Source organism: Lontra canadensis, unplaced genomic scaffold (assembly GCF_010015895.1).
Source record: "Lontra canadensis isolate GAN:19392208 unplaced genomic scaffold, GSC_riverotter_1.0 scaffold20, whole genome shotgun sequence".
In the NCBI taxonomy this organism is placed as follows: domain Eukaryota; kingdom Metazoa; phylum Chordata; class Mammalia; order Carnivora; family Mustelidae; genus Lontra; species Lontra canadensis.
In genome coordinates, this window is record NW_022631014.1 from 17692396 (window position 1) to 17764484 (window position 72089).

The following is a 72089-nucleotide window of genomic DNA, read 5'->3' on the forward strand; positions in this document are numbered from 1 at the left end:
AACATTATGCTAAGTGAAAGAATACAAGAGGCTACAAATTGTATGACTACATGAAGTGTACAGTAAAGGCAGATTATAGACAGAAAGCAGATCGATGGTCGCCGAGAGTTGGGACTCAGAATGAGGATTAATTGTAAATCTGAGATCTTCTTGGGGGATTAATGTGCCCTAAAACTGGTTCATAGTGATGGTTGCCTCACCCAGTAAGTTACTAAAAATCACTGAATGGCTTATTTGAAATGAGTGAATTGTACAATGTGTGAAATAAAAGCTGTCTGAAAAAATGTTTAGGGGCACCTGGGTGGCTCAGTCATTAAGCATCTGCCTTTAGCTCAGGTCATGATCCCAAGGTCCTAGGATGAGCCTCACATCGGGCTCCCTGCTCAGCAGGCAGCATGCTTCTCCCTCTCCCACTCCCCCTGCTTATGCTCTCTCTCGCTGTGTCTCTGCCTGTCAAAAAAATAAATAAAATCTTTAAAAAAAATAAATAAATACATAACAAAATAAAATAAATGTTTAGAGTTTAGGACTTATATGGGTCAAGAGCCAGCCACCTCAGACAACTGGGTTATTTTAGAACACAGGAAGGACACTATTTAGGTTTTCCAAACAGTTTCCAATGATAAAGTGCTTCACTTTATTTATGCGAACGTTAGCTGCAGAAAAATGCCAGAACAATTTAGAATTGAAACAGTGCAGAGGCCAAGACCAAAATTCGTTATCTGGACACTTCAGGCTAAGAAGCCACTCTCCCCACTTCTTCAGAGCCTCTGAGAAGGTGATTAGTGACCAATTAAGTAATGACATCTTTTCTTCCTCATCCCACCAGCATTCCAGACACAGACAAAAGCCTGATGACAAGAACCCCTCTCTCCACAGACCCGGCTTCCCCACTGCTGGAACTCTTCACAGTCATAGCTCCTCTGGCCGTGCAGTGCCTTGCCCAAGAACAGATCTAAACAGGCAGCGTGGCATAGGTTGGGTGGCTGAAGCAGAGCCACCGGACAGAGCTCTTTCCAGAAAGGCCTTTTCGAGTAACCTGGCAGCAGGGGCAAGCCCTTCTATGAACTCCCCAGTGTGCTGTAGGCATCAGTAACTCCTCTTCTGGGATATTCTGAAGGCTTGAGTCAGGCCCACCGATTTTCTACTGAAACTGGGTAACAGAAGGGGACACATCTGCCTGGCTTTCCAGATTAGACTTCATCTTACTCCAGGGCAGTGAGACGAAGCAGCCCCGGTAAGAGCCAGGGAGGGCAACATAGCCCGTCTTTACCCAGTCCCTCTCGGTCAGGACTTCAGGCCCATCTTGGCCATCATCTCCTCATACACGGTCCACGCCATCGCTGCCATCAGAGCTCTGCGGAGGGCCCTCGGGACGCCGCCTTGGAAGAAGCCACGGAGCCCATAATCCTATGAGGAAAACGAACGTCAGCATTCCGGAAGCAGAGTAGCAACATGAGGAACACACCTAGTGTGAGACTGAGGGTCTCTGTTACCTCATTGGTGAGCCTCAGTTTTAGGATTTTCATTGATAATGCCAAAACTATGAATAATGGATCCAAGGAGACGATGAACTAAAAAAAAATTTTTTTTTTGCATAATTTTTGCTAAACTTTCTCTTTTTACGCTTGCTTTATGCAGGAGAATTTATTTCTCAGCTGCAAATCTTTACACAGGGTGGCTGTATACAGCTGGATAGCTTGTGCAGCTCCCATACGCACCAAGCCCCAACTAGCAAGTGAGATCCAGGCCATGGTCTGCATGCCAAGCCCTGGGGCATGGCTTCAGGCTGGAGGAAAACATGTCTTTTTGGCAATCTGTCTGTCTGGAGGGAGCATTTTTGCATAACTCACTGTATGCTCTTGACATTCCTACATAAGCATTAAAGACGAAACACCTCCTCCTCATAATCTGGGCGGATTCATTTCTATCATTATCATTCCTGCCATTTTATACATACTGAAGAATATTATTCTCAAAGTTTAGGCTTTTAGGTATAGAGAATAAGAGAGCAGGCAACCCAAGCAGGGTGAGGAATATGATCCGATTGACAAATATTTGTCTACATCTAGGGCGAGACAGATACAGGATGCCTATGCTCGCATTGTTTCCTCTGCTGCACAGAAAAACCGAGACGTACAGAAAAATATAAAAACTTAGCTTGAGCAAGAATATCTGGTGTGTGGGAACAGTACATGCTGCCAAAGGACCAACTCTGTGGCTTTTAAATGGTGCTTCAGCAAGTGTACCTTATGTCTCCTGTACTTTTTATCTTCAACAATACCTTTTGTCCATTTGTGTTAGAGCAAATTTCTAGAGACCAAATGATGTATTTGTCATTTCTTTCTTTGTGTGTTTTTTTTTTTTTTAAGATTGTATTTATTTATTTGATGGAGAGAGACACAGTGAGAGAGGGAACACAAACAGGGGGAGTGGAAGAGGGAGAAGCAGGCTTCCTGCTGAGCAAGGAGCCCCATGCGGGGCTCGATCCCAGGACCCTGGAATCATGACCTGAACTCAAGGCAGATGCCCAACGACTGAGCCACCCAGGTGTCCCTGTCATCTTTTTCTGACTTGAGTTCTCTCCTAGGTCCTTGATCATCAGGGGATGAGGCCCTCCCAGATTCCCTGACCTGGTGGGCGGGGGTGGAGTCCAGCAATCTGCTTAGCCAACCCACAGCCAACCTAGGTTTTTAGCAGTGATTCTCAACCTTTGCAACACTCCGGAATTTTTTGTTTTGGGGGTGGGGGTTGGTGGTGGGTGGGGGAAACTGACTACCTTAGGACGACCTGTGATAATAGTTAAAGTTGGCAGATTGCTGGGCTTCACCCACCTTCAGAGATTCAGATGGAAGCAGCCCAGGTTGTGACCTGGGGGTGGGGACTTTTTAAAGCACCCCAGCTGATTTTAATATGTAAAGGACACCGGCTTCCTTTCTAGAGAGAGAGAGAGAGAGCAAGCCTTAACCACAGTAAGAGGCAATATTTACTCTGTAAGCCTTACTTTAAAAATGAGTGTCACTGCCTGGCCAATCCACCGAAATTTCACTGGGGAGAGCTGCATGTGGGTTTTGATAACATCCGCAGGCTGAGTCACCAGGGAGGCCAGAATGCCAGCAAAGATCCCACAGCTGAAATTTACAGCGGGAATAAGGACTCCATCCAACTGGTCTGAAACATGACAAAAGCAACATTCAGTTACAAATGACTCTCACATAAATATCAATACTAAGTTGCCCATGAATTCTTCCCCAAATTCAGAAGGGTCTAGATTCAAAATGGGGTTAAGAAGTAAACATTTAAAGGTATAACTAAATGTAGATGGGAGTCATGGAATTCAAATTTGCCTTTTTTTACAACCATCGCCGCCATAATTGATTTGGGCAAGAATCACAGACTGAGGCTCAAACATTGGGGTGAAAGGAACAGAATGTTTTATGTAGATTTATGCAGATTCAAAGTATCTCCCCCCCACCCCCTCCAGTGCCCACAGATGCTTCCAAATTACAAAAGAAAAAATGAGTTTTCAGTGGAGACCGCCATCTTGTCCGAGAGATAAAAGAGACAGGTTATATGAGAATATCTTTGTTCTTAGGAAACACAAATGGAGGTATTTAAGGGTAAAGGGGCATCACTCCTGCAACCTTAATCTTAACTTTTGCCTAATCTCAACCTTTGCAATTGTAAATGGATTGCAAAAAACAATTATACATAAAGAGAAGTAAAAAATGTACACCAAGCTCCCTTACTGCCCTAACTTTCTGAGCCACATAAGGCTGTGACCTGCAGTGTCACGCCTCCTGGTGCCTACAGGAGAGAAGCGAACTCCTAAAGCACTCCAACTCCACTGATTACCATTGTCATGATGGGGGCATGCCGGTTTTCCCACTTTACAGACCTGGGTTGCATTTCCCTGCTCAAGTTCTCTGGAGACACCGTATGGAATGCAGGTTCATTCCACAGGACGTGCTTCTATCAGAACCTGGCTGTGCTTGGGTGTATGCTCACAGCATACCGAGTGTGCCCGTTGTGACCAACAAGAGCTTCCTGGCAGCGTGGGTCTGCCAAAATGCCTGAGGTAGGGCACCTTGCTCTCCACCGGAACAGAGGGCTCAGAACCACTTTACCTGGGAACACGGCAAGGGGAGGCGCTAACCCCACTAACCTCACCAAACTTTTCTGATAAGAATCAGATCACGTGCTTCTTGAGAAATACCGACTCCCAGGTCTTACCCCAAAGTTCCTGATGTAGGAGGCCCTCATGCAGGGCCCAGCAATCTAAAGATAGGGCAAATCTGCCAGGTATCACTGCAGGATTTCTGTAAAACATGCTTTATCCCCCCCACCCACTCAAGAACGACAGTACTACCAGTATACTGCCGTAATAGTCCATAAATTCATACGGGCAGGGGGCCAAGTCTTTCATGACCACCACTGGGTCCTAGCACCTGGCCCCATGCTTGACGTGAGGCAGAAATGGCTCTGTTCCTAAAACTCTGCTAAGAACAATAAACATTCTCCTATCGCAGAGAAAGCTGCGAGGATATGAGGTCTCGGAGATATCTCTCCCCTCCCCCACCACACCTTCCTTCGTCCATACCATGGGTCATGATGTTTTTGGTCTGGTTGTAGAACATCAGGTAGATTCCAGAAAAGGGTGCGTCACGAAGGAGTGTTGCCGTCAAGCCGCTGAAGAGTCCCCGGTGCCCCTCAGTGCGATAGATGCTCCTCAGGGCTGCATAGATGCTCTCATAGCCATACTTCCCACTCTGCAAGGAAGCACAGGACCAGTGGCTGGCGCGGCAGCCCTGGGTTTGAGCAACGAACCCACCTGACTTCGGGGTACATGACAACGCCAGGCTTTTATTCTCTGACCACAGCGGCCTCGATTTTAGATTCCAAATCTGGAGCTGACATCGGTGACCACTTGACGAAAGCCCAATGCCTCTGTTTATCCACCCCGAAGGCTGAAAGCAGTTGGACTCACCTCGTAACGTGTCTTCACCACAGTGATGGGTGACATGCAGAGTCCTGCAACCGAGCGAGAGCCCACTCCCAGGATGACCGACTCCAGCGCTGTGGGGGGATGGCCTCGCAGGAAGTACTGCTTCAAGGAGTAGAGAGTGCCAAAGTAGATGCCAACGCCAGGGACACACCTCACAATGGACTGTGCAACAGGGCAGAGGGAGGAAAGCAAGCCCAGATGGACACTGTGAGATACTGTCTTAGCTGGGTTTTCCCAAAAGACAGAGATTTGCATGCAAGTAGTTGATTGAAGGTATGTAGGGAACAGCAATAAGAGAATGGGGAAGTGAGGAGAGAAGGCAGCCAATGAAGGGCAGGCTGCCTGATGCATTACTGCCCTGGTAAACGTAATCTCTTTGAGGGGAACTCTGGGAATCGGTGTAGGCACCTCAGAGTTCGCCCTCCAGTTGAGGAGGGTGAGTGAGGTTTTTAAACATCAACTATCATCTTCCACTGGGCTGGAGTGCGCATTTGTGCCCTGGCACTCCCAGCAAATTTACCTGCAGGTAAAGAAACGCAGATGTGGCCTGCTTGTATGAAGGGCAAGGACAGGGTATGCTGGCAGCTGAGGGCACTCACTGCATCTACTCTAGACCTGCTACTGCTCCAACAAGCTGTATCTAGGGCATAAAGATATTTCCCCAGCCCTCTGATAGGAGCGAGTAGCATCATGTGACAGGGAAAAGACCACACAAGTCCTCCCACTGCTTCTGGCGCTGACCTATCCTTCCAAGAGGGGATATGGAAGGTGCATGACAAAGAGATAGCTATAACAGCAGAGGGTGCAAGAGAAGACCCAAAAGGCAGCTTACAGGGGACATCCCTTTCCAAAGGCCCAGAATACTCTCCGTGCGAACCACCTTCAAGAGCAGAGCCAGCATCCCAACACGACCAGATCTAAAGGGAGACAAAATGGAGGCAGGGAAGAAAAAAAAAAATAACTTGGGCCTCGTCCTCATAAAAGAACTTCCCATCCAAAGACTTCTTGGTATGACTTCTTCCCTAAGAGCACTCAAGAATCTCTACAACACATCTTGGAATAACTCTGAGTTCCCATATGTTCATGATTTGGCACATACGTGTTTATCTGTTGATTCACACCGCAAGCAACGGGATGACCTCCCATGTTACACGCATTTGGTATACTTCCCACAGTGCTGAGCCCAATGTCAGGCACAGAAGAGACACTTAATGCATACATTATTTCCAGAAAACCACCCACGCTACTCGAACCGGACAGTACAGTTACAACATCACAGGCTAGCACAATAAAATGCAAATGTCACCGAGGAAGATGGCAGGATGGTGCCCCCAGGGAAGGACCCCATTTCATTAACAGGAAATGTCAAATCAAAGTTGGGCATGGCCCATGTTTCTCCTGAAGCATCCAACACAATGGCAGTTGACTTAACAGTTGAGATGTTCCTGTGTCTGAGAGGAGTTGTTGGAACCATTCCTCAGAGAAATGGTGAGGGGGGCACGCAGCAGGCCTTACCCATGGTCTGAGGGCTGGAGAGTCTGTAGGCGCGTTTTGAGGAGATCCAGCGGTTGGAAAAGGAGGGTGGAGCAGGTCCCACTGATGGAGCCACACAGGAAAGCCTTGATCACCGGATGTAACTTCAGGGCAAGAGAACACTGAGTCAGCAACTTTGTGGCCGCCAAGTTTTCTCAGCTTTCTCCACACTGGGACCATTTTTTTTCCTCTATGTGGGTGGCTTAGAAAACCACCAGCTGGTGCCCTGTATTATCTTCCCACTTCAGAGAAGGTTAAAGTGAACCTGGGAATTAACAGCGCTGGAATGCCATGGAGAACATAATACCCGGCTAGAGGGGATCTCTCTGGCCTCAGTACTAAGAATGAGCAATCCACCTCCGTCTACCTGTGAATTAGGCCGCCAACCACACCTCCCTCTCTGTCCTGAGGGTAAAAGTTTTTGGCCATCTCTTATCTTCACAGAAGCAAAATCGACTGAACCTAGTGTGTGAACTGTTGGCTGCCAAACTCTCTTGGTTATAGGACCTGTAGGTATTTACAGGAGGGAGACATAGGAAGTGAAACCATAAGCTCAGTTTCAATGTAAAACATGGACCACTTCCTGTAAAATCTATGAAATTCCTTAATTTAAAAGCTTTCCCTTTCTATTCTACCCACACATCTCACTAGGACCTAAGCAGACTGCAGATGTGAGTAGACCAGCAGCCACCTCTTACCCCTGGGTCCGCTGGCTCTCCCTTAAACCAGGACAGTTGCCTGGACAGGAAGGACACCCTGGCTAATCTAGTGGCACCACCCAGAAGGGCAAAGCCTAAATGTACCTCCTTGAACCCACTAGGCTAGAGGCCTCACGGCTAGCCTCAGAAACACTCGATCATGAACGGTTGTGAAAAGCCACGTTTAAAAATCCAACCAGGAAATGAAAGCACTCTTCTCCAAACAAGAGACTTGGCAAACGCCATCCAAAAAGATCTTCTCTCCTCATTAAATGGCACTCGCACTATTATTTGTGAATGCACGACAACTGTTGTCTTAAGGCACTGAAAATGAAGTTGCCAGTTATACCCGTACAGCCACCAACCCAGAGCTAAAATGTAACTTGTGGTTTTTTTGTTTCACAGGGAAGAGAGATCACTCCACATTTCTACCAAATGAGCAAGTTTCAAATGACAACTGGAACCACTTGAAAGACTAAAAAAATTCACATAATAAAAATTGGAGATCCTAACTCTGTTCAAATGGCTTATAAAGTACCTAGGGGTGACAAAAGTGATAAAACAAAACATACAACCAAGCAAAATGTATCTACCTTGCCAGTCTGTCAGCATGCCATTCCTAGTCCCCCAAGGGGGTTGGGAGAGTGGGGATATGCTAAGCCATACTCCTGGAGTCTGTGCTTCTTGGTCTCATCCTTCCACTGGCATCTTCTGGAAGCTAGCTTCAAAGCCCCTGTCTTTCCAGTCTGATGTCACATCACCTCTACTCCCTCTGGGCTAGTCACCCCTCAGCCCCCACCACTTGCCATCCAGCTAAAGCTGCCCATTCTGCTCACCCAAGGATCTGCCCATCCCAGGAGCCCTTTCCTGCCCTAGGCCTTCCCTTACTTGGCTGGTCCGGTGCATTTCAAACAGCTGGCCACCTCTCGGTTTTGGGCTCCTTTTGAGTCTGCTCCTTTCTCTTAGCCTCAGATGTTTTTCTTCTTATCTCCCCCAGCCACAGCCCCTCAGGGCCATCTCATCCACAGTGCAGGGCACCACACTGTACCACACCCATAGCCAGTTCAGCCCAGCACCCCTGTCCCTGAGAGGCCCCCAGAAAGCTCCCACTCACACTCCAAAATAGAAACCCGGTGAATAATTCACACTCCTGCTGCTACCCCACTCAACAAGATATTCCAGAAGCAAGTTTGGGAGACACATAAGACTCATCACTGTACCTACTGCTTCATGACCCAGTCGTACCAATGACCCCTCAGTGTTGCCAGAGTCGGCCCACACCCATCTGTTCCAGCAGCCTCCTTGGCAGCCTCCAGCCTCGACCCTACTAATCCACCTTCCTGAGCTCCCGGAACAGCACTGGGTAAGGCATCTATGTACACCACCTCAAGATCTCACCGCACTCTTGAAATGTGTCCTGCGTCCCAGGTTTGAGGCCATTGACCAGACCTACAACAGGGTAATCTCCCCAGGCTCCCTTCAGCCCTTTGCTCCTGCTCTGGTAAAGTTGTGGGCATGGCCTGTAGTTACAGCTTCTGTGCAGTCCTCTGTGCTGCTTCCCCAACACTCTCACAGATATTGCAGGGAATTCGTTTTAAGGCTGTGTGGTCCTTCACACACATGCTCCAACACATTCAACCCTTCCTCATTGCAGGAACTATTTTATGTCTTTATTTTCACAGTGCAATGCTTGGACATATTATTAGTTTAATAAATATTTGTTGAATAAATGCCTAGAGCCTGTAACTTTTGTAATTTTGTAATTTTCTTGGTCGATGAGCACAGAGTAGATGCTAAATATATACCAGCTGGACAGACTAACCTCTACTACTTAAAAAAGCAAGAAAGCAAGAAAGAAAGAAAAGAAAACCCGACACACAGCAGGTAATATCGTTAAAAAAAACAAACAGAATTTACACTTTTCATTTTGAAGTTTTAAGATGTTGTCACATGGAACATCCTTTGTAGGCATGTTTGATTTTTTTCTAAATAGCCCGAAATTAGATAAGTAACAATTTGTTTTGAGGGAGGAGGGCAAAAACAACCGAATAATACACAGTATACAAAGGCAGTAAATAGTACTGAAATAGATAGTAATTTCCACAAGCAATTTTTTTTTTTTTAAAGATTTGTTTAACAGAGAGAGACACAGCAAGAGAGGGAACACAAGCAGGGGGAGCGGGAGTGGGAGGAGCAGGCTTCCCTCTGAGCAGAGAGCCCGATGCGGGCCAGGATCCCAGGACCCTGGGATCATGACCTGAGCCGAAGGCAGACGCTTAACGACTGAGCCACCCAGGAGCCCCTCCATAAGCAATTCTTAATTTCCTTGAGAAAACTAAATCCAAGTCTCCAGGCCAGAGCTGGAGGACCCAGAAAGAGAAATAGGTAAGTACGCTTTCAAAGATGGAAAGTAGAGCCGCAGCCGCTGCCTTTTTGAAGGATTAAAAAAAACACCCCGATCCACCGCGCCGCCCATGCTGGCAGAGGGACCTCGGAGAGAACCAGAGTGGCTGCGCTCCGCGGCGCCTGGCAGCGCTCGGGGATCTACGTCGGGCGTTTGCTGCCTCCACCCACCGCCAAGCCGCTCAGCCAGACCGCCCTCCGGGACCCGCCTGCCCAGCCCCGCCTCCGTCTCCACCAATGGAGACCCGGCGGCACGACCGTCGCAGCCAATCCGAACTCAGGGGCGTGGCCTCGCCCCCCCACTGCCCCTCCCCCCATTCCTCGCAGGCTAGAAGGTGGAGACCTAGAAGTAGTCCTCTCTCCCCGCCCGGGGGGCCCAGTGCGGTCCCGACTCACCTCCCTCGGGCACCCACCTCTTCTCCGGTCTGGGGCTACTACGGGGCCTTGCGGTGGTCCAGACATCTGCCCAAGCGTCCTTCCACCTCTGTCGCTCTAGGCATCCAACTTAAAACAACATCCGGAGGCGCTCGCACGCGGCTCATGGTCGCACCGGCACGCTCCCCGACACTCCCAAGGCCTGGGCAATTCCGCCACCCTACCCGGACGCCAACGCAGCAGACAGACCGTCGCCTGTCTGTCCAAGGGGGCTGCAACTCCTCTCCTCCCTCGCCCTTCTCTTTTCAATCCATCCCTCTCCCGCACGTCCCTAACCTGTTCGGCGCACACCCAGGGAGCGGAAAAGGCTCCCAGAGAGCCGCCGAGCCTTGGCTACCTCCCGAATTTCCCTCCACGAGCCGGCGGTTTCGGAACCCCGTGTCCCTTCCCCGCAGTTTACCATAAGCGTCTCCACCTTGTCTCCAACATCCTGAGGCTGCAGCAGCGCCGGCCGTGACTTCTGAAACATTGGAGAGGAGGCCGGGCTCTGGGTGCGCTAGTGGGAGCTCGGGCCCAGCGCCGGCGATCTCGCGGGAGAAGGCGACGCGGCAGCAGCGGCCCGGCGACGCGCTCGCAGGCTGGGGCTCTGCAGTCCGCGCCCTCGGACGCCGGGTCTGCGCGCCCACCGCCCTGCGTGGCTCCGCGTGGCCCACCGGGGCCTGCTCACAGCTCTTCACTCGCCCTGCACACCCCGCCGCTCTGTTCTCCCGCCCATCCTGCCCGGCTGCAAGCTTTTGGACCCCAGGTCGTGAAGGGTGTATCCGGAGGTGGAGAAAACCGGAGGAACCGCGCTCAACCTTGGGATTTCGCTTCCGGGGTTGGGCACTCCTCGCTGGTGAGGATGTTCTCTTTAGTGCCACCTGGTGAACATGTCCAGAATTGCAGGGCCCGCTGTTGCCCCACTCCTGGAGCTTGGAGGCCTGCCTCAGGCCGCAAGGTCTGGTGCAAGGTGTGAACCTGTCTGCGATCTAGACGTGCTCTGCGGGGTACGTAGCCCGTAGCTATCCGTGCCTGTTGAACTTCAAATGTGGCTCATATGCCTGACATCCAGAAATTTAAATTGTATTTAATTTAGGTAATTTGCATGAAAAATGGAAGCAGTGTGGAATGTTTTTCTGTTCAACAACTTTATTAACAGACCCACATTTCCCTTTGAGCGCTTAAAATTTAGCGAAGGAATTGGCATGTGTTCTTAAGTTATCCATACACTGCATTTCTTTTCTGTTCCTTCTCTCCCTCTCTCTCTCTCTCTCTCTTTTTTTTTTTTTTTTTTTTTTTTTTTTTTTTTTTTTTTTGAGAGAGAGACCGTGTACATGTGCGGGGAGGGGGGGATGGCAGTGATGCAGAGGAAGAGGGGGAGAGGGAATCTTCAGTGGGTGTTCGGGGCTGTATCTCACCACAGGAGATTATGACCTCAGTGGACATCGAGAATCCCAGGCTTACCCAACTGAACCACCCAGGCACCCCCATGCACCGCATTTCTAAGACTTACAGCAATCTAGTAAAATAACTTATTAATAATTGTTATTACATGTTGAAATGATGTTTTAGATATTTTGGGTGAAATATATTATTAAAATTAATTTCACCTTTTTTTTAAAGATTTTATTTATTTGAGAAAGAGAACAGAGGGAGAGTGAGAGGGAGAAGCAGTCCCCTGTGAGCAGAGAGCCAGTGGTAGGACTGGATCCCAAGACCCTGAGATCATGACCTGAGCTGAAATCAGACACTTAACCAACTTAGCCATCCAGGCGCCCCTTTTTCCTTTGTCTTCAATATGGCTACTGGATTATTAAAAATTACACGTGGCTCACTACGTATCTATTAGACCACATTGGTCTAGATGTTTAAGATTATGGTTTATCTCTCATCAGGGCTCTGGGATTAATATTTATGGTCTCCCAGCTTCCCATTACTCCTATCTGGCGGAGCTGTGGAAAAGTATCGCTGCTGGGATCCTGACAAACCTGTTGAAAAACGCAGGGACACACCTTCAATGTCCCTGGTTATCTGTAGAAGAAAGCGCAAACTTCTCATGGTGACAGGCTTCACTACTTTCCTGTATCCAGTCTCCACCAGGGAAATCTAGGTCAGGGATAATTTAGGAAGTAAGATGCTGTTTTTTAAGACTTTGTTCCCATGCTATTGAAGCACAAGGAACAGGCAAGAAAGTGTTTTTTTTGTCCCCAGAAGGGATCAAGCAAAGCGCAAACATTAAGAAATACATATACAAATCTGTCTGGTGGTTAATACTTCGCTACCCCTTGTTCTAAGCTTGAGGCTCATTTTCTTTGTGCAGTTGTATATGACTAAGCTAAAATTTATTTTTATTTTTATTTTTTAAAGATTTTATTTATTTATTTGACAGAGAGAGGTCACAAGCAGGCAGGGGGCAGGGGAGCAGGCTCCCTGCTGAGCAGAGAGCCCAACACAGGGCTTGATCCCGGGGCTTAATGGGGGGCGGTTGATCCCAGGGCCCCCAAGATCACTGACCAAACTGAAGGCAGAGGCTTAACCGACTGAGCCATCCAGGCACCCCTAAAACTTCTTTTTAAAGGGACAGCTACATTTTCTCCATAGGGCAAGGATTCCTACTTTTGAGAAACAGTGGATTGGTGTATTTCAGAGGCTGCTCTTAGCTGCTCCCTGCTTAGGGCAGAGGTGGGACCCACAGTGAAAGCCTGCTGCCTGGCCGCCCTAGCCCCAGCAGGTATATTGGCTTGGCTCTGGGCTCCGAAGCAATGGGCTGTCTTCCAAGGATGGTAGGTGCCTGTCAGGTTTTCCCCCACTATATTTGTTCCTGCCATACTCCCAGCCCTGAAACCCAGAGTTCCTCATCCTCACCCATCCTTCCTCTGTGTTCTTGGAGATGTGGAAACATGAGATCATGTGAAAGAAGCATTACCCATTAGTAGATAAGGGAGGGTCTGGGAGCAATACTTACCTAATGGCAAAACTTGGAGCAGTGAGCTAAGAAATAAAAGAAAAATATATGGTGAAAACACTGCATGTGACTTTAGTTTGAAACAAGGTCATTAACATCAGGTACGGCTTCCCTGACTTGTCTGTAGTCAGTGGAAGGTGATTTTTGCTTCTATGACCTAACTACCCCCACTTACACATTCGATCCTCCAAACCCAATCTGGCCCTTTTTTTATGAGTTGGGTGTTAAGGTTTCATGATGCTTTCCCATCCTGGTGACTGTAGTCACTTTCAATCCAGGAAGAAATACACGTCAATTTGGATGCATGACCCCCTATTACAGTTTTATTCACAACAAGCTTCTGACATCTGGAGGAGTTTCCACCATCCAAGAAGGAAAAAGCTGGAGTAAGCACAGAAACTGGAGATGGATGGGAGACAGAATCTGCTCCCAAGGCAGCTTTGGTTCCCAGCCCTCCAGGGCAGGAGATGAGCCTTACAGGGCTTTGAACCTGTGTCACTTTGTTCAGAAGAAGATGGTGGGAATTCTGAAGAGAACATCGATGAGTTGCCCCCCATACTTCCAGGAAACCAGCTCAGGGAGACTTTTCCTTTCTGTTTGCGTGGAGCCAAAGCTGCTTCTTGAATTATCCAGATTCCCTCTACTGTTGTCAAACCAATGAGTCCATTTTTGCCCTTTGGAAGCCAGGATGGGTCAAGAGGGGAGACATGAGGCACACTGTAAGGCCACAGTCCCCTGCCTCCCTCTTCAGAAACCTCTTTACAGCTAGTGGCTCCCAGAGTGGTGAATGTTATGACGGGCTCCATCATGTAACTAATACAAGTTCCTCTCCATTTGAACATCCCCTTGACCCCAAACACAGTCTGAAAGATCAGTCTTCAGAGTCTCCAAGAGCACACATTGCCCTCAGCAGTTGAGGAAGTCAACATCTGTGCCTGGTCTCAAGGATAGGCACAACCAGCAGGAAAAAAATTCTAAAGGCTTTGCCAGAAGCTTCGGCAAAGATGATGGTCCTGTAGCTGTTTCAAAGGCTTTGCAAGAGAGGGATACCTTTCTTCCTTCTGTGCCAGTGACTTTGCCTCCAGCCTCACCACTGAGCCAGGGATGACTGGACCGTGAGGAAGAGCAATGAGGTAGAGCTATTCATGGGCTGGTCTCTGAGAAAGGGGTGGAAGACTCTGTGGTGTGTGTGGGGTGGTGGGGTTTGGGGGGGATGACCCTGCAGAGTGGGGGTCTTGGGATTCTACTACTCCAAGGGCCAAGATGTCAGGGTCAATGAAAGGAAGCAGCTGTGAAGCAAACCCAGGTCATGTGACATTTTGTGTTCAATCATCACATAGAAGCCACATTATGACAAACCATTTCCCTATCTTCTACAACGACCAAGCTCTTCGAGTTTTCCTGCCATCTTCCAAGTGAGGAAAAATATACTACCTTTTGGCTAAAAGTTTACAAATGTAAGCACATATTTTCTCCCAGCTCCTGACCAGCTTGAAATGCCCACAGTGGTGAGCAGGACCTACCTGCAGAAGTTCTCTACTACCAAGTAGCTCTACCCGCACATGGCAAGCTGTCTTCATCTGCGGTAGAACGGCCCTATCAGTAAATTAGCATTCCTTGTGAGATGCTGAGTTTTATGAGTCACCTTGACTAGGTGATAATCCCCAGCTATTCATTTTTTTAAAAATTTTATTTGTTAGTGAGAGAGAGAGAGAGAAAGCAAGGGGAGGGAAAGAGATAGAGAGAAGCAGTCTCCCCGTTGAGAGGGGGATCACGACCTGATCCAGAGGCAGATGCTTAACCAGCCGAGCCACCCAGGTGCCCCAATCCCCAGTTATTCAATCAGCACTAATCTAGGAGTTGCTGGGAAGGTATTTTGTAGATGTGATTAACATCTACAATCAGTACACTGTAAGCGAAGGAGATTATTTTCAATAATCTGAGTGAGCCTAACCTAATCAGCTGGAAGGCCTTAAGAACAAAATTGAGGCTTCCCTGACGAAGAAGAAATTCTGCCTCAGGACTGCAGCTTTAGTTCTCAAAACTTTCTTTTTGTTTTTTTAAGATTTTTTTTTAAATGTATTTATTTGACAGAGAGAGATCACAAGCAGCCAGGCAGAGAGAGAGAGAGGAGGAAGCAGGCTCCCCACTGAGCAGGGAGCCCGATGCGGGACTCCATCCCAGGACCCTGAGATCATGACCTGAGCTGAAGGCAGAGGCTTTAACCCACTGAGCCACCCAGGGACCCCATACTTCTTCTCAAAAGTTTCCAACATGATGGCCTGCCCTGTGGATTTCGGGTTTGCCAGTCGTCACAAGTCCATAAGCCAATTACCTGAAATAAATCTATCAAAGATCTATTATATATTAATAATTATATAATTAATATTTCATAATATATTAATACTATATAATTAATATAATGTAATATATAAATATATGGTTTATTATGTATTATATGTAATATATAATTTATGTTATCTATTATGTACTGTTATTACATATAATATACAATACATAATATATAATATAATATATACTATGATATTAATAGATTATATATTACTATTAGTCTATATATTAATGTATTAATAGATATTAACATATTTATATTAATATTTATACTCTATTATATAGCTATATTGATTGCTATATTACTATGATATTTTTATATATATATATATATATACACACATATGTATACATATTTCTCTGGAGAACTCTGACCAATGCACCTGTTTCCCCTCCTTGGGGGACAGAGGCTGTGTCCTCCCCATCCCTGTGTGCCCTTGAGAGCCCACTGAGGCAGAGCACTAGCATGCAGGGAATGTGGCCCTTGGGAGCAGGCAGTGATGCCTGCATCCAGTCTTGACTTTGTCACCTGCTATCTGGGCATTCACCTCAGCTTCCCAGTTTCTCAAATTGGAGATAACAGTACCAACCTCCTGGGATTACAGTAAAGATCAAATGAAGTAATGTGCATGTCAGTTTTAAGTAAGAGACGAATTCAGTGTAAGGAATTATCATTTCAGTAGGGGCCCAGTAATTTTTTGTAGACTGACTTAGATATTTACAAGCACACTGGTTGGCGTTTCCCTAAATCAGAGGTGGCCAAAAATAACCCATCAGCATCCTATTAGATTACGTTTACATTTGAACAAATAACCATCTTCAAGCTTGTTACCTTGTCCTTGGCTTAAAAAGGAACATCTAAGATTGGTCCATGAGAAAAGCAAAAGTAGAATGTCCTCTTTGCCATCAGGATTGCTGCATGAGCCCTTATTTTCCATCATAATACATGGAATAACCCCACAGCAGCTCACACGGAACTTGGGCACAGGCAAGGAAACATATCTCTCCCTCTCTCTCTCTCTCTCTCTCTCTCTCTTTTTAAATTGAGAGAGTGCAAGGGAAAGTAAGGGCGGGGAGAAGGAGGGAGAGGGAGAGAATCGTAAGCAGGCTCTAGGTCCAGATGAACCTGAAGCAAGTCTCCATCTCACGACCCTGAGATCATGACCTGAGCTGAAGTCAAGAGTCCGCGGCTTAACCAACTGAGCCTTCCAGGCGCCCCAGGGAAACAGACCTCTTGAAGGTTATGCTCACGGTGCCTGTAAGGACTGCACTGGCACTGTGCCATCATGAAAAACATGGTGTCTGTCAGGGTGCCTAGTGCACCACTGTGGACAATCCTGCAGGCCCAGCAGAGGGGAGAAATAGTCACCCAGGATTTCACTTGGCACAGCCAAGTGCTGGTGAGGCAGAATGCCAAAGGTCTCCTGTCATCCAGGATCAGACTTACCTCCCTCAGGGTGGAGCAGAAAATCAAGAGAAAACACATGCCAGGGGAAGACAAGCAACATTGTCTGAAGCAAGCTGCACCTGCTTAGAAGGGGATGAACTCTTCAAAATGGCCAAAGAAGCCCTTCACCCCACCACCAGCCTCACCCTTGAATTGTGCTGAATCTTGCTTTCCCTCCTGGGTTAGTTTCTGGAGGAAACAGAATGGTGCAGCGATAGAGACCCGACTCTGAATCCCACATTTCTGACCATGTGACCTCAGTCATATAACCACTCGGGGCATCTGTGTCTTCATCTGTAAGATAGGTAAAAGGACTATCTCCTTCTAAGAATTTTTGTGAGCAATTTACATACCAAAGCTCCCTATACAGGGTCAGGCATGTACTCGCACTGAAAAGGCATGATTTTCTCCCTTATTGTGTTTAATATCCCCTCTGTCCACTGCCATTTAGGAAGTTGAGACTCAGTGAAGAAATCCCTAAACATGGAAGGGCCCTATCCGGGGTGGGTCACTGAAGGGCCAGTGGGCCGCCCTTCTCCAGGGAGCCAGTAGAATGAGGTTGATGTCCCCCCATGTGACAGTAACCAAGCACCTGCTTACAGGAGCCACAGACTCACCAGCTAGCCTAGGGCCTCCTCCCCGCTCTTCTGCCAAGACAAAAGCCCATTAGAGCTGTCAGCTTAGCTGTTCCTCCAGCCTCACCCAGATTCCAGGAGGGGCCCACGCTAGAACAAGCAGACACACTTCTCTGAGTCCTTGTGGAAGATGACATTCTCAAAGCCAAGACTCTCCATCGCTGTGATCTGGAGAGGGAGGTGGACATCTTCTATCATCTGGACTAGAGAGAAGAGTCGGGTCAGAGAGGGAGCCTCAGGCTGGGGACTGGCCCTTCAGGAGGAACAGGTCTCCAAGGCAGAAAGGCTCTCCAAGCCCTACCCCTGAGGGAGGTCCTCAGGAAACCCCACTGCCCTAGCTTCCACCCCCATGGCCCCACACTCCTCTGAGGGAGAAGAGTGGCTTCTGTGGAGAAGACGTTAGCACTGTGAGGAGTGGACTACCCGTGGATTCTGGATGCCACAGTTTCTATCAACTGAATATCAAATACTAATCTGAAATGCACTGATTTTTGGCAGGCGAAAATCCTGCCTGTAAAGTAAGCAAATATGTCCTCTCCCCTCATTACCAAGGTCTGAAATTTAGGAAAGACTTCCCTGTACAGTATCATCTCCAAGGGACACAGGGAGGATTTAGATGACTTAGAGTTCAAGTGTGAAGCCTCCGATACATACAGTCCAAACACTCGTTGAACACCTGCACTGTTGCTGCGAATCTCAAAACAGAAATTCTGACAGGTTAGTCATATAAAATCAGAAGCCTTCCAACTGCTTCTTCCTGTCCCTTCAGTTTTTGCATGGGGGCTCCTTCACCCTACAGGATCGCAGCTCAAACTGACCACTAGAGGGAGCCAGAGCCCTATTCCCAGCAGGTTGTGGCTCCTGGCCTCCTGGACAGCAGGATACCTGACTAATGGTGTTATTCTCATTTTACAGACTTGAAAACTGACGCTCAATGCAGTCAAGGAACAAACAGCAGGAAGTACAGTGCACTAATGGGAAGAAATTATGGAGACTGAATTCAAATGCTGCTCTACCATCTACTTGCTGGCAAAAGAGACCCCAGCAGGAAAGCAGTGAGGATTGGGATCATTACTTTTGTAATGTCCTATAAATGAGAATCTATATTTCTTTCCATCTGTGTAGGCAAGAAAGGGCATATACAGGAAACTGAGTAAGCCAATAAACAGGCCAGAAAAAAAGTAGGAACTGTCCAAGAACAGGAAGGACTGATTGGCACTGACAAATACGAATAATAACCAGTTAGAAGGAACAAGAAGGGGTTGCCATGTGATGGATTATCCAGAATTACTGGGAGGAGAGCTGGCCACCTACGTCTGGTCCTTTCCTCTGTCTGCCAGAGAAAGACAGTCTCTGGGTGAGCCTCTTGTTGTAAAGGCATGGATGTAAGGAGGCATGATAAGCCAGATGGCCAACCAAGGTGAACCACCTCAGGGAAGTGGCAGGGAAAAGACTGTGTCTTGGAATTGTGACCACCAGGTCACTGAGGCTTACCAGACTACAAGTCCTCATGTGCAAGTGGGGATCCTTCCAACATGCAAATCTGACCATTTTGTTCTTCTACGTATACTTCTTCTGGATAAGGCCAGAATTCTTTAACATGGCAGGTCAGGCTCCAGGCTTTCTCTCTGACCTTCTCTTTGTCCTCCCTTCCCTACCTCTCAACACTTCTGCTTTTGGAGTTCTGGGAACCTGACATGCTCTCTCTCACCTCTGGACATTGGTACTTGCTCTGCTTGGGGAAAACAGACCTATGTATTAAATACATACATGAATTAATGAGTCAAATCAGAACGGTATCAGGCATAGTCTGTGTTGGGGTCTGTTATCAAAGGAACGAGACTGAGACAAAGTAAAAGTTATGCAAAACTTTTTTTATGCAAAAAAAAGTTATGCATTAGAAGTTAGACTGACCGGCTAGGGGAACGAGACTGAGACAAAGTGAAAGCTATGTAAAGCTTTAATCTATGCCAAGCATTAGAAGTCAGACTGACTGGCCAGGGCCGCCTCCGAAGAGAGGGACCCCCTCCCGATCTCACAGGCTGGTTTTATAGGGCATAACCACAGACCCAAGGTACGTGGCTTCTATTGTTAAGGCGTTTACTCCCGGAATCGATACCCGGAACCATACCAGGAACTACGGGGGCGTTTATTCCTGGAATGAAGTCCGTGGATGTAAACAACAATATGGCTATCTAGGCAATATGGAGTTGCTCTGGCTAAGCAGGCCCTAATAGTTAAACAGGTTTTAACATTAAATCGGCCCTAACAGTCTGCCACCTCTTTTGGGCTTTTCAGGTTCCCAGCAGCCTCTTCCAGTCTAGTGTAAGGATTATTCCCCATCCCAGGGCTGCCTGGAGCCCCACAATGGTGGAGTTTATAAAAAACTCATGGAGAAAAAAAAAAAACAAAAAAACTCATGGAGAAGACTGTGGATGGGTCATAGATACGACTTTCAGGTTGTTGGTGCTCTGTGCAGTTTCTTACAGTTTCTTAAAGAGGCAGACCTTGCAAGAATTGCTAAAGCTGTCCCTGGTAAGTTTGAACCCCTGTATCAGGAGGGGTAACCTGAGCTGGAGGGGGGCTCTGAGTAATGCAGAACTGTTGGCAAAACTTTGCTTATGTGTGGGCATTTTCCTCAAAGATGCTCCGTGCCCCAGAGTATCTCCCACCTCTCTGGTGTGGCTTGCATTAGCCTGAGAGCCAGGTAGAAGTCCTGCATACCTACCTCACCCTAGTTCTTAGCCCTATCTTGTTCCAGATGCCCATTCCTTTATTCATTCAACAACTATTAATTACGCACATATCACACTTACTGGCATCAGTGTAAGAAACCACTCCAAGAAAAGACGATCTACAAAGAAAGGAGATGACAATATAAAGAAAGTTCTATGAAGACACAGATTATCAGGAAATTGCCACATGGTTACATTTCAATGAGAATTTCAGTGTCTGGACATTCAGAATGAAGAGTTTGTCTTTCATTACTAGTGACCCAACATAATAATGGAGCTCACGGGTTATTCAGAATGGAGTAAATTTGTGTCTAAAGCAGGAGAAAGAAGCAACAAACTTCTCATGGTTTTCGAGATTTACACTTTGTGGAAGAGTATTGTGTGAGTGTCCTAAGTACATATTTAAACATTTTAAGATAAAGTTGTTGGGATGCTTTCCTAAAATGAGTAGGCGATATGGTCAATATAATGTGTGTCAGTTTTGCAGAATGTATCATCTGTTGTTGAAATTATGTTGTTAATTTGGAAAAGAAAAGAAAAAAAATTGTCCTGAAGTCAGAAATCATCCTTTGCATACTATATAATGGGATCCAACAGAATATTCTATCTAAAGGTGATTTTTAGATTTTATACATATTATGTTTCTTCTCTCTCTCTAATAAATATATCTTTTTAAAAAAAGATAAAGATAAGAGCGGAAATCAGTGTAAAGGCAGAAAGAAAATCAACAAATCCGAAAGCTGGTTTTTTTTTGAAAAGATTAATAAGACCGATCAGGAACAAAAGAGAGAAAATATAAAGCACCAATGACTTGGTGTGAATTAAGAATGAAATTATGCTGAGTGAAATAAGTCAAGCAGAGAGAGTCAATTTCATATGGTTTCACTTATTTGTGGAGCATAACAAATAGCATGGAGGACATGGGGAGATGGAGAGGAGAAGGGAGTTGAGGGAAATGGGAAGGGGAGATGAACCACGAGAGACTATGGACTCTGAAAAACAACCTGAGGGTTTTGAAGGGGCGAGGGGGTGGGAGGTTGGGGGAGCCAGATGGTGGGTATTATGGAGGGCACGTATTGCATGGAGCACTGGGTGTGGTGCAAAAACAATGAATTCTGTTACGCTGAAAAGAAATAAAAAAAAAATGAATGACAGAAATAAAAAAAAAGAATGAAAAAGGACATTACTTCATATTCTCATAAAAATAATATAAGAAGATATTAGAAGGAACCTTTTGCTAATTTGACAACTTAAACTGGGAAAATTCCTTTAAAATCACAGCTTTCCAGGGTGCCTGGGTGGCTCAGTGTGGGTTAAAGCCTCTGCCTTCGGCTCAGGTCATGATCCCAGAGTCCTGGGATCCAGCCCCACATCAGGCTCTCTGCTCAGCAGGAGTTTGATTCTCCTCTCTCTCTGCCTAAAAAAAAAAAAACTTAAAAAAAATTTTTTTAAATAAATAAATAAATAAAAATCACAACTTTCCAAAACTGAGACAAGCAAAGACAGAAAATCTGAATAATCTTTATCTGCCAAAGGAACTGAATGCATAATTGGAAATCTTGCTACAGAGAAATCCCAGATGACTTCACTAATGGATTTTACTAAACCTTTAAGGGAGAAGTAACACCCAATATTTTGCACAAAGTCTTTCAGAATAGTGGCAAAAGGAATACTTTCAAACACGTTCTTGGAGATCACATCTGACCAGGACATTTTTAAAAATTAAAGTATAATTAACATATAATAGTTTCAGGTATATAATATAGTGATTCAACAATTCCGTACATTTCTCATCTCAGTGCCCATACACAGTAAGTCACCAGACAATACTGACTGTATTTCCTATGCTGTGCTTTTCCTCTCCAGGACTGGTGTATTTTATTATTTTAACACTGGAAGTTTGTACCTCTTAATTCTCTATTTCATACATTCCCCCCTCCACCTCCCCTCTGTCAACCACTAGTTCATTTTCTGTATTTAAGAATCTGTTTTTTGGGGGTGCCTGGGTGGCTCAGTGGGTTAAGCCGCTGCCTTTGGCTCAGGTCATGATCTCAGGGTCCTGGGATCGAGCCCCGCGTCAGGCTCTCTGCTCCTCAGGGAGCCTGCTTCCTCCTCTCTCTCTGCCTGCCTCTCTGCCTACTTGTGATCTCTGTCTGTCAAATAAATAAATAAAATCTTAAAAAAAAAAATCTGGTTTTCTCTCTCTCTCTCTCTCTTTTTTTTTTTTTTTTTTTTTGTCATTTGTTCTCTTTCTTAAATTCCATTTACAAGGGGCACCTGGGTGGCTCAGTTAACTGCCTTTGGCTCAGGTGATGATCCCAGAGTCCCAGGATCGAGTCCCACATCAGGCTCCCAGCTCCATGGAAGTCTGCTTCTCCTCTGACCTTCTTCCCTCTCATGCTCTCTCTCTCAAATAAATGAATAAAATCTTTATTTATTCATTTATTCTTTATTTAAACAAATTCCACGTACAAGTGAAATCACATGGTATCTGTTTTTCTATCTATGACTTACTTCACTTAGCATAGTACATCTAGGTCCATCCATGTCGTTGCAGATCTGACCAGGACATTTTACTTTTTAAAAAATTTTTTTCCTTTTTTACTTAAATTCAATTAATTAACATTTTAAAAAAGATTTCACTTATTTATTTGTCAGAGAGAGAGAACACAAGTAAGGGCAGCTGCAAGCAGAGGGAGAAGCAGGCTTCCTCCTGAGCAAGAAGGCTGACGTGGGACTCAATCCTAGGACTCTGGAATCATGACGTGAGCTGAAGGCAGACCCTTAACTGACTGAACCATCCAGGCATCCCCAATTAATTAACATTTAATGTATTATTAGTTTCAGAGGTAGAAGTCAGTGATTCATCAGTCTTATATAACACCCAGCACTCATTACATAATGTGCCCTCTTTAATGTCCATCACCCAGTGACCCCATCCCCTAACCTTCCTCCCCTCCAGCAACCCTCAGTTTGTTTCCTATGATTAAGAGTCTCTTACGGTTTTTCTCCCTCTGAATTCATCTTATTTTATTTTTTCTTCTCTTCCCCTATGATCTTTTGTTTCTTAAATTCCATGTATGAGTGAGATCATATGATAATTGTCTTTCTCTGATTGACTTATCTCACTTAGCATAATATTTTCTAGTTCCATCCAGGTCATTGCAAATGGCCAGATTTCATTTTTGTATTTTTGTTTTTTTTTTAACTGCTGAATATATATATATATATATATATATATATATATATATATCACATCTTCTTTATATCCATTCATCTATAGATGGATATCTGGGCTCTTTCCATAGTTTAGCTATTGTGGACATTGCTTCTATAAACATTCAGGTGCATGTGTCCCTTTGGATCACTACATTTGTATCTTTAGGGTAAATACCTAGTAGTACGATTGATGGGTTGTAAAGTAGCTCTATTTTCAACTTTTTGAGGAACCTCCACACTGTTTTCCGGAGTGGCTGCACCAGCTTGCATTCCCATCAACAGTGTAAGAGGGTTCCCCTTTCTCTGCAACCTCACCAACATCTGTCATTTCCTGACTTGTTCATTTTAGTCACTCTGACTGATGTGAGGTGGTATCTCATTGTGGTTTGGATTTGTATTTCCCTGATGCCAAGTGATATGGAACATTTTTGCATGTGTCTATTGGCTATTTGGTTGTCTTCTTTGGAGAACTGTCTGTTCATGTCTTCCGCCCATTTCTTGACTAGGTTAGTTCTTCTTTGGGTGTTGAGTTTGATAAGTTTCTTACAGATTTTGGATACTAGCCCTTTATCTGATAAAACATTTGGGATATCTTCTCCCATTCTGTTGGTTGTCTTTTCTTTACCCCGACTGTTTCCTTTGCTATGCAAAAGCTTTTTATCTTGATGAAGTCCCAATAATTCATTTTTGCCTTTGTTTCCCTTGCCTTTGGAGATGGGTCTAGCAAGAAGTTGCTGCCGCCGAGTCACAGAGGTTGCTGCCTGTGTTCTCTTCTAGGATGGATTCCTGCCTCACATTGAGGTATTTCATCCATTTTGAGTCTATTTTTGTGTTTGGTGTAAGGAAATGGTCCAGTTTCATTCTTCTGCATGTGGCTATCCAATTTTCCCAACACCATTTGTTGAAGAGACAGTCTTTTTTCCATTAGATATTCTTTCCTGTTTTGCCACAGATTAGTTGACCATAGAGTTGGAAGTCCATTTCTGGGCTCTCTATTCTGTTCCATTGATCTATGTGTCTGTTTTTGTGCCAGTACCATACTGTCTTGATGATGACAGCTTTGTAATGGAGCTTAAAGTCCAGAATTGTGATGCCACCAGTTTCATCTTTCTTTTTTCTACATTCCTTTGGCTATTCAGAGTCTTTTCTGGTTCCATATGGATTTTAGGATTATTTATTTAGTTGATGGTATTTTGATAGGGATTGCATTGGATGTATAGATTGCCCTAGGTAGCATAGACATTTTAACAATATTTGTTCTTCCAATCCATGAGCATGGAATGTTTCTCCATCTCTTTGTGTCTTCCTCGATTTCTTTTGTAAGTGTTCTATAGTTTTCACAGTACAAATCCTTTATGTCTTTGGCTAGGTTTATTCCTAGGTCTCTTATGGTTTTTGGTGCAGCTGTAAATGAGATCAACTCTTTAATTTCTCTTCCTTCTGTCTCATTGTTAGTATATAGAAATGCAACTAATTTCTGGGCATTGATTTTATATCCTGCCAAATTGCTGAATCCCTGTATGAGTTCTAGTAATTTTGGGGTGGAGTCTGTTGGATTTTCCACTTAGAGTATCCATGTCATCTGCAGAGAATGAGAGCTTGACTTCTTTGCCAATTTTGGATTTTTTTTTTAAGATTTTATTTATTTGAGAGAGAGGCAGTGAGAGAGAGCATGAGCAAGGAGAAGGTCAGAGGGAGAAGCAGACTCCCCGTGGAGCTGGGAGCCGGATGCAGGACTTAATCCCGGGACTCCAGGATCATGAGCTGAGCCGAAGGCAGTCGTCCAACCAACTGAGCCACCCAGGCGTCCCTCGGATGCCTTTTATTTCTCTTTGTTATCTGATTGCTGAGGCTAGGACTTCTAGTACTACGTTGAACGGCAGTGGTGATAGTGGATACCCTGCCATGTTTCACCATGTTTTTAAAAGGAAAATTACAGGGTAATATTTCTCATGAACACAGATATGAATTTTCCAAGCATCCAATTATTTATTAAAATGATCATGAACAAGAGGTCATTTTTTTCCAGGGAAAATACAAGTTGATTTAAAATAAGAAAATCAGAAGATAAGTTTACCAAATTAACAGAATGATAGAGGAAAGAAAGCTATATGATCACCTTAATAGATGTGAAAAAGAATTTGATAAAATTTAAATTGAGATATAATAAAGGCACTACAAAACTAAGAAACAAATCCCAAAGCTAACGTTATACTAAATAGTGAGATATATAGACTATTTCCAGAAAATAGTAACAAAATCTTTGAAAGCTGAGAAGATTAATTTGCAATAACAGGAGTTCATTAACCATCATTAAATATGCCTTGTGTCTGTAACCACATTTCTAAGAGTATCCCTTCAAGTAGCCTCAGACTCCAGTGTAAATCATTTTTGTCTTCTAAAAGAAACACGCCGGCCCCCCCCCCCGTCACAAAATGTAGTCTGTGCTGGAGGAGCGGGAGGGGTGCTGACAGGAGGAGGGAGGTCTTTCCCAGCTCTCCCTAGGTATTTGTCTTCCTACAAAGAGGAGGCCATAATTGGAAATCTTCTGGAATATTTCTGAGAGGTGTTTCTTGAATTTCTCACCCATGAAAGCATAGATCACAGGGTTCACACAGCAGTGAGTGAAGGAAATGGTTTCTGTGACATGAGTGGCAAAAATCAGTCGTTGGCTCAGGACACATCCATCCAAGATGTTCATGTTGAGCAGAGAAGTGAGGAAGAGGACCACATTGAATGGGACCCAGAAGAGTAAAGATGCGATCACCACAATGAGCACCAATTTGATGGCCTTGGTCTTGTTGTGATTTTGGCAGCTCTTCAGCTGGTGCAGAATGCTAATGTAGCAGAACATAAGGATGGTGAACGGGATCAACAGACCTAAGATATTCATTTCAAAGTGGATGAAGATCTTCCACTTCAGAGTCTGTTGATTGTAAGATGAATAACACTGCAGAATGCCATCTTCAGAGGCCACTTGGTACACCACTAGTAATGGGCTGGTGGCCATGATAGCAATCAACCACACGGCCAGACTCAGGGCTGTGCCCATCCTGGCTGTCCTCACTTTCATGGCATAGACCGCATGGACGATTGCCAGGTACCTGTCCACACTCATGAGGGTGATAAAGAACATGCTGCTGAAGAAGCCAATGTAATAAAAACCAGAGACCACCTTGCACATTACAGTCCCAAACACCCACTGGTCCAGTTGGTAGTGGGTCTGGAAGGGGAAGGAGAAGACAAAAAGCAAGTCAGACAGGACCAGGTTCAAGAGGTATACGTCGGTGATGCTCCTCAGCTTCTTGCAGGCTACAAGGACAAGGATGACCAGGATGTTTCCCAGAAGACCGAATACAAACAAGACACAGTAAAAGACAGCAAGAAGCAACTTGCTGTCCCTTTGGATCAGTTCCCCATCGCAGGGGCTTGACATGATATCAGGATAGTAGTAGTCGGTTACCGTCGTCACATTGGGCTCCAGCGTATAATCCATCAAAGCAGGAGGACCAGGTCAGAGGGACACCTAAGAGAGATTCATTCCTTAAAAATATTTTTATTTAAAAATATAGATTGAATTCTAACTGCATCCCCCCATTCATATGCTGAAGCCCTAAAGCCCTGTAATAGGCTGAACGCTTGTGTTCTCCCAAAATTCATTTTAAATGAATTTACCCCACCTTGTGATGGTATTAAGCAGTGGGTTCTTTGGGAAGTAATTGGGTTAAATGAGGTCACAGGAGGGTAGAGCCCTCATGAATACAATGAGTGCCCTTATAAGAATCACAAGAGAGCTTGCTTCTTCTCTCTGCTCACAGCTATGTGAGGTTATAAGGAGAAGTCAGCTCTCTGCAACCTGGAACAGGGTTCTCACCAGAGCCTGCTGGCACCCTGATTTTGGACTTCCCAGACTCTAGAATAGTGAGAATTAAATTCCAGTTGTTTATAAACCACCCAGTCTCTGTTATTCTGTTATAGCCGCCCAAACTGACCAAGACACCACTTATGTCACCATATTTGGAGATGAGCCAGTAAAGAGGTAAGTATAGTTAAATATATCATAAGGGTGGGGTTCCAATCCTTGGGCCTGGTGTCCTTTTAAGAAGAAGAGTCACCCAAGCTTGCAAGCTTGCTCTCTCTCTCTCTCTCTCTTTTTCTCTCTCTGCATGCACAGGGAAAAGACCAAGGAGTTCACAGCAAGAAGATGGATGGCTGCAAGCCAGGAAGAGAGGTCTCACCAGAAACCGGCCCTGTTGGCACCCTGATCTTGGACCTCTAGCTTCCAGGACAGTGACAAAATTAACTTCTTTTGTCTGGCTTTTCATTATGGCAGCCTGATACTGATGAGTGGATACCGTTACAGCAAATACCTAAGTGGCTTTGGAAGTGGGAATGCGTGGAGAATCCTTTCCACACGCTAGAAAAACCCGAGGTTGCCTTGAAGACACTGTTGGTGGCGATGTGGACGGTGAAAGTGATTATGCTGAGGGCTCAGGACGCAGAGAGGGCTGGAAAGAGAGCTTCCGTGGTCTGGGAGAATACAGGTATCATCGTGGACAGAATGGGGGCGGAAATACGGATGTTAAAGGCGAGGTCTCCGGCAGAAATGAGGAACATGTTATTAGAAGTGGAGGAATTAGATTCTTGCTCTAAGTGGCAGAGAACTTGGCTGAATTGTTTCTAGCGTTTTGCAGAAGATTGGATATTTGGCTGGGGTATTCCTAAACTAAGTGTTAAGAAGCTTCTCTGTGCCAATAACTGTAAAATGCTAGAGGAGAGAGGTAAGTTGAAGGAGTCGTTACACAAAGAGGAATCAGAACTCGAAGATTTGGAAGCCTGTCCAAACCACAGAAATGAGGAAGCGTTTCTGGAGAATACGCCCAAGATGTGGCCAGACCTGAGCGGGCAGAAGGCAGAGGCTTTAACCCACTAAGCTACCCAGGCGCCCCACCCATGGAGCAGGTTCAACAGAAGCTAGGGATAGAGATGCTGCCGGTTTGGCCCAAAGCTGCAGAGACAGGACAAAATAAACCAACGCGTTTGAACTTCTAGGATTCTACAAGATGGGACAATAGAGCTATATAGATCCTATATAGAGACAATAGAGCTATATAGAGCCTGCGAGTACATTTTATCCTTCAAGTAAACGAAGGAATGACAGAATACATTACAGAAGGCACTCTCCGCACAGGTGCAATGGGTAAGACTGTTCCCTCCCCTTCCCGTAGGAGGCCCAGCCGCTTTGGGGCCTCCGGGGCCTTGCGGGTGGGGCTCCCGCCTGGGGCTCTAAGGTGATGCTGTCACCTAGTGGGTCCAGAGGGCAGAGCACCTGGACAAAAAAGATTATCCTTGACAACCTAATTGAATTTGCCTTGTTAGCTTTGAGGCTTGCCTGGGACCCACCACCCCTCCGTTCTTTCTGGTTTGTTCCCTGCGGAATGGGAATGTATTTTCGAATGCATAATTTGTCTGGTTTCACAGGCTTACAGCGGGAAAGGAATTCAGCCTCAGGATGAATCATATCTCAGATCTCACTAATACCCGGTTTAGATGATACCTAGGTAAGACTTTGGATCTGGAATTGGTGCTGGAACGGGTTAAGACTTTGGGAGCTGTTGAAATGGAGTACATGTACGTAATACTTTGAAGACATGAATTTTGGGAAGCCAGATGTCGGGATGTTAGGTCAGGATGTTAAAGACTGAATTGTGTGCCCATAGATTGAAGCTCTAATTCTTACTGTGATGATATTTGGAGATAGGGCTTCAGGAGGTAATTGAGGTTAAATGATGTTGTAAGGGTGAGGTCCTGATCTGATTGGACTGGTGTTCTTTTAAGAAGAGCAAGAGATACCAAAGACCTCTCTCTCTCTCTCAGTACATGCCCGGAGAGAGAGTCATAGGGGGACAAATTGAGAAAGTGACTGTCTGCAAGCCAGGAAGGAGCACTTATCAGGAACCCAATACGTCATCACCTTGACCTTAGACTTCTAGCCTCCAGAACTGTGAGAAAGTACATTTCTGCCATTTGAGCCACCAGGCATATGGTATATTGTTACGGCAGTGGAAACAGACCAAGGAGTCCAGGGTAGGGGGAGGAACATATATGGGAACTGTTTGTAATTTCCATCCAAATTTCCGGTAAACATAAAGCTTCTCTAAACAGTGAGGTCTATTAACATGTTTTAAAAATTGAAAATTGAGGTGCCTCCATAACGTAGTAGGCAGCGCGTCAGTCTCATAAAAATTGAAAACTGCCCCAGCTCACCAATACAGAGGGGACTGGGTGGAACAAGAAAAGCCAAATTTTTTTTTTTAAAGATTTTATTTATTTGTCAGAGAGAGAGAGGGAGAGAGAGCAAGCACAGGCAGACAGAATGGCAGGCAGAGGCAGAGGGAGAAGCAGGCTCCCCGCCGAGCAAGGAGCCCGATGCGGGACTCGATCCCAAGACGCTGGGATCATGACCTGAGCCTAAGGCAGCTGCTTAACCAACTGAGCCACCCAGGCGTCCCGAAAAGCCAAAATTTTTGAAGACAATTTAAATACTTATAGTTCCGCCACCCAGAATTAGCAATTGCTAACACAGTGTCAGATTTGCTTTTGGTTCTTTTTTCTTTCTTCCCCTGTCTTCCTGTCTTTCTAACGCAATACAGATGAAGCCAAGGTTCTCTTTAACTACCCAACTGATCCCCACGCCCCAGAAGCAACTACTGAAACCAGTCGGATATGGTTCATTCCAGTTTCCCCCTGTACTTTTACATAGTTAACTGTACCCTTAAATAATATATAATATTGTTTTGTGCTCACTTTTGACCGACACAAATGGTTGTCACGTCTCTCTTTTTGTATCTTGCTTTTCTTCTCCCCACACTGTTGTTTGAAAAATACAGCCACGTTCTTCTAAAGAGTTCAGATTATTCTTTTCACTGCTTTTATAAGCACCATAAATAATTCCTTTAAAAATGCAATAGAAATAAAGGATCCCAATCATCCTAGCAACAAAAACTGCTAAGATTTCTAAGGACAAACATGATAGAAACTGCGGTTCGGTTATGTGAAATATTATAAAACTTTGTTGAAGGTCATCAATGAGGACACGATTAAAAAGGAAACATATGCTCTATTTATGTGAAGGAAGACACAACAATTACAACATGATAATTCTCCGATTGATATTTACATTCAAGACACTTCCAATTTGGACCCTATTTTTCCAATGTGTTTGGTTGTTGAACATTCAGACGCCCTTGTCCACTAGGCCACCTTTCTTTGTCTAATTGGAAATGCCTAGCAAGTTAGCCATTTTTAAAGTTATTAATTTTATTTAAGTTTGTACCCAAAATGGGTTTAAAAACATAGTTTCTGAAGTATGGACGTGGGTTTTGTTTTTTTTTTTTTTGTGGCTAGTATCTCTCAAAACAATAGTCTCTCCTCCTACATCTTCCTTCCTACTTGTCTGACAGTTGTTTAAAAAAAATAATTTTCTGTTTGCCTTCCTTCTGTTCTGCTCTCCTAATATCCTAGAATAAGGGGTTGTCCTTAACTCATTCCTTCCCCAGATCCTTCCTGCTCACCCCTAACCCATTCTTCCTCCATGCTCTCTCATCAGTAAAGTCTATGTGAAGTATTAAGGATGTCCGTCATTTATTACAGCGGACAAGGTGTTTTAGATGCATTCTTTCATTCATTTCTCTTGAATCCCTGGGAAGCAGGTCCTCATACCTCCTTTCTGTTTCTGGAATTAGGGTTGAATCTGAATCCCAGAGACTGTAAGTCCATTGACTAAAGTTACAGAGAGGGAGGCCATAGAGCCAGGACTCGAAACTACTTCTGCTCTGAACCCTTTTTCCTCTTCCATATTTAGCTGTTTTTGTGGGGAGAGCAAAAACACACCAATCTTTTAGAAGTTGAGCCACCTGACTTTCAAGTTCTCGACTACCTTGTAGCTGTGTAACGGTTTGTCTGATAGAAGCCTTGTAACCAGCCCAAGGACAGACTCCTCTCAGATGCCTGGTGATAAGAGGTATTTTCTTAACAAACTTTGCACTCTTGTAAGAGCTTTCACCCCCTCCTAGCGTCCTGCAGAGAAAATGGCATGGCTTGCTTTCCTCAGTCAGAGCCAGGACTGGCCACTAAGACATCTGCAGGTTTGTGCACTCAGGACAAGCAAAGATTTAAAAATATCTATATTTATTCACCTCTTCTGCTAGGCTTCTGAAATATTTGCCTTCCCTTTGCCTTTTTCCCAAGGACATAAAAGTGTTCCTGCCTACTTCTATCCTTCTTCCCCAAGGATGCTAATGAATACGTACCTTAATTAGAGCCTTTGTTCTGGAGATTTCAGTGTTGTTAATTCTTCTCAGAATCTGCCCCTCTGTGTCTGCAGCCCAGTGAGCAAGAGCTCCTCACTCGAGGGTGGTATCTTATCTGTTTGTGGTGAGTGGCAGAATAGGGGTGGACCTACCATCCCACGGTTATTTAAAAAGTCTTTAAAAATTGTTATCACCCAAGAACACATACAGATGGCAAATGAGCATATGAAAATATGCTCACCACCTTATCATTGTCATTAGGGAATAGTAAATTAAAACAGCAGAGAGATACCACTGCCTGATTATTAGAATGGCTAAAGTCCAAAACACTGACAACACCAAATGCTGGAAAGGATGCAGAGCAGGAGGAGGAACTCTCATTTATTGCTGGTGGGAATGCAAAATTGTACCGCTACTTTGGAAGACAGTTCGGCAACTTTCTTTTGGAAAGAAGATTGGTAATTTTTTTAAGGTTTTTTTTTTTTTTTCCTAAAGATTTTAGTTATTTATTTAACTGACGGAGATCACAAGTAGGCAGAGAGGCAGGCAGAGAGAGAGAGGAAGGGAAGCAGGCTCCCTGCTGAGCAGAGAGCCCGATGGGGGCTCGATCCCAGGACCCTGGGATCATGACCCGAGCCTAAGGCAGAGGCTTAACCCACTGAACCACCTAGGTGCCCTGAAGATTGGTAATTTTTTTATAAAGCTATAATAGACTTACCATATAATCCAGTAATCATGCTCCTGGGTATTTACTCAGATGAGTTGAAAACATATACTCACAAAACCCTGAGCATGAATATTTATAACAGCTTTATTCATAATTGCCCCAAATTGGAAGCAAGTGATATAACCTTCGGTCAAGGAATGGATAAATGAGCTGTGGTAATGAACACAATGGAATATTATTCAGTGATTTGAAAAAAGAGCTATCAAGGGTGCCTGGGTGTCTCAGTGGGTTAAAGCCTCTGCCTTCGGCTCAGGTCATGATCCAGGGTCCTGGAATGGAGCCCTGCATCAGGCTCTCTGCTCAGCAGTGAGCCTGCTTCCCTTCCTCTCTCTCTGCCTGCCTCTCTGCCTACTTGTGATCTCTGTCTGTCAAATAAATAAATAAATAAATAATCTTAAAAAAAAAAAAGAGCTATCAAGCCGCTCTCCCCCTCCCCGCCCGCACACACAAGGATACTTTATGCCTATATTGCTAAGTAAAAGAAGCCCATCTGAAGAGGCTACATCTTATCTGATTCCAGCTATATAACATTCTGGAACAGGCAAAACTATAGAGACAGTAAAAAGAGGTAAGTGGTTTCCAGGGGTTCAGGGGGAGGGGAATGAGAAGGTGGAATACAGGACATTTTTAGGGTGGTGAAACTATTTTGTATGAAACATAGTGGAGGACACACATCCTTATTGCATTTGTCAAAAACCAGAGAACGTACAACGCAGAATGAACCCTAATATAAACTATGGGCTTCAGTTAGTGATAATCTATCAATGTTGACTCATCGATTGTAACAAATGTGCCTCCCTAATGCAAAATGTTAATAATAGGAGAAACTGTGTAGGAGGGGGAGTTGGTATTATGGACTGAATTGTCTCCCCACCAAATTCATATGCTGAAGCCCTTCACACCCAGTGTGATGGTGTTTGCCTTTAGAGATGTAACTGAAATCCAATCAGGTCATAAGGATGGGGCCTGGATCTGATAGGACTGGTGTTCCTTTAAGAAGAGGAAGAGATGGGATGCCTGGGTGGCTCAGTCGGTTAAGCGTCTGCCTTTGGCTCAGGTTATGATATCGGGGTCCTGGGATGGAGCCCCACATTGTGCTTCCTTCTCAACAGGGAGTCTGCTTTTCCCTCTCCCTCTGCCATTCCCCTATCCTCGCTTATGCTCTCTTTCTGTTAAATAAATAAATAAAATGTTAAAAAAAAAAAAAAAGAGGAAGAGACACCAGAACCCTCTGACTGCATGCGTACAGAGAAAAGACCATGTGAGGACACAGTAAGAAGGTGGCCATCTATAAACCAGGAAAAGACTCTTACCAGGAAACCAATTTGTCAACACCTTGAGCTTGAACTTCTACCTTCTAGAACTGTGAGCAAATACATTTCTATCATCTAAGGCACCCAGCTTGTGGTTTGTTTTTTTTTAATGGTGGCTTAAACAGACAAATACAGGGTGTATAAGGGACATTCTGTATTTTCTACCTAAACTGTCTGCATATCTACAACTTCCCTAAGAAATAAAGTCTATTAAATTTTTTAACTGAAAACTATATTAAAATAAGATGACCATTTTATCATTATATTGTAGTTGTAGTTTTATCATTATATTGTAGAGCCAGTTGCACTGGCTCTCCTTCATGACATATGGCATGCCCAAGTGTGGTGGGTATGTGTGTGTATATACATATATATTTGAATTATAGTGGTAGCAGTGATCATTTCTGTAAGTGATTTCTTTACTTACATGCTATACATTGAAAATACCATCATTATGAAATGTTCCCTTTTTCATCCTATGGTGAGCAGAGTAATAATATAATGGCCATGTTGCTTATGTCTGTCAACATCTTTTCTTTAGATGAATCTTTAGATAAAGGGACATCCATCTAGCTCCCATTCCATGCATTACCCGTTGGGCTGCCAATCACTTTGACACACACACACACACACACACACACACACACAGTCACATACATATACACACACGCACGCACGCACACCATTAAAAGAAAGGAAGCCTCCTTGACTCTTGTCTGGTCAAGGGAATGTTTCATTTTCTCAGCCATGGTCATGACTGATTTAGAGAATCTCACATCTTGTGCCCCCATGTGGCAGAAAACTATTTGAAGGATGAAACCAAGCAGGGAAAATTATGGCCAAGAAATGAGAAAATATATAATTCTGAGGAAATTGTTTGTGTTCTTGGAATGACAGTTGTGTGATTCATTAGTGTCCGCCCCCCCTTCCAGCTTCACCCTTTTAGGCATCAGCTAGTTTCAGTTGGGTTGCTGGCACAACTATAAGAGTAGAGACTGATTTGATAGCTCCCAGTTATCGGGTGTCTTTACATGCCAGTTCCTTTGTTATACTTCATCCTCATTAAGTCTCATGAAGATTATGCATGAGAGTTATTATCACTTTTGTTTGAGGAACTGAAGCTCAGAGAAGGGAGGTGATGTGACAGTGGTTGCCCAAGTAGTTAACTGGAGGCTAGACTTCAAATGCAGGTCCAAGGGATTACACAGTCCAAAATTTAACTTCATTATCTTAAAATTGGCAAATATTAGAGCCCTTGCGTTCTAGTGTGTGTTGGGTCAAAACCAAGCCTTAATAGTTCTGAAGGTTAACTCTTCCAAAAAGAAAGATTTTGGAGGCTCACCTTAAATGAATTACCCAGGGCCCAAGGGAGTGAACAGGTCCCCAGATGTTGGGAGGGAGTTATAAAAGTTCCAGAAACTCCCTACCTGCAAACAAGTCGTTATAAAAGTTCCAGAAACTCCCTACCTCCAAACAAGGATGCAATAGATTCCTTGCATTCATGGTCCCAGCGTTTCATGGAGCAAGTAGAGACCTGAGGCACATGCTCATTCTTCGAACTCTCTAATACCATGAAAATATGCCCCAGATAGTCAACTGGAGGAGAAGGAAGTTACTTCACTCATCCTAGCCAAGACCAACCTAGATCTGCCAGCCAACTCCATGAGCTCAACGTGCAGGTGAGCCCATCCAAGATCAACAGGGCTGCCTAGCTGCCCACCATGATTGTATGAGCAATAAACACTTGCCATTAAATACAGCTGAGGCTTGTTTCATTGTTTGTTAAGCAACATTGTTGTGGATAAAAACTAACTGGTGCAAGTGGTCTTGCCAGATTAGGGGGCAGGGAAGCCTGTTATGAATGGATGCCTTCTTTGGGATGTCAGAAGAGAGCCCCCTAGAAGGAAGGGAATCTGGGAGAAAGAAAGTATGGGAGTGATGAAAATTGTCAGTATCACTGCTGTTTAATTCTAGAATGCAATCAGACTCACAGCCCATTGGTCTCCCACTCTTAGCTTCTTTATATGTAGAATGAGGATTGTGGTTTCCTTCTGGAAGCTTCTGAGGAAGAAAGTGAGGTATCAGCATGAAGGTGGAGCACATCACAGGTGGTCCTCTAATCTTCACTCTTGAGTTTACTCCTCTCCCCATATTTTCACCCCAAATGTGGAGTGGGAGCAAACAGGGGCTACCACCATTCCTTGGGTATGGTAACCTGGGAGAAAATTTGCACAAGTATGTGTTAAGAAAGTCAGAGAATATGCTGAGAACAGAAGGCGGCAGGAAAACCACCAAGGCAACCAGGGAAGTCTTTGTTTGCTGCCTCCACTCTGCAATACAGTCTCTGTGCAAAGGAGCACAGGAGCTCAGCTAAAAGTAACCTGGGAGTGTCTATATATATAATATAAATATAAATATAAATATAAATATAAAGTGTGAGGGAGAACCTTGGGCCCACCTATTGGAAATCTAACTTAAGGTAATAATCCAAAATGCAGGAGGGAAAGGAAGCTATCTACAAAGCTATAATATGATGTAATTTATAGTAGAAACAACTAAAAACGCACTTAGAAGTTTTAAAAAATGAAAAAAGAAAGTAGACTGCTTAATTCTTTTTTTTTATTATGTTCAGTTAGCCAGCATATAGTACATCATTAGTTTTTGATGTAGTGTTCAACGATTCATTAGTTGTGTATAACACTCAGTGCTCATCCCAACACGTGCCCTCTTTAATACCAATCACCCAGCTATCCCATCTCCCCACTCCCTCCCCTTTGTTTCCCAGAGTCCAGAGTCTCTCATGGTTACTCTCTCTCTCTGATTCCTTCCCATTCAGTTTTCCCTCCCTTCCCCTGTGGTCCTCTGCACTATTCCTTATGTTCCATGTATGAGTGAAACCATATGATAATTGTCTTTCTCAGCTTGACTTATTTCACTTAGCATTCTACTGTGGTACCTGCACAAACATTTAGTTATTGGAAGAGTGCAATGTTAGGTTAAAAAAAAAAAGAATACCCCCTTTTATCTGTATATTGTCTAGAATGGTTGCCCCACATCACTTGATCCTTTGTGCTTTCTTCCACACAGTGATAGCAAGAGGCATTTCATTTCAGGGACAGAATTGTGAAGTGGCGATCATGGTTTATTTCTGCTGGTTGAGACCATGCCAGGAGGGCCACCTGCAGTGAGGATCATATTTTGTTTCAATAGAAGAGGCAAAGAAAGACCCAATGGGCCTGACAAAAACAGACCCAGTTGATCAACTTACTGCAGAGGTCTACCACCACAAATACCTTTACTGTGGAGTGCAGACCATCCCAAGAAGACAACAGAGAGATGGGGCACAACTCCAGGGAGGGGCAGTGAGGGAGGGGCGAAGAGGACCAGATCTGTTCTTCCCACTACTGCTTCCCCTCCTGGAGGTATGTGGAAGTTCCTCTCAGAAACATGAAGGAAAGTAAGAGCTCCCAGTATGGATGACACCCGTACTCATGTCACTGTTACATTTCAGTTTGGATACAATTTAAAATGGCTACATATTCCTCTAAATTTTACCTCATGGCCCATGAATCCAACCTTTTTGCCTCACAAATTTTATCTCTTAGAAATACCTGCCGGTGCCTGAATTCATACCTGGGTAACTCCCCTCACCAACATCATTCATGCTCTGACGCAGTTTGGGGAAACCCCCGGATACTTTAGCTGAGTTTTGTACATGATAAGCAAAGATCAATGGTTCACAGATGGTGAGGCACAGGGCCCACAGGTACTGCTGACTCATATCACAATGGCAAAAACTACGATACCTGTTCCACCCGCAGCAGTGGGAAGGAGCCATGTACCCTTTTGCAACCCAGCCAAGCCGTCCCAAGGGACTAAGGTGGCATTTCCCCAAGCCCAGGTTCCAGTTTGGGCCAAATGATAGCACAACACCTGGCACAGAAGGAGTGATTTGTGCAAGGTTACTCAGTGGAGGCCGAGGGGAGTCAGGAAGAATGATCTGTGGTTTCTGTCCACCACCTTTCCTGAACTCCACAAAGCTAGACCACTTGGTAGAGTGGTCCAAGTTCTCCATCAAGCAACTTGACTTGGGCAGAGGCAACCCCAGTCAGCAGAGGTGCCGATCTCTACCCTAAGGAGTCTTTATTGTGAGTACCTTGAGATCCTTTTGCTTCTCCATACTTAGCACGGTACCACGTGCACAGCAACTTCTCTATAAATCATTGAATGGTGTGCAAGGCAAGATGAAGATGTGGGGTTAGCTGAAGAATTGGAGAAATTGTTGAAGGGGACTTGAACAGTTAGACCTGAAGGACAAGGCCCTTGCTGTGGTTGCTAGACCATTGTATGGGGCTGGCATGGGCCTTGTAGGACTGGGCACCTGTCTGCCCTCATCCCCTGTAGCAGTTTTCTAAGCCTGCTGTAGAACAAATTACCACCAACTTGGAAATGTATTCTCTTATAGTTGGAGTCCAGACAACTGAAATTCAGCAGAACTGAGTTCTCCAGGGCTCTAAAGGAGAGTCATTGTTTGCCCCAGTGCAGCTCCTGGTGGCCACCCAGCAATCCTGAATTTGTGGTTACATCACTCCAGTCTCTTCTCTACCTTCCCACCATCTTCTCCTCTGTGTGCTACCTGAGATCTCTCTCTGCTTCTACGTTATAGGGATTCAGTGATTGCACTGAGGGTCACCTGGGTAATCTGCAACAATCTTTCTATCTCAGAATCCTTGACTTAATCACATCTGTGAAGTTCCTTTTTCCAAATAAGGTTGCATTTGCAAATTCCAGGAATTAGGACTTGATATTTTTGGGTGGCCTTTATTCAATCTCCTCTACCCTAGCTCTAAAGACAGGAGGAAGTGATGTGGCTTAATAGAAGACTTAGTTTCTCACCTTTGGCCATACAGGGAGGCCCCAGCATTTTGGAGGGCATCGGAAACCATCTACACAGCTGAAGTCAAATATGGCCTCCAGAATTGAAAGCCTCTCAGTCTACCTCCACTGTACAAACACACTCAATGAGTTCTGGAGGGAAAACTCTCTGGGCAAACATATTTCAAAATGCATTTTTTAAAAAAGATTTTATTTATTTGACCAAGGAAGAAACAGCAGTAGAGGGAATACGAGGAGGGTCAGTGGCAGAGGGAGAAGCAGGGTTCCTGCAGAGCAGGGAGCCGGACTGGGATTCAATCCGAGGACCCCAGGATCATGACCTGAGCTGAAGGCAGATGCTTAATGACTGAGCCACCCAGGTGCCCATTTCAAAACGTATTTTTAATAGCATTTGCCACTTCTATCATTGATATGCTTCCCAAAGCTTTGGGGGAGGATCTTAATTGAAATCGATTGCCTTCTTCTTCATCTAGTCTCCAAAACTTAGAAAAATCCTATTAACAGTTTAATAATCACCATATGCAATAGTTAACATATGTGTCAACTTGGCTAGGTGACAGCATCCATATATTTGGCCAAACATTTTAAATGCTTCTGTGAAGGTGTTTTTTAGATGACATTAACATTTAAATCCATGGGCTTTGAGTAGATTACTGCCCATAATGTGTGTGGGCTTCATTCAATTAGTTGAAGGTTTTAATAGAAAAAGACTGACCTCCTCAGAAAGAGAGGGACTTCTGCCGGCAAACCACCTGTGAACCTGAATTGCAGCATCCCTGGGTCTCCAGCCTGCTGGTGGACCCTGCAGGTTCTGGACTTGCCAAGCCTCCACAATCACGATAACCAATTTCTTTCTTTCTTCCTTCCTTCCTTTCTCCTTCCTTCCTTTCTTTCTTTCTTTCTTTCTTTCTTTCTTTCTTTCTCTCTTTCTTTCTTTTTTGGCAGAGAGAAAGAGATCACAAGTAGGCAGAGAGGCAGAAGCAGGCTCCCCGCTGAGCAGAGAGCCCGATGTGGAGCTCAATCCCAGGATCCTGAGATCATGACCTGAACCGAAGGCAGTGGCTTAACCCACTGAGCCACCCAGGCACCCTACGATAACCAATTTCTTAATATAAATCTCTCTTTCTATATATACATACATCTAGTTAATTCTGTTTTTTTCTCGAGGACCTTAATACACCACGCAAACCACAAAACAACACCATAGTTTAAAGGTGTAAATAAACAAGCAAGATCAGGAAAGAGTAGTGCTGAGTCTTCAGGTACTGGGTTACATAGCTTATGAGAAACAGATGACTCCTGAAATGCACCGTTATATCAAATCACCACCAATCCCTCTAAAGAAATCGCTCCAGCTCTGTCCCATAGCTGGTTCAACACAACTTCTATGACCACTAATGAACATTGCAGAGTTCAGAGGGATCTCTTTAGGAAACATACCTATGTTTTTGCTTTGGGTATTTAGGCATTTTATAGTTTTAAGGAACAAGACTTTCCATTTCCACGTGCCTCAGTATTTTGTGGTTTGACATGGAACTTGCACCAACAACTTCTGTGATATGAATATACATGCTTTACATAGTGAGCTTTTGACTGACTTTTTACAGCTTAGGGGACCTATCCTGTCCAACCACATCATATGGTTTTGTAGGATGTGCTATAATAGAGCATTGCTGGGACTTTGAGGATGGGCTCTGTTAGGAATGAAGATTTTTTCTCTACCTTTCAAAATTCTTCTAGCTGGCCTAAAAATGAAATTAACATAAGACAAATTAACAGGAGAAAAAAAAACAATGCTTAATTATATGCACATACAGACCTAATAATGAAATTGGGACCCTCCCCCCACCCACCCAATGCAGTTTTTATACATTTTAGACAAAGATGTAAGTCTGTGAGAAATTGACAAGACAAAGAAAATTTATGTTTGGGAGCTTCAGTTAGCAAGAATTTTATTTTTTTTAAAAGATTTTATTTATTTATTTATTTGACAGAGATCACAAGTAGGCAGAGAGGCAGACAGAGAGAGAAAAAGGAGAAAGCAGGCTCCCTGCTGAGCAGAGATCCCGATGCGGGGCTCGATCCCAGGACCCTGAGATCATGACCTGAGCCCAAGGCAGAGGCCCAACCCTCTGAGTCATCCAGGTGCCCCTAGCAAAGAATTTTAAATAGGATTTAGGCCCCAGGTAGTAAATTAGTGAAAGTAACAAGGTTTGTTAATATAGTCTTCTTAACTTTAGATGCCCTATCCCTGGTGAGAAGGATGTCTCCACCTCCTGGTATGGAGAGAGTACCTTTCACATGGGAGATTTATTTCTGCTTTCTGAAGACAAAGGGAGATCATGCTTTTCTTCTTGCAATGACTGTTTCATCAGTAACATTCATTCAAAATAACCAGTATGCATTTTGGGGTGGCCTGCCCTCGGCCCCCACAGTAGATATCCCCAAGTAATTCCTATTAATGAATGTTTTAAATATTTACATTATATGGCATAATAGGGATACCTTAAGACTGTATCCTTAGAGATTTGAAATGATGAGAAAACTTTAAAGAACTGGCATTTAAAATTTTCAAGCTGTTTTAGTTCTAGAAGTAGTGACTCTGTTCATGCATTCATTCTTTTCATTAATCCTCTAAATATTTATTAAGTGCTTACCACATGAGGGTCTCTAGGCTGGGTTGTGAGGATACAGTGGGGGATGACGTCGGCAAGGCTTCTGTCCTGTAGGGTCAGATACAGTGGGTGATGGGCATAAAGCAAATTATACAAATTTTTTATGCTAATGGTTATAGTGTCATACAGAGGATGTTTAGAACAGGTGGGTCCAGTCTGCTCTGTCTTTGTGTCTCTAGAATGATGTCTTCAAGTGGATGAGAGGATAGTTTAAATGAAGGGAATTTGTAGAAAGCTATTTAATAAGTAGCCTCATCCCTAGGACCCTTTCTTTATTCCATGTACCAGGTGGCTGCCCCTCCTTCAGGCCTGCAGTAGACTGGCCTTCTAAGGAGAGAGGATTAAGTGACCTTATGCACACCCAGCTAAGGCCCTCTGGCCTCCATCTGTCAACAGGTGGAGAGAGGAAGAGTCTCCTCACTAGGCTCTGATGGGTCCATGAGGAAACACGCAAGGCCATCAGCATCGCGGCTCCCCCACCCAATAGTCCAAATAGGCAATACTTGGTGAAGTTCTCAGCTGACAAACTGTTCATGTACTCAGAGCTGCCAACAGACAGACTGCTAAGAACCACTACACATGAGAGGAAAGGCTCCAATATGAAAGACAGCGACCAAACACACTGACAGGAAACAAAGGTTTTGAGGAAACAGAGGCTACACAGAGATAAGAGAACTTAAAAACTGTAAGTGCCGTGGAGAAAATAACAAGACACGACACCCAGAAAATAAGAATTAAATGCTACCAAAAGGAACATTTATAGTGCAAAAGTGGTTATGGACATTAGAAGCATGCTATCAGATTTTAAAGATCAACTGAAGGTTTAGAAAGTAAAGTTAAGGATGTCTCCTGTGAAGGACAGCAGAAAGATAACATATGGGAAAACAGAGAAAAGACAATCCAAGAACCAATGTTAGGGTCCCCATCCAAGTTCTAGAAGTTCCACAAAGAACACAGAGATAACAAAGGGGAAGGAATTAGCAAAGACATAATTAAAGAAAATCTCCCAGAAGTAAATGTCACCAGCTTCCAGATAGAAAGGGCCTGTTATGTGCCCACTACAGTGGATGGAAATAGACTAAGGTGGTGGTGGATCTCACAGTTTCAGGCTAGTACAATTAACTGGCTTCAGCTGAGATTATGTCTCTTATAATTGAAAGAATTCTGATCAATCTTCTGACCTAGAAGTGATCTGATCAAGATTGTCTGGCTGACTCTAACCACAGTGGGCATCTGTTTTGTTTGCTGACATTGTTGACTCTGTGTCCACCCACTCACTGTCCATTTTACTTCTTTTAATGTGAAAAACCTCCTTTTCCTTTGGGGGAACCAAAAGACTATTAATTGTGGTGCCTCAGGTCTAATCTTTGTCCAAGTATGAGCCCAGGAAAACCAATCAGACTTGGTCACCTGAGATTTTGCATCTTAAGGAGAATGACCATGGCTAGAAAGGGGTTCTGAAATTCTCATGGTGATGTCCAAAAAAGAGATTGTTGTTTGGTTCCTGAGAGATGCCCACAAGTGCCCTAATTCATCTCTGAGTCCTGATTTCACAGGATGTTTAACATCTTTTGCCTTGGGACCCTAAATACCAATCACAACCTGTGGAGCCTTCTTTCAGGCAAACTGGCTAAATGTAGAAAAGACCCATCAGGCAACCCACCTCAAAAGACCCATAGACCCTAACTGACCAATGGGCTACTTACAACTAAGCACAGTGACCAAAAATGGGAGAATTCCATATGTTGTCACAGCTCCTCATCTTTCCCCCTTTAAAAAGAGCCCCACCCACTACCTTGTTGCAGACAGTCTCTCCTCTGTCGTCCTGTCCTCCACTCCCTTGTGGTGTATTCAATAAACTTCCAGCTCCTTTGTTCTGCCGCAGATGAATTCTTTTACCACCCCTGCCAGTGGCCGCCACAATCAGGGTGCCCCACACTTGGGGAGCCCCCATCCAATCAAGACACCCCAGAGACACCACACAACCCTCAGCTGTTCTGACAACAGGACTACCATCAACATTTCCAAATACCCCTTCAAGGAGTAGCACCACCTGGTTGCAAACCATTGGTAGAGGTATAGAGGACCTCACTCAGAAACAGATTCTGTGGGTTTCTGAATCATAATAACAATTGTGTGCATCATTTCTCTGGGTCTCTTTGTGAAACACAGGGCACTGTGCTTTTTATTTTTATCCTTTTCTTCCAAATTTTTATTTAAATTCTAGCTAGTTAACATATAGTGTAATACTGGTTTCAAGAGTAGAATTTTGTGATTCATATACCCAGTGCTCATCACAAATGCCCTCGGTAATCCCCACGACCCATTTAGTTCATCTCCCACCCACATCCAAACATCAATCTTCAGTTTGTTCTCTATTATTAAGAGTCTCTTATGGTTTGCCTCCACCTCACTCTTTCTCTCTTTTTCCCCCTCCTCCCATATGTTCATCTCTTTTATTTCCTAAATCCCACATGAATGAAATCATATGGTATTTATCTTTCTCTAACTGACTTATTTTACTTAACATAATACACTCTAGCTCCATCCCCATCATTGACAATGGCAATATTTCATTCTTTTTGATGGCTGACTAATATTCCTGTGTGTGTGTGTGTGTGTGTGTGTAACACATCTTTATTTGTTCATCACTTGAGGGACATTTGGGCTCTCTCCATAGTTTGGCTATTATTGATAATGCTGCTATAAACAACTGAGTGCATGAATCCCTTAGAATCAGTACTTTTGTATCCTTTAGGTAAACACCTAGTAACATTGTGCTTTTTAAAAAGCAGGGTCATCACAACAGGAATGATATTACCTGCAGATTCTGAGGACTTGAAGGACATGGATGAGTCCCCAGGTCCCACGCAACCTAGTGAAAACCTCCCTTCAGGCCATATTTTTCCAGAGTCTAAAGTGATTTTAACCATGTGGGTAAAATAAGAACTCAGTATATAGAGAATAGTGTGGCACTCTGAAGGACATACAGACATTTTTTTTAAATTATAAAAAAAGTCTGGAGATTGTGTGGAAATGGCTGCTGAGCCAAGGAGGGAGAATGAAATTTGGGATTTTGATGGAGTCGTTGATATGTCTACTTTCATCGGAGATCAGCTTTGTGGCCAAACAATGGCTAACACTTTGCTGAACTGGCTAATCCAAACCTGGATTCATTGTTGGACTCCCCTAAGTGACACTGAATGGCCAAAAGAGAAAAAAAAAATCTCTTGGCAGAGATAGAAGAAAGAATTTAAGTTCATCAGAGCACAGAAATGCTGGATCAGATCTATCAGTGACATCCCACATAAATCCAACTCCACTAAGTGGAGTTCACCTCAGAATGAAAAATAAATTGATGAAGGAAGCTTCAAAATCTTTAAAAAGTTCTGTACTAGGGATCGAGTGCAGTTGAAATGGGCTCACTGCACCGTGCTCTTTGGGGACAGGAAGAGGGGCTGGGGTGTCTGGCAGGGCAGCTAACTACAGTAGTCATTATGACAGATGTGGGGCGGGCATGTCAATCACAGATGGGGAAATGACACCCTGGGCCAATATCTCTGACCAAGTGATTTTGTCATGGATCCACCAGAACGAACTGATAGGTGGCCACACCACAGCTATCTTCTTTGGTGTCTGCACCTAGGGAAGTCTATCTGCTGAAGAGACCTGACTTGAGCCTCTGTATTAGAGAGACTCACATGATCATGCAGTTCCTGGATGTGCATGATTGCAGAGTCAAAGTTCCTTTAAAAACATGAGAGATGGGAGGAAAGACCCTATGAGAATACCACAGTGTGAGTTATGTTCCCAAACTTCTGAGAACCTTGGATAATGGCTAGTTCTCCCTGTGTCTCCTTTGCTGACAGAAGCAGCTGTACCTCCCCTGTCTGACTAGCCTTCTCTTGCTTAAGATCTGATAAAGACCTCCTCTGAGGCAGCTATGTTGCAAGAGGAGGTCATTCTCCATCTGGCAAGCAATAAATGGCACATTCTACCTCACTTTTCCCAAAATAAAGGGAAAGAGAAGACTGTGTTTAAATGAACTCTAAGTGTAAGTGTGTAAATTATTGCTATCACATTCACTTGTCATAAAGCGTTAAGCAGAAAATGACCTCAGGCCAACGAACTGAACTCTATTTTTATAAGTGGGAATATTTAAGTCCAGAGAGGTGAGGTAACTGACCCCAAAACACACAGTAAGTCAGTGGAAGAGCCAGAGCTTGCACTCAGGTCTTCCAAAGCATAGCCTCAGTCTTTTTCTGCATTGTACTGTATTTTTAAAATTCTCATATGTTCACATTACAAAGAGTTGTGGATAAAACTAAGGGGAATCTTTTAAGGTTTTCTACATTTTACAACTCTAAGTCCACCAATAATTTTCAGGGTACAAAGCATTTGCTTAACAAAAAGTTGTAGACAGAAGCAGGAGCTTAATAAACTCATGTGTTATTGATAATAAAGCCAGTTTATCAGAAAAATACTTTCCCATCTATATATTAATGTATAATTTAATCATATATTTTAATATATGGCATATATAATTTAATATGCTTGTAGTTTATATATAATTATGTATCAATTATAGTAATTCATGTGTATATACACATAAAATTTAATTCTTCACATAGATTGCAAAAAAAAGCTTCAATAAAGAGATTTTTCTTACTACAAAATATTTATTTCCTGTATAAGAGTAGTCAGGAACACTGCCTGCATACAATCAAAGGTACAACCACAATATTGCTTCAAAGGGTTGAACATGGAGAAATGTGCAGTTAATAGTACAAGCTAATAGGACAATATTTGTATTTTTAGTTGCACGTTCGGGAAATGTATATACCATGTAGTATGCAAGAAGAACTGATTAGATCTCTCAGCCTTTTGCTGGCCCTTTATTCCTGGAATTTAGCTTTTACCAACATCCTTTATTTTTCTCTCAAAGCTACAAACATTTGCTGAGGACCTAGCATATGCCCAGCATCGCTCTGGTCATTTGATGAGTAAAAAAAGCAAAATTATAGGAGTTTCCCTTTCAGGAATTTAGCAATGACTCTCTGAAGAATGATGAATAATGAAAGGGAAAAATCATTATGAAAACTATGTGGAAACCCAGAAAACTCTTTAAGAAGAAGAGCAAATGAAAGTGGCAAGTGTAACGACGACTGTGTGTGCCGAGACCTGGGTATGTGTGATCACATTCCAGAATGAAACAGGCAGAAGGAAAAACAGTCATGTATTAGATTACTTCTCTTTATTTTTAAAGTTTTCTTTGACAGTGGTATATTGTTTTCTCATATTTTTTTAAATCTTTTTTTAAATTTATTTTTGTATTAGCTTCAGAGGTAGAATTTAGTGATTCATCAGTTGCATATAACACCCAGTGCTCATTACATCAAGTGCCCTCCTTAATGCCCATCACCCAATTATCTTTCCCCCTCCAGCAACCCTCAGTTTTGTTTGAGTTCAGCATCTCTTATGGTTTGCCTTCCTCTCAATTTCCATCTTATTTTATATTTCCTTCCCTTCCTTTATGTTCATCTGTTTTGTTTCTTAAATTCCACATATGAGTGAAATCACATGGTATTTGTCTTTCTCTGACTTATTTCACTTAGCATAATAACCTCTAGTTCTGGGAGCCTTCATGGCTTGGTTAGTTAAGTGTCTGCCTTTGGCTCAGGTCATGATCCCAGGGTTCTGGGATGGAGTCCCACATCAGGCTCCCTGCCCAACAGGGAATCAGCTTCCCCCTCTCCCTTTGCCCCTCCTCCTGCTCATTCTCTCTCTCTCTCTCTTTCTCAAATAAATAAGTAAAATCTTTAAAAAGAAAAACCTTCTAGTTCCATTCACATTGTTGCAAATGGCAAGAGTTCATTCTTTTTGATGGCTGACTAATATTCCATTGTAAGTATATACCACATCTTCTTTATTCATTCATCTATTGATGGACATCTGGACTCTTTCCATATTCTGGTTATTGTGGACATTGCTGTTACAAATATTGGGATGCATGTGTCCCTTCAAATCACTATGTTTGTATCCTTTGGATAAATACTTAATAGTGCAATTGCTGGGTCACAAGTTAGCTCTATTTTTAACTTTTTAAGGAACCTCCAGTTGGTTTCCAGAGTGGCTGCACCAGTTTGCTTTCCAACCAATAGTGTAAGAAGATTCCCCTTTCTCTGCATCCTCGACAACATCTGTTGTTTCCTGAGTTGTTAATTTTAGCCATTCTGGTTTAGCTACTATACTTTCTCTTCAGATTGTTTAAATCTTTCACCTTTTATCAGTAAGTTTTTAAGGAAATAGACAATGGTTATCAATAGCAAACTCAAAGCAGAGAAGGTTCCATTTTGTAAATGATTTGATGATTACATTGTAGATGAGTTTACTAACCCACACTTGGAATTCTCTCCCAATGACTTACAGAACAAAAACCACCTGCCTGACAAAAAGTGATATACAAGGGAAGTCCAGGTTGGTAAAGCAGATCTGGTTTATGAAGCAGATATTGGGGAGAAAAATCTTTCCTCTACCCTCTTGAGTTCTGAACCCAGGGAGGTCTGTGAATTAAACTAACAAAAGACAGATTAACAAAAGAAAAGGTACATAATTTTTATTAATATTTACATGTATGGGAACTCAGAGAAAAGAAGTGAAACTCAAAAAACGTGGTTATACTTCAGTGTTTATATGGCATTTTAATAAAGGAAAGGAGGTTTGGGCTTCAAGGAGGTGCCACCCCAAAATATGTCACTTTGGCATAAGGATCATTTTGAACTAAAGGCAACTGAGAATTAATCAAAGCAGAAAGAATTCTCTGCCCTTCTCCATTTGTCTAAAGTCAGGGGGAGAAATTTCCCTTTGATGAAGGTGCCCACCTTATACTAGAGAATGACTCATATCAAAGATGGGAAGTTGAACATCAAGATGAGTTTGCATAAACAGACCATGCTAAAATAGTCCTTGGTTTCCATTAGTTCTCTCATACATTTCCTTGTCACTTCCTCACAATTTATCATCCCTTAAGTCTTTCTCATCTGGGCTGCCAGAATCCTTGTTCTCACTATAGATCTTGTTCATGTTCATTGTCATGTTCTTTGGGCTGTCTTTCTTACCAGACTCATATCTTGCTCTTTCCAGGTCTCCACCCAATACATCCAAGGCATTGCCTACCATGAGGTAGGTCTTAGAGAGCCCAGGATGCATCAAGACCCAACAGCTCACAATGAAGAGGACAGAAATGCCACCTTCTCTTCTGGTCAGTCTTTATCATGGTCAAAATCCAGGGAATTTGGGTACCTGAAGGTTTTGGAGTCATCCAGACCTGAGTGAAATCCCAGCCCTGTTGTTTACTTGCTGGGTGACACTGGGTGTTTTATTTCAAACCCCCCACACCTCATCATTCTCATCTGTACAAGATGGGTGGTGATCCCTGTCTTAAGGGGGCTGTTTTAAAAAAAGAAGCACTTTCTTCTGCAGAGATCTAGTACCAAAGATATGTTAATAACCACATGTTCTGGGACGCCTGGGTGGCTCAGTTGGTTAAGCCGCTGCCTTCGGCTCGGGTCATGATCCCGGCGTCCTGGGATCAAGTCCCACATCGGGCTCCTTGCTCGGCGGGGAGCCTGCTTCTCCCTCTGCCTCTGCTGCCACTCTGCCTGCCTGTGCTCTCTCTCTCTCTCTGGCAAATAAATAAATAAAATCTTAAAAAAAAATAACCACATGTTCTATTCCTAACCACCAAGCAACTCTTACCATTTTACTTCTATGGTTTCCTCTTTACTAGACATGGAAGTCTTTTTAAAGTTTTTATTTTGAAATCACATGCAGAAAAGAAAGATTGTGAGAATTTACAAAGAGCTCTGGTGTATTCTTCTCCCAGATTCACCAAGTGTTAACATTTTGACATACGTCCTTTATCATTTTCTTTCTTTGCATGTGAGATAAAAGATTTTCTGAATCATTGGAGAAAATTTGTAGGCATCATGTTCTTTCATCCCTAAACCTTTCAGTGTGAATTTCCTGAAAAGGACATTCTCTTATGTCACCATGGTGCTATTAAGATCAAGAAATTTAGCATTTCATGGTAATACTTTCTAAGAAGTTTATTTTACAATTTCACCAATTATCACAGTAATGTCCTCTATAGTACCTTTTTCCTGGTTCAGGATCTAATCCACAGCCATGCCTTGCATTTAACTGTCTAGTACTTTAACTTCTCTTTGATCTGAAACCGTGCCTCTGCTTCTCATTGTTTTTTAAGACATTGACATTTTTTAAAAGATTTTATTTGTTTATTCAAGAAAGAGAGGGAAAGAGAGAGAGAACAGGGGGAGAGTGAAAGGAAGAGGCAGATGCCCAGCTGAGCCGAGAGCCTGATGTGGGACTTGATCCCCAGACCTTGACATCATGACCTGAGCTGAAGGAAGAAGCTTAACCAACTGAGCCACCGAGGTGTCCCAAGACACTAATATTTTTTTTGGTTTTTTTTTTTTTAAGATTTTAGTCATTTATTTGACACACACAGAGAGAGATCACAAGTAGGGAGAGAGGCAGGAAGAGAGAGAGGGGGAATCAGGCTCCCTGCTGAACAGAGAGCCTGATGCAGGGCTCGATCCCAGGACCCTGAGACCATGACCTGAGCTGAAGGCAGAGGCTTAACCCTCTGAGCCACCCAGGCGCCCCGACACTAACATTTTTAAAAGAACACAGGCCAGTTATTTTTCAGAAGGTTGCTAAGTTTGGGTTTGTCTGATATTTCCTTATGATTAGGTCCAGGTTGAGCATTTTTGGCAGAAATACCACAGAAATGAAGTCAGGTAGTCCCAGTGCTGGTGATACTAACCTTGTTCACTTGATTAAGATGTTTACTAGTAGTAAAGATTTTCTTTTTTTCTCCATTATTAATAGCCATTTGTGTGGAGATTCTTCAAGACCATGAAAATATCCTATTTTTTGTCAAACTCTCAGGGCTGCTGTTCTGGAAGCTTTTGTGGAAGAAATTCTCTCAAAGATGAAACACTGAAAAATGTCTGTACTGCCTTGGTTCAGGAAGCATAAATTCTTATTTTCACTAATTTCCTGTGTGGGAGCACTGTGGTTAGTGAGTAAGGGGTGGGTGGGAGAGCTTGGGTCTTGTGGTCTAGGACCTATCCATTGTGCATCACCCCAGAGAGGGCAGGGTCAGGACAACAGGAGAGAAGCTCCCCACTGCAAACTAGAGGCATTTTAGAGACATCCGGTGCTAGCAAAGTTAGGTGGGCATCAGGTTCATACACGCAGAGGCTTTCTCCCTTTGCCCCTATTCATTGCTTGCTTTCCATTCATCACTTTCAATTGAGTGAGATTTCAACTAAATCAGGGGCTTTAGCATACAAGCATACATCACCAAGGATTCCTGAAGGAACTAATGGCAGAGCAGACCTTCATTCTTCTACCTGGGGAATGCCTGGCCAAAGCGTCTGTCGTGTTAACAGGTAGAAAGTCGAATCTGCAATTTTCTGAACAATATGGAAGAATCTTGGAATCAAAGATTGTTAGAGATGGAGGCCTTCAAGCGTTTATCTTAGCGTTCATAACCCTTTAGGAGCTAGGATCATTCCCAAAAGAAAATAGAACTTGGGACGCCTGGATGGCTCAGTTGGTTAAGTGGCTGCCTTTGGCTCAGGTCATGATCCCAGCATCCTGGGATTGAGTCCCACATCGGGCTCCTTGCTCCGCAGGGAGCCTGCCTCTCCCTCTGCCTTTGCCTGCTGCTCTGTCGCCTATGCTCGCTCACACTCTCTCCCTCTGTCTCTGACAAATAAATAAATAAAATCTTTAAAAAAAAAAAGGAACCCAAACCCCACCAGTGAAGACAGAGATAAAAACTGTAAACAAACAGCAGCATGCTCGGTCAAGCGCTGTACAAAGCAATTTGCCCATCTTGACGCAGCTGGATTTGTCCCAGTAATGAAAGAAAAAATCCAAGTGTCATTCACCACATTCACAGATAAATGGGGAAAAAAATCAGACGATCACATGATCATCTCAACAGATGCAAGCAAACTGATAAATTTCAGTTTTTATGGTGAGACCCTCTGCTCTGTTGGTGGGAGTGTAAACCATTGCAAATTCTCTGGAAAATAGTTTGGTATCTTCTGCTGGAATGGAACATGCACATATGCTATGGTTTATCAACTCTACTCTGAGATATGTATCCAACACAAGTGTATATTTCATAAAAAACATGTATTGGAATATTCATAGCATTATTCATAATAGACTACTGGAAACCACCCAAGTGCCAGGCAGTAGTAGAATAGATAGATTCTGGTATATTCGCACAATGGAATGCACGGCAGCAATGAGAATGAATGACGTATGATTCTACAAAATAGTGTGGATAAATCCCACAATGTTGTGCAAAAGAAGTCGAAAACAAATACAGCTTACTACTATATGATTCCACTTAAATAGGGAACAACAAACAGGTAAAACTAGTCTATGGCATCAGGGGTCAGAAGATGGGTTACGTCTGTGGGGTAACTTAAAAAATGGAAAGGGGCCATTCAGACACTAGTAATATTCTGTCTCTTGATCTGGTTGCTGGTCATAAAGAGGGGTTTAAGGTATAGAAATTCCTATATTTAGGGACGCCTGGGTGGCTCAGTTGGTTAAGCGGCTGCCTTCGGCTCAGGTCATGATCCCAGCATCCTGGGATCGAGTCCCACATCGGGCTCCTTGCTCAGCGGGGAGCCTGCTTCTCCCTCTCCCTCTGCCTCTGTCTGCCTGTGCTCGCTCGCTCTCCCTCTGTCGCTGACAAATAAATAAAATCTTTAAAAAAAAAAAAAAAAAAAAGAAATTCCTATATTTATGATATAAGCCTGTCCCATATGTCTATCACACTGCATGAAAAAATTTTAAGAGAAAAAAACTTCATTAAAAAGGTTATTAGGGAACCTGGCGATTCACAGACCTGTACCCCTGGGGAAAAAAATATATGTTTATAAAAAATAAAATTTAAAAAAAAAGGTTATTAGGGGCACCTGGGTGGCTCAGTGGTTAAAGCCTCTGCCTTCAGCTCAGGTCATGATCTCAGGGTCCTGGGATCGAGTCCCACATCGGGCTCTCTGCTCAGCAGGAAGTCTGCCTCCTCCTCCTGTCTCTCTCTGCCTGCCTCTCTGCCTACTTGTGATCTGTCAAATAAATAAATAAATAAAAGGTTATTAAAATTTCTTTAATTTGAAAATATAGCTATAAAAACCTATACCAACTACCATTATGGATGAAGAAATGCTGAAACTAATCTCTTTGAAATTAGGAAATAAGAAAAATATGCCTATTCTATCACCATTTCTACCTGGTATGAGAGACACTAATCTGCATAATACAAACAAGAAATAAATGGCATAAGGACTAGAAAAGAAGAAACAAAGATGTCATTGCTTACAGAGGATGTGGGGAAAAAACCCAAATGAATCTACAAATGCAGATGTACAACTGTCAGAAATGCAAGACAGTCCATAAATCAAATATTAAAGTTAGCAAGATGATTTCATAAGACTGCTGAATGAAAAGCTGGTAATACAATTCCATTGCATTGCTGTATCTCAGCAACAGACATAAAATGTAATTTTAAAAGGATTCCTTTTATTATGGCATCAATAAATATGAAGTATTGAGATATAAACCTCATAAAAAAGGACAGAAACTTTTATACAGAAAATTATAAAACTTTATTAAAAGATATTAAAGAACTCCTAAGTAAGTATAGAAATATGTTGCATTCGTGCTTTAGAAGACTACATAAATAGCAAAAAATATCAGTTCTCCCCAAACTGATTTAAGAATTTAATACAATTATTTAAAAATTCTCACAATATTTTTCTGTGATTGAAAAACTAATTCTAATATTTATTTAGAAATACAAATGCCTACAAACAGCCAAGATACTGCTGAAGAAAAACGATATGGGGGTCTAGTAATTATTTTACAGGTTTGGTAGGTTAAGACCAAATAATTTTATATGAGGAATCATAGATTAAAGGACCAAAGATAGAGCTGATAAACAAACACACTGTGGTTGGAATTTGTTTTATGACCCAGTTGGCATTGGTAGCCTAGTGAAAAAAGAAAAAATTTTCTACAAATGCTGAACATACTGATTAGCTATATGAAAAATATTTAACCATGTACTTCACTTATAAAAACAGTACATCCAGGTAGACTAAAGATGTAAACATGAAAGGAAAAGATATAAAACCTTAAAAAGTTAATACAGGGAGATATTTTCTCCTGGTAAGGAAGGATATTATATTATTCTGCTTGGGACACCAGAACAAAGTACCATAGTCTGGGTGGTTTAAACAACAGAAATTAATTTCCCATGGTTCTGGAGGTTAGAAGTCCAAGTTCAAGGTGCCAGCTGATTCCTTGTCTGGTGAGAGGTCTTTTCTGCCTTCTTGCTATGTCACGACACTCTAGCACCATCCACGTCATTGCAAGTGGCAAGATTTCATTCTTTTCATTCATTTATTCATTCATATTATTCATTCATTTATATATATACATATATATATATATATGTATATATATAAATATGCCACATCTTGTTTATCCATTCATCAGTTGATGAACATGTGGGTTATTTCCATGGTTTGGCTATTGTTGATAATATATAGCTGATGTCTTAAATAAGACACAAAGATCATTAATCTTTAAGAAAAGCATTGATAAATCCAAATACATTAAAGTGCAAAACTCTCACGGAAAGACCCATAAAGAGAAAAAGAAAAAAATTCAAAAATTGAGAGAAAACATTTTCAACACACATAGCTTTAGACTTTTATCTAAAATTATATATAAAGACGTTCTGAAATCTATAAGAACTCTATAAGAAATAGACACAACATTATTTAAAAACAAGTAAAAGACTTGAATAATCTCTTCACAAAGCAGAAAATCCAAATGGCCAATAAACACAGAAAAAGGTGCATGATTGTATTAGTAGTCAGGGAAATTAAAATTAAAAATGTAATGAGATGCTATGCTTATACTCACAACTGATCAGAAATTTACATCTGACAATACCAAAGGTTGGCAAAGATTTTGTAGCTCTAGGAACTCTTCTATAGGACTGCTGGAAGTCTGAGGTAACTTAATCCCTCTGGAAAAGAGGTTTGCTTACCTGTAAAGGTGAGTGCGGGCATCCTCTGTGGCTGAGCAATTCCACAGATGGAATGTGACCTAGTATATCAGGAGATATGGGCAGGACTGGTCACTGCAGCACTGTATATATTAGTACTAAATTCTCAAAGCAACATCCATTGACAATGTAATGGCTAAACGGAATCAAGATGTAATTATACAACGGAGCATACCACAGTGAGAATGAAGACATTACAAATACACTAATTTGCATGGATGGATCTCATAAATAAAATGCTGAGCTAAAAAGCAGCATAATATGTACAGTATCACTCTATTTATGTCACGCTCAAAATAGGCATGGCTATCTACCTGCTGATAGGATGAGTGGGGGGTAGGAAAGAGACATGGTTGGGGAGGGGCAACAAGGAAGACTTAGAAGGGACTTTGATGTTGTTTCTTCACTTGAATGGTGGATATACTGGTGTGTACTTTATTATTATTTTTTAAACTTTACATTTATGTTTTCATGTTGGGATATTTAATGTACTGAATAATTTTATTTTTTTTAATTTTTTAAAATTTTTTATTTTTTTGTACTGGATAATTTTAAAAATTAAAAGTCAGGACAACCCTGTTGGGAGCTGTCTCACTCTTGAGAGATTTCTCTGTATCTTCACTTAATACATTTCTATTGCTTTACTCACTAATACATAAATAAATAAATAGTAAAATTAAACATCAACAATGCATAAGCCAAAACAAAAAAAAGGGGATTGGATTAGATAGTACTGATGGATTTCTTCAGCTCGCATTCATTCACGTAAGAAGCATTTGGGGAGCACTGGATTGGGTCCCAGGGATTCTGAGAATGAGAAAACTTGGCCCAGTCACTGTGCAGTCCAGATCCTGCTGAGGCCTCTCACCCCTCCTGTACTGGTCAGTTCCTGGCTTCAGTGTGTTGCCCAGTCATCCATTTTGTGCAAAACACAGCCCATTCACCAGGATCCACCGAAATCCAAACCAAAAGAAAAAAGCAATCCACTTCCACCAAGAATTTAGAAACTTTCTGCACCCTCTCTCACACGAGGTTCTGGTACATTCTCCTCCTTTTTTCTCCTTCTAATTTCTCTACTCACCTTCGTCTTCCTCACTCTCAGGATCAAAATAAATTCTTCATTTTGCACAGAACTTTGCTCCCTTTGTTTCCCTCATGCTCAAATATGCCCACTCCAAGTGGTAAAGCTCTTTCCAACAAATCCCATGATACCCAAGGAGACAAACCATGAGAGACTGTGGACTCTGAGAAACAAACTGAGGGTTTTGGAGGGGAGAAGGGGGTTCGGTTGGGTGAGCTTGGTGGTGGGTATTAAGGAGGGCATGTATTGCATGAAGCACTGGGTGTGGTGCATGAACAATGAATGCTGGAACACTGAAAAGAAATTAAATAAAATGGAAAAAAAAAAAGATGATGCTTGGTGATTCAATTTTCTCCACCCAGTGACAGCAGAGCACATGAAGGGCTTCAGGAGGAAAAGCAGGGTGCCTAATTTCTGGGCCTTCCAGGTAAGAATGTAGAGAATGTAGAGGTGACCCAGGAGTTGATCTTAAAGGGTGGGTGTGCCCCGGAACAGAGAATGAAGGATTCTAGTAAGAATGGAATTTCTCTGGGAGTCTCAGAGCCTCTGTTCCTTTCCCCGCTGAGCTACCATGTTGCCCTGAAATTCTGGGAAAGTCATGGCACCTTTCTGAATGTTAATCCAGTGCTTCCCCACTTTGATGTGCACACACATCACCTGGGAATCCTCTTAAGTTGTAGGTCATGATACAGCAGTGCTTGAGATGTTGCGTGTCTACCCAGCTCCCAGGCAACACCAATGCCACTGGTCTGAAGATCACATTTGACAGGGTTAAGATCTTGATCTGTGACATTGGAATAAAACCTTCATGAGAATGTTGTGACTTCATAAGATAATATTAAGAAACATTTGTGCTCCTTAAAAAATGTGATGGGTGGCTCAGTGGGTTAAAGCCTCTGCCTTTGGCTCAGGTCATGATCTCAGGGTCCTGGGATCAAGCCCCGCATGGGGCTCTCTGCTCAGCGGGGAGCCTGCTTCCTCCTCTCTCTCTCTGCCTGCCTCTCTGCCTACCCGTGATCTCTGTCACATAAATAAATAAAATCTTTAAAAAATGTGATGCTTTGTAGAAATGGGATGTTCCAGATGTAGAGACGTGATGTTCCAAGGTTTGTCCAATAAAGTTAGAGTTAGAGCCCCCCACCCATCTCCACGGCTTTGACACCTGAAGAGATACCCATGCCCAGCAGATTTGGCAGTTCAGCCCATCAGAAGTGTCTACTATGCCAGGAGGATACACCAACAACTCAATGGAAATATCTCCAGGGAAGAAAGAGAAGAGAACATAGCAAGGATGTGATGCAGTAACTGGCAGATATTATGGGTGCACAGCAAATTCCAGAGCTAATGGGGTGGGGGAAGAATTTTTGCAGAAACAGGAAGTCCTGCAAGAGAGCAAGGAAATACACACATACACATTGTCCAAAACCAGAGAAGGGCTCATCTCACCTGCTTTTTTTTAAAGGTTAGAAACCAATTAACTCCTATAAGCTCCATAAGGAGTTTTGAACACAACCCTGTGTAGTTTGAGGCAGGTTCATGAAAAGTCAGATGGTAGGGTGGAGCAGGTGGGCTCAGGGCCACTTTGGTGTTGAACTCAGGACAGGGACGCTCCACAGCCACATGACCCAGGATCTGAGAGACTTTGCACCTCCCAGGCTCTGGGTGTCCACTTTCCACACTGGCATGTTGCTCTCAGATGTTGCTCATTCTTGAGGAGTCGGAGCAAGGTAGACAGCAGATGGAAAGAGTTTAAGTGGCTTGCCCAAGTCACAATGGAGTTACTGGCAGAGCTGATCCCCATGTGTCCTGTTCCATGCTGCCCATGAGAAACAGGGTTGCCTGGCTGGCTCAGTCAGTAGAGCATGTGACTCCTTTAGGGTTTTGAGTTTGAGCTTCATGTTGGGGTAGAGGTTACTTAAAAAACAAATTAATTTAATTTAATTTAATTTTTAAAAAGGAAATACGCATGCAGGTAATCCAAGTGGCTCTGCTTAGAGAGTAGGCAAGAGTGTCACAAATTGCCAGCACCATGGGTGGGGAGTAACGTAAAAAGAATTAATATTTGTTCATCATCAACAAGGTGTCGCTATAAGTTAAGTAACTTATTCTCACAGCTTCATGAGGATGATATTTTGCTAACCAAATAATGACTCTGAAGTTTCCTTAGATGATGTATCACACAAAAGAAAGTGTCTAAAAGATGTTTGGTTATCTCCTCTATTGACCTATTTTATAGATCATGAGAGTAGAAGCAACTTACTTTATTTTTTAAAGATTTTAAATTTATTTTAGAGAGAGAGGTACTGAGAGAGAGAATGAGCAGAGGCAGAAGAGAAGGAGTAACAGGCTCCCCATGAGCAGGGAGCCCAACATGGGTCTCGATCCCAGGACCCTGGGATCATGACCTGAACTGAAGGTAGATGCTTAACAACTGAGCCACCCAGGCGCCCTGAGTAGAAGCAACTTAATGAAAGTCACACAGCTAAGTAGAGATTCAACCTCAGGTCCACCAGGCTCCACATTCTGCATTCTTCTCAGTGCACTGAGAGCTTGAGAAGTTGCTGGAAAGAGAATGGACTGGACTCAAGTGTTAGATAGAGGACTCCTACTTATGGGTTGTTTGGAAGGTATTTGGGCAAAGTATTTCTAATATGTACCTCCAATGGCCTTAGGAAGCTTTTCATATATAGGTAAGAAAAGTGGACTGGGTTGGATAATATCCCCCCAAAATTCACTCCTGGAATTTCAAACACATGATCTTATTTAGCTATAGGATTGTTGTAGATGCTAGTAGTTAAGATGAAGCATCACTTGAGTGGGGTGGGCCTTTAATTTATTATCATTGTCTTGGCCCTGCCAGCATCTTGATTTTGGACTTTGGCTTCCAGAACTCTGAGAGGCTAAATTTCTGTTGTTTTAAGTGACCCAGTTGATGGTGGACTTGTTACTGCAGCCCTAGGAAATGAATACAAAATGCACTTGAGAACTTCACAGAGTGACTGGTCTCAAAGTGTTGCTGGCATTGCCTTATATCAAATAAAGAAACTACTTTCCAGCTGTGAGACTCGGAAGGAAGGCTTCATCCATGCCAGGGGCACTCCAGCGCATGTGGTCATGCAGAATTCCCATCACAGCTGTGTAGATATCTCCCACCTACAGATACTCACACACACCCTGCCTCTCCTCCTCCTGCACAGACAGCTCAGAGCAACCACAATCGATTCAGCGGGGCCTGTCCCTGCCTCTGGTGCAGCGCTGTCTGCCCCTGGATGGTGGTGAGGGTAAAACGGCACTTCAGTTAGTAGCCATCTGGAGTAACAGTGTGAGGTACCAGCTGCAGATGGAATGGCGTTTTCTGGGCATTTTCAACCACATTGAGAAAGAATTAGATGGATCTCGTCGTTTGGCCATGCAGGCATTAACTCTTCAAACATGTTTCTCTTTCATAAGTAAGGAACAGCTATGAAATAAGTAACAGATACAATTCCTACAAGTTCAAAATCAGTATTTCTAAATCTTAGCAATTTATAGAATTATGGGGGAGGTGTCAGAGTCCCACACTGGACTGATGAAATCTGAATCTCCGTTCTTTGCAGATTCCCTCATGCAATTCTAATGTGGAGCTTAGACTGTGAACCACTGTTCTGGCTCTTTCCTCCTGAAGTGTGATCCATTCACGGAAGCATTGACATGACCTAGGAGTGTGTTAGAAATACATAATCCATAATGCACTCTGCACCTGGTGAAGCTAACTGTGTCTTAACAGAAACCCAGGTGATCTGTGTACACACTGAATTTGCAAACTCTAAGTTAGACTGTCCCTTCTGTTGCCCCAGGTTGGAAGGAGAATCTCTGTGCCACCCATCATGGAGCCATCAACAAACATAAAGGATGTAGCTTTTCTCAGGGATGATGTTCAAGTTATTTAATAACTATGCTGGCTGTAGACATCTGGGACTGCAATACCACTGTGTCCTGGGTGAATGCCAATTCTGAACTTACTATAAATATTCTAGTTCTTAGAGCTTCCTGTCCTGACTGCTTGATTATATCTCAACCTTTGGGGCCCTTATGATGGGGAGTGGCTGCATCAGGCACAGTTGGGGTGGTTGCTCAGCTCCTAACAATTCCCTTTGTTTTGGAAATGGTGTGGGGACAGCCCTCATCAGCTGATGGGGATCTAAGGGTGCCAGTTCACCACACCTCTCCTCTCTTCCAGGGTCTGAGCAAATTTTAGACCCATGCAGAATTTTAAATGAGTGTCAAACCTAGAAAGGAAGACATAGGTTTACTGGATGAATGAACCAAGAAGGGCTGTAACAGAAATGACATTTTTTCTCCCCTCACCACCCCTGCAGACCTGTTGACTCATTCGTTCCCATGCATATGAGTGTTCAGGCAGACCCTTACCTTCTTGTGTCATACTTGGGTATTAAAACTCCATTTCCTTTAGATATAAAAATAGTCCAATCACCTATCATAGTGTTGATCTCTTGCCCACTCACCATGGCCCCTCTTCCTGCCTGGGCCTTGCTTGGGCTGAGGGAGCATGCTGGGGAAGAGGGAGGAGGTTGACTTCCTCCTGTTTCTCCTCCCCACCTGCTCTGCTGCCTCTTCCTCTGCCAGAGGTGCACTGGGGGAGGGAGGAAAGGAGAGAGCCGAGAGGGTCTATTGGAATTGCTCTGGTCACAGTCTGGCACCAATGCCCCGTGGCATGCATGCTCAAGTCTGCCCCTTTCCCATGGAGTACTTTTGTGGGGGTTTTTAGGAGCTCCCATCATGGATCTGGGTGAGACCTTCTATGTCTGGCTGCCAACCACTCCCCTAGGCCAGGTTTCTGACACTGTATCTCCCAGACTCCCCTGCAGTGATCTTCTCGAGTGGGATGCTTTCAGGAGGAGTGAACTCCAGCTCCCTTTGCTGGGGTTCATCTCTGGCATATGAGAAGCTCATGCCCCCTTCCCCAGTCGGCTACAGGTGCAGGCCTTTCCCAGATAACCCACTTACTCTGGATGATTTCCCCAGCTGGTGTTGGCCACCAGTCCTGGCATTCCCCCTGATGCCAGGAGACCTAGTTATGTACTCCAAGTGAGTCTTCAGAAGTTTTCCTTGATTGGCTTAAAGTGTCAAAGAAGCAGAAGGGGCTGGGAGGTGGGGAAGAGGAGAGAAATGCTAGAACCCTCCCTCAATACTCTATCTGAATAAATGCTCTCTATCTGCTGACACCTAGGCCCACATGCCCTCAGCCAGCCTCTGAATTCACCTCATCCATAGTAGGTGCTTCCTGGAAGGCCAGCAACTTCCTCCCCAATACTCAGACTGATGGCTGGAAGTGCCAAGATTTAGTGACACTCAGGCAGTGGGGACAGGGTCAGTGATGAGATACCCCAGCCTCTCATTGCTTGGTGGGCAGTTGTGAAGTGAGTCCTGCTTAGTTTCCCACAGCAGGGCAAGGACTAGGGCAAGGCAAAGTTTGAGGCAGCCGTTATGCTCAGGTCTTGTGAGAGCAGGACCATCCCTTGAGAACAAATGCCCCCTTGACTTTGGTAGCCTGAGTGCCTCTCCCAAGTCCTGGCCCTGGCCCAGAGGGTCCCCAGAGGAATTCAGCCCAGGTGCTCACAGCAGAAGATACCCACTATTATCCTGGGCTGGCTTCTTCCTTTCCTTGTATCACCTCCTCACTTCTGCACTCCTAATGCCTGGGACCACCTCCCAAATAAACTACCTGCACCCACATCCCATTTCAGGCTCTGCCTTTTGGAACCCAAACTAAGACCCTTTCCAGTCTCTCCTTACCAGTTGTCAGCCTCATCTCATTTACCATCGAGGTGGGTGGGGAGAAAGTTCACAGGACTGGGTGTTTCACCAAGTCCTTCATTTAAGGGCCATCTCAGACCATAAGCTGACCTTTCCCTGGTGGCAGTGCGTGCTGCTGAGGCCCGGAGTCTGTCAGTCTACAACAACAAGAGCAAACTCAACAGATGCAAGAACCCCTGCTTCCAGCTTCCCCCAGCTTCACTCCAGTTCTTCCTTCAGTCCTTTTAAACAGCTTTATAAAATATAATCCATGTGTAGCTCACCTGCTTAAAGTGTGCAATCTAATGTTTTTTCACATATTCACAGATACATACAACCATCACTACCATCAGCTTCAGAATGATTTTCAGAGAATTTTATCACCTGTAACCCTGTACATTTTATCTGTGACCTCTCTTTCTTCCTCCCATCTCCATACCCCCATCCCAACACTGAACAGCCATTCGTATCCTTTGCATCTCTGTAAGTTTCCCTATTCTAGACTTTCACAGGAATAAAATCACTTTATCTGTGGTTTTCCTTCAGTTCTCAGAAATAATCCTGCAGCTGAAGGTAATTCTCACAATGCATTTTTGTGCCTCCTTGCTGCATTCTGCCCCACAATTCCCAGTCGTTTTGACAGTGTGAATTCTGACTGCTATCTCTTGGCCCAGACTACAAGATCCCAGCATGGCAAAATAGGCACAACCCCTGGTATTCTCACGAGTACCCACGAAATAGCATCTTGATCTGAAGAGTAGGGCAATAGGGAAGAAAGTGTAGGCACAATTTACATTTGGGGAAGGGTCTGGGCTTAAGACCCAGAAGATGACATCCAATTATGATTTAGTTGAAAATGAGGCCATAGTAAAGGGATTATTTCAGAGTACTGGTGTGGGTTTAATGCTATGCCAAAAACTGCAAATTTCTAAAAACAGTAATATCCCCTCTTAGTATCTGCTTTCTTGAATCACCCTTGGCACAACTACAGCAAACCGGTTCCCTGGGAAGCAGACTCTGAGGTGGAGATTAGGGCACAGGGAATTTATTAAGGGGTGCTTTTGGGGTCAACATCTGTGGAAAGAGGGAAGAAGGCAAGCACTGGGGAGGCGGAGAAGCTGTGTCATGATGGAGCCTCAGCTCATCCCCCTGGGAGTTCTAAAGCTGGGATGACCTTTCTGATATGTCTCAATTTTGGTCAAGGAAGCTGAACCTTTATAACCTTTATAACCTGGTATTGACCAGCTTGACCTCTTAAGTGGCTATCTTCAGCTGAAACGATTCCCAAGAGAGCTGACAATGGGGGCATTTGCTAGCAGCACTCCAAGAAGCTGGAAGAGTAAGTCCTTCAGTCTAAAGGGAGATGGGGTATACCCCACTGCCCACTATATCCTTTTCACCTGGGTTAGCCTTTCTCTACTGGACAACAATCTCCTCATGGTGGAAGACAGCAAAAGACGACCTTCATATCTCACACTGGATCTAACAAATAGTAGGGCCTCAGAGCACATTTATTGATGGGCAGACCAGTTGCTGAACAGAACTCTGACTTCAATGAGGCTACATTCTAAGAAAATCAGCTCTGGCATTGGCACGCAGGTGGAAGTCTTTGTTGAATAGAGAAAGTAACTATTGCTATACCTTTTGAAGTCTAGTTCTAGTTCTTATGGTTGAGCTGGTTTGTGGGCAGGATGAGAAATGAAAGGAGGAGGCAGAAGGGGAAGAGGAGGAGGAAGGCTGAGGCCCAGAGGGGCAAATGTGGTGAGCAGGGCAGGGAGACAAGAACACAGAGACGGAAGGCACCAGTGAGAACGGAGAACTCAACCAGCCTTGAGAACAAGACCAAGGTCTGGGGCAGCAGAAAGGAGACTTTGATTCAGGGTGGCCTCAAGTTTTTCACCATCTTTCTCTTCCACACTTACCCAACCAAATCCTGAAGCCACTTCTGCCTGCTCCACATCTGCACCCATAAAGATGCTCCTGGCTGAGACTCGAATAACCTCTCAGTGAGTTGCATGTTGTTCCTGACAGCAAACTCCAAGCAGGCTTCCCATGTTGCCTGGCAATTCTATTCAGTGTTCCTGGTCAAATCAGCTTCCCAGCCTCTAGGACAACCTTTTCACCCCGGATCTTCTGTCCTTATTCTCTACCTTGCTTCTGATTTCACTCAGGAGATAGAATCAATCAAAGCAGCTCTTTCACACACTGTTATCCCTTACTTAATTTCGGTCTGTATCAGGAGACCCTGGGCTCAGCCTTTAGACCTCCGTTTCTGTAGACCCAATTAGGTGCAGTTGCCCATTCTCATGTTTTAATGTCATCAATTGACTGATTGATTGGTTGGTTGATTGAGTTTCGTAGTCAAACCTGTATTTCTTCCTTAAGCTTGATTCATGCATACAGTGACAATTCCATGTGAGGTATCTAAGTGTAATGGATTCCAAATAAAACTCTTGATTGATATTCCACAAGCCTGGTCTTTTCCCCTGATTTACCTCTTACCAAATCACATCCACATCCCCAGTTGCTCAGACCAAAAACATAATTCAATGTGTTTTTATTTTATTTTTTTAAATTTATTTGGGAGAGAGAGACAGCAAGAGAGGGAACACAAGCAGGGGGAGTGGGAGAGAGAGAAGCAGGCTTCCCACCGAGCAAGGAGCCCGATTCGGGGTTCGATCCCAGGATGATGGGACCATGACCTGAGCCTAAGGCAGACACTTAACAACTGAGCCACCCAGGTGCCCCAACATAATTCAGTGTTAACTCTTTGCCTCACACTGCACATCAAAACCAGTGGCACATCTTGTTGCTTCTACCTTCAAACTATATCTGAATCCACTAGCATCTCTCATCAAACTATTGGGATAGGCTCCTCACTCTTCCCAGTCACTTATAGCTTGGCAATCCCCATGTGGGTGACACTGTCTACTTTTAGATCTGCCCTATCCAAGCTATTTTACAGGAAGGCAGTGTAAGGCAGTGGACACACACTTGAGCCAGATTAAAAAACCTACCTATTATTAGCCATGTGCCTTTAGGCAAGTTAATCAGCCTCCTTCTCCTACACATTCCTTGCTTATAAAATGGGAACAACAAATATGGATTGAGAATTAGAGGAAGTCCTGTTCCCTAATAGCTCAAAATTGCAATCTTTTACTAAGCACCTGTGAGATTCCTGCTCAGCACACTACACATTCTCATTTCTCAAACTAGATACTCATATATCCCTGGTGACAAGTGGCAGTGGGCGAGGGATACCCTAAGCCACAAGATAAATGTAAAACAATATGTTGAATAGGGTTGACAACGGGGAAAGATGTTTCTAGGATGAGGGACAATTTGTATAATGGCGTGTAAAGAATAAGAGCAAGGACTGAATTAATACCCTTTGTGTCAGGCATTATTCAAAACCCTATATAAATATTAATTTACTTAATTCATATAATAGCTCTATAGGCAAGTTCACTATTATAACCATTTTACAAGTGAGGAATATGTGGGAGAGAAGGTTGAGTAACTAGCTTAAGGACATCTGGCTAATCACTGGTAGGATTTTGAATTGGGCTGTGTGGCTCCAGTGTGTTCCACTCAATCCTACTTTAGGGGACCTCTCCATGAAACAGCTGCTATAGGATAGCCCTGAACAAATGCAGGTTTTACTAGGAATGAGCAACTTGAAAGGGATGAATGGATAAAAAAAGAGATGGGAATTAAGAATCATGGCTTTAGGTGCTCTCAAGCAGGGCTTGAATCCCAGCTCTGCCACTTACTACTTATGAGAACTTGAGACCTGCACATGTACTCCTCACCTGTAAAATGAGTTCAAACCCAAATCTTAGGCTGTCTGGTACAGGAGAAAACTCACTACTTGTTGACAATCCTCTCCTTCTTTAGAGTCTTATTCCTATTATAAAAGAGGTAAAACAGCCTACTTGAAAATAAATACACTTACACTTCTGCTTCAGGGAAGATGGAATAAATGTACTTTTCCTTATTCCTCCCACTAAACACAACAAAAACCCCTGGACACTATATTTGTAATATCTAAAATAATGGAGTGAAAGAGGCAGATATAGTAGGCACTTGGGACCCAAGGCATAATAAAGCAGTGAGAGAAGAAGGCAGTTTTCTGGAAACTCCAGGAGTAGCAGATCTTTTCAAAAGCCCCCTAGAACACCCATTATTTCTAGCCCAAGGATCAGGATAAAGGCAGCAAACATGACAAGACAGAAAAATTTTCAATAATAACCTTCCTCTCAGTTAGTTAAGTGTCTGCCTTCAGCTCAGGTCATGATCCTGGGGTCCTGGGATTGAGTCCCACATTAGGCTCTCCGCTCAGCAGGGAGCCTGCTTCTCCCTCTACCCTTCCCCCTGCTCATGTGTGCTCTCACTCTCTCTTCTCAAATTAATAAAAAAAAATCCACAAAAATAAATAACCTTCTTCTTCTGGCCAATAGATGCAGAAAAAAATCATGGCCCAATCTCCACCCATTCCAGCTAGGGCCTTATGAGGAGCTTAAACATCTGCACATTCAAGGCTGTTATGAAGCATCTCAATCTCCTTCTGACTCATTTCACCCAGGGTGATGTCAGAGAAAGCCTCATGGAGAGTCAGGACTTTCATTATGGCCTAGCATTAATGAGGCCAGTACCTGTGGTGTCACTAAAAGACACATGGGCAACAGTATCTTGGCCTCCCTGACCCTCCCAGCCAAGGTGGTCTCAACTGAGGCTTCAAGGAAAGCCAGAACTCCCACTTCACTCAGAACTAACAAGGAGATTCTTCCCCTTTGATATCAAAAGGGGTCAAGTAGGAAACTGGACTTCTACCCCACTGGACAGTAACAAAGCAGCATTCTCACTCCCCCTGACTGTACAGTTTCAGAAGAAACCAGCTGAAACAGAAGGTTTAAATGAGATCCAGATTCTCATAATATAATATCCAAAATGTCCATGTTTTGGTGGAAAATGATTCACCATAACAAAAACCAGGAAAGTTTCAACTTGAAAAAAAAAATTAGTAGACAACTGTACCAAGATTACAGAGATGTTAGAATTATCTGATGAAAATTTTAAACCACCAATCATAAAAATGTTTAATGAACAATTAATTCAAACAAATGAAAAAATAGAAAGTCTCCTCTAAGAAGTAGAGGATATAAGGAAGAATCAAGTGGAAAATTTAGAACCAAAAATACAATATCAAAATGAAAACTCAATGCATGAGCTTAACAGAAGTATTAAGGAGACTCAGAAAAGAATGAGTGAACTTGAAAACAGAACAAAATAAACTGCCCCATCTAAAACAGAGCAAAAATAGACATGAAAAAAGAAATGAACAGAAACTCAGACACTTTTAGGACCATAACAAAATATTGAACACTGGTGCCATCAGAGTCTTGCAAATAGAGGAGAAAGCTGGGGAAGTGAGGGAAGCTGGAAAAGTATTTAAAGTAATAGTGTCTGAGAACTCCCCAAACTGGCAAAAAACTATAAACCTACAGATTCAAGAAGCTGAGCAAAACCCAAGCAGGATAAAAATCAAAGAGCCCAAGGCAAGATAACACATCATAGTCATCCTTCTAAAAACTAAATACAAAGGAAAAAAATCCTAAACAAAATAAGAGACAAACAGCACCTTATCTACAATGGAAAAGCAATTTAAATGACAGTTAGTTTCTCATCAGAAACTATACAGGCCAGAAAGAAGTGGCAGGTCATTTTTCAAGTGCTAAAATCAAGACATTTTTAGAAGAAGAAAAACTAAGGAAATTTGTCACCAGCAGAATTACTCTAAAAGAATAATCACGAGAAATTATCTAAAAGGAGAAACCTTGAGACATCAAAAAGGAAGAACAAAATAAAGAGAATAAAAATATGGATAAATACATTACCTTTCCTTCTTGAGTTTTCTAAGTTGTTTGACGATTGAACCAAAATTATAACACAGCCCAACACAGTTATAAATGTGTATAGAGGACTATTTAAGGCAATTATATTATAAACAGGGGTAGTAAAAAAAAAAAAGGTAAGATTCCTACACTTCACTTGAACTAGGAAAATGTCGATACCAGTAGACTACAATATTAGACATATATATTGTAACACCTAGAGGAAACACTAAATAAGCTATAAAAAGAGATACACTCAAAAAACTCCATGGATAAGTCAAAACAGAATTCTAAAAAATGCTCAATTAGTCCACAAGAAGGTAGGAATAAGGAAACAGAAAAACAAAAAACAAATAGGCCAAACAGAAAACAAAAATAAAGTGTTTAATAAAAATAAACACCTAACCCTTAAAATATCAACAATTACATTAAATGTAAATGGTTTAAATAAACCAAGTAAGTGGTGCCTGGCTGGCTCAGTCAGTAGAGCATGCAACTCTTGATATCAGGGTTAAAAGTTCAAGCCCCACTTTGGGCATAAAGCTTACTTTAAAAAAATGCACTAACTAAAAGACAAACTAGAAAACATGACTCAACTATATGTTGTCTATAAGGAACTTACTTCAAATATAATGATATATGTAGGTTGAAAATAAAAAGATGGATAAATGTATACCATGTAAATATTAATTAAAAGAAAGCAGAGAGAGGGGCATCTTGGTAGCTCAGTCCGTTGAGTCTCTGGCTCTTGGTTTAGGCTCAGGTCATGATCTCAGGGTCATGGGAGCGAGCCCTGAGCCAGATTCTGTTCTCAGCATGGAGTCTGCTTGTCTCTCTCCCTCTGCTTCTGCCCCTCCCCGCACTTGCACATGTGCACACACGTTCTCTCTCAAATAAATAAAATGTTTTAAAAAAAGAAAGAAAATGGGGGGCTTTATTAATATCAGAGATCTGATAAAAGCCCCCTGTTTTCTTTTTTTAATAGACTTCTGAGCAAAGAAAATTACTAGAGACAAAGAAGGATTTTATATAATAAAAGTGTCAATCTGCCAAGAAGATATAGCATTTATAAATGTGTATGCAGCAGTCAACACAGCCACAAAATATGTAAAGCATAGAATTTCTCCTTTCATAGAATGAAAGGAGAAAAAGACACATCAACAAGTATAATTTTAGTAAAACCCCTTTATCTCTCCCTCAACAATAGATTTTTAAAAGTAGGCAGAAAATCAGGATATAGAAGAACTCAACAACATGATCAATTAGCAGAATCTAACTGACAATTATAGAACACCCAACAACAGCAGAATACCTATTCTTTTTAAAAGTGCAAAGATCAAATACTAATGGAGACCATATCACGGGTCATAAATAAACTTCAATTTAAATTAAAGGAATTTAAATCATACAGAGTATATTCTCTGACTACAATGGAATCTAACTAGAAATCAGTAACAGAAAAAATGGAAACATCTCCAAACACCTGGAAACTAAACAACACGCTTCGAAATAACCCATGGGTCAAAGAGGAAATCTTCAGGGAAATTTTTTAACAAGACATTGAATTGAGTGAAAATGAAAGTACAATCATCAAAGTATGTGGGACACAATAAAGCAGTGCTGAAGGGAAAATTTAAAGCACTAAATGTTTACATTAGAATAGAGGAAAAATTTCACACCAGTAATCTAAGTTCCCATCTCAAGAACCTAGAGAAAGAAGAGCAAAATATACCTAAAACAAGCATAAGGAAGGAAATTATAAGATAAGAGCAGTTTTCTTTGATGACTTTGATAACTTTGATATCAAAGACATTGAAAACTAAAACAATAGAGAAAATCAAGAAGAAAACCTGGTTCTTTGAAAATATGAATGAAATTGACAACCCTCTACAGAAGCTAATCAGTGGGAAAAAAGAGAAAACACAAATCACCAATATCAGGAATGAAACAGAGGCTATCACTACAGATCCTGAAGTTTTTAATAAAGCAATACTACAAACAACACCAGGCACATTAATTTAACAAGTTAGATGAAATGGACTAACTTCTTGGGATGCCTGGGGCCAGTTGGCTAAGCGACTGCCTTCAGCTCAGTTCATGATCTTGGGGTCCCGGGATGGAGTTCCACGTTGGGCTCCCTGCTCAGTGGGGAATCAGCTTCTCCCTCTGACTCTCCCCGTTCTTGTGCTCTCTCTCTTTCTTATTCTCTCTCTCTCTCTCTCCCAAATAAATAAATAAATAAATAAAATCTTTTAAAAAATGGACTGATTTTTCAAAAGCACAAGCTACATCTCACCTGATATGAAATAGCCTTATACCTATAAAGCAAATTGAATTCATAATTTTAAAATTCTCAAATAAGAACTTGAAACTATGATTACTTTCATTGACTTTCACATCAGACTATGATGGTTTCACTGGAAAATTTTCCCAATGTTTAAAGAATAATTAACAGCAATTCTAAACAATCTCTTCCAGAAGAGAGGAGGGATCATTTCCCAATTCATTTAATAAGCTTACGTGACTCTGATGTTCTAAACTCACATAGAGAGGCAAAGGAACTAGAATAGCTTAAATAATTTGAAAAAAAAAAAAGCAAATGGGGAAAAGAGAATAAATGGATTTCAAAACTTGTAAGAGAGCCACAGTAATAAAAAACTGTGTGGTATTGATGGAGAAATAGACACATAGGTTAATGGAACAGATTAGAGAACTGGGAAGTAGACCCACACAAATAGTCCTGATTGATTCTTGACAAAGGTGCACAAGCAATTCGATGAAGAAAGGTATCCTTTTCAATAAATGGTGCTGGAGAATTGGATATTCATAAGCAAAAAAGTGAACCCCAACCTACATTTCACATACAATGCAAAATTAACTTAAAATACATCACACACTTAAACATAAAACTCAAAACTACAAAACTTTGAAAAAAAATAAGAGGAAAACTTGAGGATATAGGGCTAGACAAAGAGTTCTTAGGCATGGCACTAAAAGCAAAATTCAAAAAAGGAGAAAATGGAAAAATAGGATTTCATCAAAATAAAAAGCTTTTGCTCTGTGAAGGACTGTTAGGAGGGAAAAACAAGCCACAGAGGGTTAGAAGGTATCTTCAAACCACATATCCAACAAAGGACTAGTATTTAGAAAACATAAAGAACTCTCAAAACAAACAATCCAATTAGAAATTGGGCAAAAGACATGAAGAGACTTTTCATCAAAGAGAATAGATGGATAGCAAACAAGCACATGAAAAGATGATCAACATCACTAGTCAACAAGGAAATGCTAATTAAGACTTCAATGTGATACCACTACATGCCCATCAGAATAGCTAGAATAAAAAAAGTGCTTGTAAGGGTGTGAAGAAACTTGATTTTTTTTATACATTGCCGGTGGGAATGTAAAATGGTACAGTCACTCTGAAAAGTGGTTTGGCAGTTTCTTATAAAACTTAAACATGCACTTTCCATACAACCCATCAACTGCTCTTCTGAGCATTACTCCAGAGAAATAAAAACTTAAACTCACACAAAAACCTAAACATGAATGTTCATGGCCGCTTACTTTGTAGTAACCCCAAGCTATAAACAACCCATCTGTCTTCAAAGGGGGAATGGTTAAACTCTAGTACATCTACCCCACAATACTCTGCAATAAAGAAGAAAAAAACTACTGATGCACATCACAACTGGGGTGAAATTTTAGAGAATTAAACTGAGTGTTGAAAATTGTCAGTCCCCAAAATTTATATATTGTGTGGTTCCACATGCATCACATTCTTGCCTGTGGCTATAAAAATGCAGCATGAGGGATCTTTATAGTGATAGAATTATTCTGTGTCTTGACTGTATCAGTGTCAGTGTCCTGGTTGTGGTATTGTACTACAATTTTGCAAGAGACTACTATGGGGGAAACTAGGTAAAGGGTACATGGGATCTCTTTTAATATTACTTGTAACTCCATGTGATTATCTCAAAATAAAAAGGTTAATTTTAAAAATACACCTGGGGACACCTGGGTGTCTCAGTCAGTTGGGTGTCTGCCTTCAGCTCAGGTCATGATCTCAGGGTCCTAGGATCAAGCCCCACATCAGGCTTCATGCTCAGCAGGGAGCCTGCTTCTCCCTCTCTCTCTGCCTGCCTCTTTGCCTACTTGTGAGCTCTCTCTCTATCAAACAAATAAATAAAATCTTAAAAAAATAAATAAACAAACACTGATATCAATTTTTCCTGTATACCAGAATCAACAAATTATATCATTGTTTTATTTTGCATTTATTTGAATGTTGGAGGTTGGGAATTTTTTCACTTAGGTGTCATTCTGTTCCATTTTTTCTGACATATCCTTTGATAGTTTTTCTATTTAGTTACCTTTTTCTTATTGACATGTAAGAACTCTTTATATATATGTTATTTATATGGCTCTAAGATGAGAGCTGATTTCTATTCATCAGATCACAAAAATTTTAACGAGTGAGTTTTGGTCTGGTCATCCTAGACACAGCTGTGTGAGCACCTCACTTTTGTTTGATCACTCCACTCAAATCATATATAAGGAAGTAACTGGGCCCAGATCTGAACACCAGTCTATCTGATACCAAGTCCATGAATTTTTTTTTTTTTACTATATTATAGTCTTCTCAGTACGCTTATGCTAATTCCATAAGGGTCAACATTATTCTTAAAAATGATACTGATTGGGGCACCTGGGTGGCTCAGTGGGTTAAAGCCCCTGCCTTCAGCTCAGGTCATGATCTCAGGGTCCTGGGATCGAGCCCCACATCGGGCTCTCTGCTCA

General features: G+C 42.8%; 2 protein-coding genes across 5 annotated transcripts; both read right to left on the reverse strand.

The window, feature by feature from the left end:
* Positions 1-951: 951 nt before the first annotated feature.
* SLC25A38 (solute carrier family 25 member 38) lies at positions 952-10787 on the reverse strand. 4 transcript variants are annotated; one of them, XM_032861142.1, is made up of 7 exons: positions 10490-10784; positions 6521-6642; positions 5838-5922; positions 4988-5167; positions 4601-4769; positions 3005-3171; positions 952-1410 (listed from the first exon to the last, which is right to left on the reverse strand). In XM_032861142.1, the coding sequence occupies exons 1-7, from the start codon at positions 10541-10543 to the stop codon at positions 1288-1290; spliced, it is 900 nt and encodes a 299-aa protein (XP_032717033.1). In that variant the 5' UTR covers positions 10544-10784; the 3' UTR covers positions 952-1287. The 4 variants fall into 4 exon arrangements, with proteins under 4 accessions (XP_032717033.1, XP_032717031.1, XP_032717032.1 ...); XM_032861140.1 differs by having other exon boundaries at positions 10475-10783; XM_032861141.1 differs by lacking the exon at positions 10490-10784 and adding an exon at positions 10036-10155.
* Positions 10788-25834: 15047 nt separating this feature from the next.
* Positions 25835-31824, reverse strand: CCR8 (C-C motif chemokine receptor 8). Its single transcript, XM_032861409.1, has 2 exons — positions 31719-31824; positions 25835-26932 (listed from the first exon to the last, which is right to left on the reverse strand). Exon 2 carries the CDS (start codon positions 26900-26902, stop codon positions 25835-25837), a length of 1068 nt encoding a protein of 355 aa, XP_032717300.1. The 5' UTR covers positions 26903-26932; positions 31719-31824.
* Positions 31825-72089: the final 40265 nt, after the last annotated feature.

Coding starts and splice junctions, on each gene's coding strand:
- CCR8 (XM_032861409.1), bottom strand. CDS start 26,902: ATGGATTATACGCTGGAGCCCAATGTGACGACGGTAACCGACTACTAC.
- SLC25A38 (XM_032861140.1), bottom strand. CDS start 10,543: ATGTTTCAGAAGTCACGGCCGGCGCTGCTGCAGCCTCAGGATGTTGGA. Junction 4,770..4,987: donor TGGTGAAGACACGTTACGAG/GTGAGTCCAACT, acceptor GCTTCCTTGCAG/AGTGGGAAGTATGGCTATGA. Junction 1,411..3,004: donor CAGTGACACTCATTTTTAAA/GTAAGGCTTACA, acceptor TTTTCCTCATAG/GATTATGGGCTCCGTGGCTT.